This window comes from Sorex araneus, chromosome 2 (genome assembly GCF_027595985.1).
Source record: "Sorex araneus isolate mSorAra2 chromosome 2, mSorAra2.pri, whole genome shotgun sequence".
NCBI lineage: Eukaryota > Metazoa > Chordata > Mammalia > Eulipotyphla > Soricidae > Sorex > Sorex araneus.
Genome location: NC_073303.1, coordinates 224844112 through 224914272, shown reverse-complemented (window position 1 = coordinate 224914272; position 70161 = coordinate 224844112). Strand labels below are relative to the sequence as shown.

General features: G+C 50.2%; 3 protein-coding genes across 3 annotated transcripts; all 3 read right to left on the bottom strand.

The window, feature by feature from the left end:
- Positions 1-14924: 14924 nt before the first annotated feature.
- KRT2 (keratin 2) lies at positions 14925-20990 on the bottom strand. Its single transcript, XM_055127032.1, has 9 exons — positions 20364-20990; positions 19232-19446; positions 18824-18884; positions 17947-18042; positions 17677-17841; positions 17246-17371; positions 16380-16600; positions 15618-15652; positions 14925-15508 (listed from the first exon to the last, which is right to left on the bottom strand). Exons 1-9 carry the CDS (start codon positions 20988-20990, stop codon positions 15099-15101), a joined length of 1956 nt encoding a protein of 651 aa, XP_054983007.1. The 3' UTR covers positions 14925-15098.
- A 21037-nt stretch (positions 20991-42027) lies between these two features.
- On the bottom strand, positions 42028-47378 carry KRT1 (keratin 1). Its single transcript, XM_055127253.1, has 9 exons — positions 46800-47378; positions 45475-45689; positions 45234-45294; positions 44888-44983; positions 44553-44717; positions 44324-44449; positions 43361-43581; positions 42948-42982; positions 42028-42855 (listed from the first exon to the last, which is right to left on the bottom strand). Exons 1-9 carry the CDS (start codon positions 47376-47378, stop codon positions 42485-42487), a joined length of 1869 nt encoding a protein of 622 aa, XP_054983228.1. The 3' UTR covers positions 42028-42484.
- Positions 47379-56438: 9060 nt separating this feature from the next.
- KRT77 (keratin 77) lies at positions 56439-68164 on the bottom strand. The gene is made up of 9 exons (XM_055127412.1): positions 67607-68164; positions 62251-62465; positions 61090-61150; positions 60551-60646; positions 59500-59664; positions 58010-58135; positions 57685-57905; positions 57290-57324; positions 56439-56876 (listed from the first exon to the last, which is right to left on the bottom strand). The coding sequence occupies exons 1-9, from the start codon at positions 68162-68164 to the stop codon at positions 56590-56592; spliced, it is 1764 nt and encodes a 587-aa protein (XP_054983387.1). The 3' UTR covers positions 56439-56589.
- Between the last annotated feature and the right edge of the window lie 1997 nt (positions 68165-70161).

The window sequence follows — 70161 nt, the reverse complement described above, 5'->3', positions numbered from 1 at the left end:
CGGAAGCCAGGGGATCAAACCTGGGTAAGTCATGTATAAGGCAAATGCCCTATGCTTTGCTCCCCCTCTTTTTTAAATAATGAAAAGTATCACTGTCATCCCGTTGATCATCGATTTGCTCGAGCGGGCCCAGTAACATCTCCATTCATCCTAGCCCTGAGATTTTAGCAACCTCTCCTTACTCATCCTTCCCAATGGTGCCGCATTAGAGACTCTTCAGGTTCTCTTCAGGGAATGAGACCCATCATTGTTACTGTATTTGGCATATGAATACGTCACAGTTCTCCAAGAGGGAGAACTAGGCTATCAGATGTTGCACAACCTCATTGTGGCTGCGTGCTTCCGGGAACTTGGTTTTATAGTCTCTGGATGTTGGCCATTGATGGGATTTCGGCACCGGGGGCAGTTTCTAGGTGTGACTGCCTAGCTACTGGAAAATGGGGAATCTGGGTGGAAGAAGCCCAGTCCTGATCCTAGCAGCCTTGGAGATCTTGGCCCCAGGTTCCGCACAACTGGGTTCCTCTGCCAGTTCCTTCATGCGTGAGTCTCATCTGAACGTGTGGTGAGTGGCCTTGAGCATGGCTGTGGCTGGGTTCCGGAGGTCTTCCTAAAAGTAAAATCCTAAAATACATGTATCAAAATGTTCATGATAGTTGTTTCATGTAACAATCAATTTAAAAGCTTCTATATTTTGCTGCATTTAAAGGAATGAGCAGGAATTCTTAGAGTAAAAGCAATGGAGTCCTGTCAGGGTCCTCACTCCCAGGCAGGGAGGTGGCACAAACATTCCCTAGGGAGACACTCTGCATCCCTTCATTGGATCACTGTGACTGACGGGTACTCTCTTCCCAGGCTCCTCCTCTCACTGCCTTTCACATAGGAAGGGAAAATGCAGGCCCCAGACTAACTTGGTATCTTAATGTGGGCCCTTAACTCCACTCCTACCTCCCTGAAACTTCAGGCCTGGCCCTCCCTGGGCACCCCCACACGTGTGCGGGCAGAGGTCACAGTCTCTCTCATTGGGCTCTGAACTCAGGCTCAGAGGCTGTGCTGCCTCCCCCACCCTATAGCTCTGCACCCTCCCTCCTCATCCTGGTCTCAGTAGCAAGTGCCACCCATTGTCTGAGCACCCCAATCTGATCAAAGAGAGGAGGAAGATCAAGTACAGTGGAAATGGGATGGGGTGCCAGGTCTAGCTCTCCTGTCTCCTAGTTTTGTGTCTGTAGATTTTTCAGTCCTTGTTTCACCCTCTGTCGAATGGGGTGATAGTGACATCTACCCTTGACACATCAGTTAACTGTTTCAGGTGACTTGTAAGAAGTGGGGAGAAAGGAGAGATGGTAGGCCTGAGAAGAGAGTCTACCACGTCTCTATCTGCCCATCTGGGTCACCCAGCAAAGTGTCCAGGGAAATCTAGGACTGATGAAGGTCTGTGATGAGTCCCTGCATGGTACAGAACTCACATAGCACCAGTCCCTCCGCTGTGGCTAGCGGTGCATTTTCTGCATAGCATGGAAAAGGCCCCTGCCATCCGCTTTCTCAGGGGCTGTGGACTCAGGCTGGAGTGAGGAAATGCTCTTTGCAGGAAAGGAAAGTCAAACCTAAATCTTACCCGGTCTTTATCTGTTGCCTTTCCCTCACAGAGAAGAATTCCAGGAGGAAACGAATAGTGAAATAAAACAGTGTTATTTAGAGATTATGAGGAAAAAAAACAAGAGAGAGCCAAGCGCACACATCTCCGGTGGGATGCAGTCACCCCACAGAATAGGGAGTTGTGCTGCTTGCTTTTGCAAGGCTGGTTTTCTCCCACGGTCCCCCCGTGTAGGACTTTCTACCTAGAGCAGAGTCCGTTGCTGTGGTGTCGAGGAGAAGAACGTGAAACTTTCGGTATTTACCTTCATGTCCTTATCACAACCTTTTTTCCTGCTGGTGCTTTTCTCTGGAGAGGGTTCAGGGTCCAGCTTCTCTGGGCCTGTGGTGGCACCAGTTCTAGTCTTATCAGGCAGTCCCTGTGTCCGCAACAGGGGTCTGGCAATAATACTTTTGGCTACTTTAGGATTGGTAACAACAGAATAACTTCCTCAAATCCCAGTTTGGTTTTATTATGCCCTAAGAACTCAATGCCAGCATCCCACCCGCAAGCCCCCAATCTCCCTGCCTGCTTCATAACCATAGGATTGCAGAAATGTCTCAGAGGATGGAAATGCAGCTTAGCTTTTACTGTTGGCATTTTACAAAAAACCACAATTATGTCTTTCCCCAGCCACCTGTGTAACATCGATTGCCTGCTGATTTTGTTCTGGAGCTAAAAACGAAATTAAGAGCTTTGCAAAGATAATCGCACTTAATCCTTACAATAGTGCTATGAGGTAGATACTCTGGTGGAAATTAAGATGCGGAAGATAAAAAGCTTGCACAAATGATGCAACTAGGTACGTGGTAGAGACAGGGTTCCAGCCAAGGCTTACTGACCAGGAACTCAGACAGAAACACTGAAATACACCCGATATAAAACACAGTGGAGACGTGGCTAGGACGCTGCTGAGAGGCGGTGAACACTGAGCGGGTGTTGGAGGTGGGGGAGTAGGGGCAGAAAGCTGTTGTTATAGAGACATGGGGGATGGGGAGCGCCACTAGACAGGCCTAGCCCCACTAGATGGGAGTGTTGGGAAAGTCTTAGGTGGGTCCCAGAAGACAAGGAAGATGAGAATTGGACAAGGATGGGCCAAGTCAAATCTGAAGAGATTAAGCTGACAAGAGTGACAGGAAGACTGGGGGTTCCCAGCTTGAGGCAGAACAGGATTGCATAACCCTCTCATTTTAAACTTTGTCTTCTGAGGCAAAGCAGGGGCTCTAGTCGAAGTCATCATTATTTTTGAAATCTGCCCAAAGAAATTAGGCACATCAAGTTGTACACCAAGCACGGCAAAAGCAACTGTCCTGTCTTCCCCTTCCCAAAGCCTAAAGATAAATGTACTCTTCATTCCCCCCTCTAAAAAGCCTAACCCTTACTTCCTTTAGGCTTGCAGATAAGAAGGGTATGCCTAGGGGGACCTGTTCACTTGTGAGTTCTCTTGCTCACTCTGGGGCCCATTGTCTACAAGCCCCCTCTCTTTTCTATAAACATGCTCCATGCTCTCATTCTCTATGCACATGAATGTGCAGGCAAGATGGCGATTTTGACACCCGAGTCCATCATCTTCCAATCTGTGCTCTTTCTCAATCCACCACCCTGTCTCTTCTTTGGTTGTTTTTTTTTATTTCTTTTTTATTTTATTGAATTACTGTGAGATAGTTACAAGCTTTCATGTTTGGGTTACAATCTCACAATGATCAAACACCCGTCCCTCCACCAGTGCACATTCCCTACCACCAATATCCTGGGTATAACCCCCCTTTCCCACCTTCCTTCCATGGCAGACAATATTCCCCATACTCTTTCTCTACTTTTGGGCATTATGGCTTGCAGCACAGACATGAGAGGTCATCATGTTTGGTCCATTATCTACTTTCAGCACACATCTCCCATCCCAACTGATTCCTCCAGCCATCATTTCCTTAGTGATCCCTTCTCTATTCCATCTGCCTTCTTCCCTCCACTCATGATGCAGTCTTCCAGCTATGGGGCAATCCTCCTGGCCCTTGTATCTACTTTCCTTGGGTGTCAGCCTCATGTGATGTTATTCTATATGCCACAAATGAGTGCAGTCCTTCTATGTCTGTCCCTCTCTTTCTGATTCATTTCACTTAACATGATACTCTCCATGTCTATCCATTTATAAGTAAATTTCATTACTTCATCTCTCCTAACAGCTGCATAGTATTCCAATGTGTAGATGTACAAAAGGAGACCAATCTGAACAGGAGGAAAGAAATAATAAAACTCGGAGCAGAAATTAATGAGATGGAAACCAAAAAAAAATCTGAAATATCAATGAAACCAAGAGCTGGTTCTTTGAGAAAATAAACAAGATTGATAAAACTCTAGCAAGACTCACAAAAAAGGGAGAGAGAAAACCCTAATAAACCGAATCAGAAATGAAAAGGGGAACATTACAACAGAAACTACAGAAATTCAAAGGGGGACCCTCCCAGATTACTTTGAGAATCTTTATGCCACGAAACACAAAAACCTCGAGGAAATATATAAATTCCTAGACTCCTATAGCCTCCCAAGGTTGAACCAAGAAGACCTGGAATACCTGAACATACCTATCACCATCAATGAAATTGAAATGGTAATAAAAAGTCTCCCCAAGCACAGAAGTTCTGGCCCACTAGTGAATTCTTACAAACCTTTAAAGAGGACTTAGTCCCAATCCTCTTTAAGCTTTTCTAGGAAAGTGAAGTATCAAAAACACTTCCAAACAGTTTCTATGAAGCAATATCGCCCTGATACCAAAATCAGACAAAGATACCAGAAAGAAAGAGAATTATAGACCGATATCCCTGATGAACACAGATGCAAAGAAACTCAACAAAATATTAGCAAATAGAATCCAACGACTCATCAAAAAGATCATACGCCATGACCAAGTAGGATTCATCCCAGGGATGCAAAAATGGTTTAACATTTGCAAGTCAATCAACATAATTCATCATATCAATAAAAGAAATAATAAAAACCATATGATCATATCAATAGATGCAGAGAAAGCATTTGACAAGATCCAGCACCCGTTTATGATGAAAACTCTCAGCAAAATGGGCGTCGAAGGAACTTTCCTCAATATAGTCAAAGCCATCTACCACAAGCCCACAGCAAGTATCATTCTCAATGGGGAAAAACTAAAAGCCTTCCCTCTAAGATCGGGCATGAGAAAAGGTTGCCCACTTTCCCCACTCCTATTCAATATAGTAGGAGTCCTAGCCATAGCAGTTAGACAAGAAAATGTTATCAAGGGCATAAAGATAGGAAAGGAAGAGATCAAGTTATCACTATCTGCAAACGACATGATTCTATACTTGGAAAACCCTAAAGACTCTACAGAAAAGCTTCTAAAAACAATAGGTCGATATAGTAAAGTGGCAAGCTACAAAATCAACACCCAAAAGTCCATGACTTTCTTATATACAAATAATGAAAGAGAAGAAAGAGACATTAAAAAAACAATCCCGTTTACAGTAGTACCTCAGAAAATCAGATACCTTGGAATCAGCTTAACCAAAGAGGTGAGGGACCTATACAAGGAAAATTACAAAACACTAATTCAAGAAATAAAAGAGGACATCAGGAAATGGAGACACATCCCCTGCTCATGGATAGGGAGAATTAACATTGTCAAAATAGCAGTATTGCCCAAAGCACTATAAAAATTTAATGCGATTACTATCAGGTTGCCCATGACATTTTTCAAAGAAATAGACAAAACACTCCTGAAATTCATATGGAACAATAAACCCCCATGAATAGCTAAAGCAATCCTTGGGAAAAAGAATATGGGTAGCATCACCTTCCCCAATTTCAAACTCTACTACAAAGCAGTAGTAATTAAAGCAGCATTGTATTGGGCTAGAAACAGACCTGCAGACCAATGGAACAGAATTGAATATCCTGTTATAGACCCCCAAATATGTGGCCACTTAATCTTTGACAAAGGAGCAAGAAATGTGAAGTGGAACAAGGAAAGCCTCTTCAACAAGTGGTGCTGGGAAAACTGGATAGCTACCTGAAAAAAAATGAACCTGACCTCTGTCTAATGCCAGGCACAAAAGTCAGATCAAAGTGGATTAAAGACCTCAATATCAGACATAAATCTATAAGGTACATAGAAGAAAACGTAGGCAGAACTCTCCATGACATTGAGGCTAAAAGCATCTTTAAGGATGAAACAGCACTGACTATGCATGTGGAAGCAAACATAAACAAATGGGACTACATCAAACTAAGAAGCTTCTGCACTTCAAAAGAAACTGTGACCAAAATACAGAAAGACCCCACAGAATGGTAAAGAATATTTACTCAATACTCATCTGATAAGGGATTCATATCCAGGATATACAAGACATTAGTAAAATTTTATAAGAAAAAACCTCCAACCCCATCAAAAAATGGGGAGAAGAAATGAACAGAAGTTTCCTCAAAAAAGAAATACAAATGGCCAAAAGGCACATGAAAAAATGTTTCACATCGCTAGTCATCAGGAAGATGCAAATCGAAACAACAATGAGATATCATCTCACACCACAGAGACTGGCACACATTCAAAAGAACAAAAGCAACCAGTGCTGGCGTGGATGTGGGGAGAAAGGGACGCTCTTTCACTGTTGGTGGGAATGCCAACTGGTCCAGCCTTTCTGGAAAACAATATGGACATTCCTTCAAAAACTAGAAATTGAGCTTCCATATGACCCCGCAATACCACTTCAAAAACTAGAAATTGAGCTTCCATATGACCCCGCAATACCACTTCTGGGAATATATCCCAAGGGTGTAAAAAATCACAGTAGAAATGACATCTGTACCTATATATTCATTGCAGCACTGTTCACAATAGCCAAAATCTGGAAACAACCCGAGTGCCCTAAAACAGATGACTGATTAAAGAAACTTTGGTATGCCTGTCTCTTCTTTGACTGGCCCCCAAGAACCAATGGAAACTGATCTTGTGGCTACATATTCAAATTCACTTTCTCCAATTTTTTTTTCACTGAACAACCCTGCATATTTAATCCAGCATCGATCTCTGTGGAAGATCATGAGCTGAAAAAAGTATCCAAGTGGAGTTTATTCCAGGAATAAAATATTTATTTAATATCTGAAAATCTATTGGCATAATTTGTCATATTAACAGATAAAGAAAAAATTAGGCAATTATCTGAATAGATGCAACAAATGACTTGACAAAATTTAATCCTCAGAGATTTTTTTTAAATGCCTAGTATCACTGTATCACTGTCATCCCATTGTTCATCGATTTACTCGAGCGGGCAACAGTAACATCTCCATTCATCCCAGCCCTGAGATGTTAGCAGCCTCTTCTTACTCATTTTTCCCAAGGATTGGAGGCTTCTTTCAGGGTCAGGGGAATGAGACCTGTTATTGTTACTGTTTTTGTCATATCAAATACGCCACAGGGAGCTTGCCAGGCTCTGCCATGTGGGCAGGATACTCTTGGTAGCTTGTTGGGCTCTTTTAGAGGCATACATATTTATTTCCCTCTATGGTGATGTATCATGTGGTGCCACGCGGTCCAGGAATATGTTAACTCATGTGTGAGGCTCAGCCCCAGCATGTGGAAAGCAGCCTGGAGCGTGGCGGTGGTTGGGTATTGGAGGTCGACTGCCTGGGCTGAGCCCCTTGGGGCCGGGAGGGCTCTCACCTGCCCCCCTCTGGGGTGCCCCGAGTGAAAACAGCCTGCCTAGCATACTAGGAATATTAGGAAATTCCATCCACTTAACAAAGATCATCTCTATAAAATTGCATTTATATTATAGGTAATGGTAGCACTGGAGCACTGTACTGTCGTCTCATTGTTCATCGATTTGCTCAAGCGAGCACCAGTAACATCTCCATTGTGAGAATTGTTACTGGTTTTGGAATATCGAATATGCCACGGGTAGCTTGCCAGGCTCTGCCGTGCAGACGGGATACTCTCAGAAGCTTGCCGGTCTCTCCGAGAGGGATGGAGGAACCGAACCCGGGTTGGCTGCATGCAAGGCAAATGGCCTACTCACTGTGCTATCGAATGGTAGAATAATAAATGCCTTGGGAATAAAAATATAGCACTTTTGCTACTTCTATTCTACTTTCTTCTGAAGCCACAGCAGTTGGGTAAGAAAAAAACTTATAGAAGACTCAAGATACTTAAAAACTAATTGAAAAAACACAAAAAATACTGTAAAAGAAGAATCAAAAGTGCCTACATTCATAGAAAACACAATTAATTTTAAATAAAATCAAAAAATGTAAAAAAATAGCTATTATAACTAATAATCTTAGCAAGCTCACAAAACAGGTCAATACATTTTTATTAATTTCTATATGCCAGCAACCAATAGCAAATTGAGTGCTAAATACCACCTAGAATAGCACAAACACATAAATTATTTAGAGATAAATTCAACAAATATGTACAAGATCTTTACACTGAAACTACAAAACAAATGCTCAGAAAATCTAGATATGGAGTAATTATATTTTGTGTCTTTTGTGTTTTAAGGTGGTTTGACATCTGAAAAGTCTTTTCATCGGAGAGGAGACTGCTCCTGACCAGCCCAGCCCATTCTTAGAGGCAGCAAAGGGCAAGTCTTCCACTGGCAAACTAGCTAGCCCAGATCTCTTCATTCACCTTCTTGTCTAGTTTTTGCCCACCAATCCAATAGCTCTCCTGTCCCAGATACTCCTAGAGCCAGATGAGGCAGTGAGAGGTCACCTCTGTAGCTCAGCACTTGCCAGAATCACCCAAGTTCAAGGCTCTGAGTTGTTTACTCTAATATGCCTTGTCTTTTGTGGGAAGCACCAGAAATTCCAGGGCCTAATCCTTTCTCCTTGCTCCTTTCTGACTCACCATGGTACTTTCCCCTGTGCCCATCACAGCATGTATTAATCCCTGCTGGGATCTTCGACTATGATAAACTTCTTCCTACCAAACTTTGTTCTCACTTCTCCCCTTGGCTACAACTGACTTTACCACACCCGCCACGGATACCCTTAGAACAAAATACCTCAATGGTGATATCCATAGAATTCATAGAAGACTCAAGAATGTCAGTTCTCCCCCAAACTTATCTATAGATTTGACATCATAGCAATTAAAACTCAGCAGTATTTCTTGATATCTATACTAAAAATTACATAGACAATTAAAAGATCTAAAGTATCCAACAGGGGCTGGAGCGATAGCACAGCGGGTAGGGTGTTTGCCTTGCACTCTGCCGACCCGGGTTCGATTCTCAGCATTCCATCTGGTCCCCCGAGCACCACCAGGAGGAATTCCTGAGTGCATGAGCCAGGAGTAATCCCTGTGCAACACCGGGTGTGACCCAAAAAGAAAAAAAAAATAAAGTATCCAACATAACTGGAAAAGATGTTGAAAGAACTACACTACCTCTTTTCAACACTTGTGATTATAACTGCCTGAGATTAGTGTTTCAAAACAGACACATTGATCCATGAACAGATTATGACTAAATATTGACACATACATCAATTCTCAGTAGATTTTTAACTAAGTCTCCAAGGTAATTCAGCAGTAAACAAAGAAACTTTTGAACAACCAATGTTTAAACAACTTGACATCTTCAGGACAAGAAATTAACCTTAACTGATCCTTATTAAAATGTCATGAAAAACACAATGAGCATATAAATTTATCCCTTGGAGTGACAGATGGGCAATAGGCACCATTGGAGGGGAAGTGGAACAAGTACGCTGCTGGTGAGTATGTAAAACCATACTTTCACTTGGAAGAAATCCCAGAACAGAGAAACGCATTATTGTCAGTAAAGGAAAGCAGATCAACAGTTACCTTGGGGCAATAAGGGATCATGCTTGAGTGATCCAGGATAGTTGTTTATTTAGAGACTAATTCCATCTGCAGTTTTAGTTATCTATTGTCATGTAACATGACATGCTCAGGGGTCCTGGGCATTTGAATATGGATGTCTTCAAGAGGGACATTTTCTGCCTACCACAAATTAGCATATGGTTTTATTGCAAGTGAGGAGTATTCTTTCACATATTAAAACATGGTGCCAATGATGTCAGGCCCTGAGATTTCACTATCTTGTTACTCCATCATTATTATACCACTAGTTTAGTGCCAAGATAATATCCTCAGCTCCTAGATGAGCCCCATCCTTCTTATCCGCATCTCACTCAGTCAACAAGTGGAAGGGGAGAATGGCCCACCCCAGCCTTAAAGAGCCTTTCCTTGAAGAGATACGTAAGACCTGTTATCTGGAGTGTTCTAACCTGCTTCTCTCAGAGCACAGCAATAACTGTTCACACAAGCCACAGAAAGCTGAGCCTTGAGTCAGGTTAACTATATACCTAATGAAAATTTCTGAAGCCAGAGAGATAGTAAAGCAGGTAAAGAGCTTGCCTTGTACACAGCTGACCAGGTTTAATACCTAGAACCCCATATGGTCTCTTGAGTCAGCCAGGAGTGGTTCCTGAGCATAGGACCAGGAGTAAGCCCTGAGCATAGACGAGTATAACCCAAAAGCAAGGAAAAAAGAAAGAAAAGGTGAGAGGGAGGAAGGAAGGAAGGAAGGAAGGAAGGAAGGAAGGAAGGAAGGAAGGAAGGAAGGAAGGAAGGAAGGAAGGAAGGAAGGAAGGAAGGAAGGAAGGAAGGAAGGGAGGAAGGGAGGAAGGGAGGGAGAGAGGGAGGGAGGGAGGGAGGGAGGGAGGGAGGGAGGGAGGGAGGGAGGGAGGGAGGGAGGGAGGGAGGGAGGGAGGGAGGTTGGAAGGACAGACTAGCAAATGCTCAGGTACACAAAATTAGGTAAAATTCAGGTTAAGAGGTTCACAGAGAAGCAGATAGGACACAGATCTTCAGAACAAAAGGAAGCTAGTCTTTTCACGTCAGTGAAAGAAAGAGTGATGGTGTTGGTGGTGGTAAGGTTCATGAATGGTAGCCCACGTCCCAGAACCAGTGAGTGTTACATTGTTTGGAAAAGAGAACTGTCCATAGGTGATGTATTTTCTGGTAAAGATATTGTCCCTGGACCACTAAGTATGATCATGGGTACTCTTAAAGAGGGAGACAGAGGAAGACTTAACTACAGAGAAGAAGAAAAGATGGCAGAAGATACCTGAGCGAGTTCAGAAGATAGGGTTCAGTGACCAGAGAATGGAGGTGCCCCAGGAAACAGAGAGGACAACAAATGCTCCCCTAGAGCCTCAGGGGAATCAGCCCTGCTGACACCTTGATTTGGCCCTGGTACTGTTTGGCTGTTTGTTTGTTTTAGACATTCTAATAGGCTATAGTCATATCGCACAGGCTTTAATTTGCATTTCCCTAGTGACTAATGATGTTTACTATCTTTTAATGTTTTTATTTACCAGCTCTAGTCTCTGATGAAGTGCCTGTTCAAATCTTTTGCCTGTTTTTATTGATTTGTTTGTTTTCTTTTTAATGAGTTTTGATAATTTTTTTATTCTAGCTACAGGTTCTTTATCAGATATGTTGTTTAAGATATGTCCTCCCAGGCTATGGCTTATCTTTTTATTTCCTTTATAGTGTCTTCCAAAGAGGGGTTTTTAATTTCATTTTATTTGTAGCACCATGATTTGCTGTAACGTTAATGACAGGGTTTCATGCATACAGTGTCCCAGCCCTACGCCTCCACCACACCCTCCACCTGAATGTCTCAAGACCTTAGAGTATCCTCCCAACCACCCTCCCCCCACACCCCCTGGCTTGGTAAGCTCAGTTTTGTAAGGGATGTGTGTAATTTTGATAAAGTCTAATTTTGTTTTGTTTGGAGGCCACACCCACAGGCTTACTCCTGACTCGGTGCTCAGAGATCACTCCTGACCTTGCTTGGGGACCAGAGGCTGGGTATTGAACCAAGGTCAGCTATGTGGAAGGCAATTGCCTATATTCCCATACTATCTTTTCAATCCTATGAACCTTAATTATTTAAATTAATTTTCTCTTATGACTCATGATTTCAGTTCTATATCTAAAAAATCTTTGTTTAACTCAAGACCACAAAGAATTTGTCTATTGGTTTTTCATATGAAACTATTAATGAAAAGTCAGATTATATCATTTTGGCGTAGGGTTGATTTTATTTATTTCGACCTGTATTTTTAATAGTGCATTTTTTACTCTCTATTTTGATACATTGGTCTGCATAGTTAACCTTTAATCAGCTCCACGTTGTATTGATTACTACTTGATTATTGTAAAAAAATCTTTTTTCTAACATTTGGGACCACACTCAGCAGAAGTGAGGGGTTCCTCCTGGTTCTGCACCTAGCACCTAGGAATAATTCCTGGTGGTGCTCAGGGGACAATATGGGACGCTAGGGATCCAACCTGGGTCAGCCATGTACAAGGCAAATGCCTTCTCCACTCTACTATCTCTCCAGCCTCAATGATAATAAATCTTAAAATCAAGTAGTCTGAGTCTTCCAAGTTATTTTCTCAAGATTTTTTTAAATCTGTGTTCATAAATATTGTAAATAATCTTCTCAAGTTCACAAAATCTTGCTGTGTTTTTTTTAAAAAATAATTTTTAATTGAATCACCATGTCACAGTGAGATACAGTGACATAGCTTACACAACTTTCAGTCATACAATGTTCCAACATGCATCCCTCCGCCAGTGTACATTTCCCACCACCAATACCCCCTGTACCCCTCCCACCACCTCCCCTTGCTGTGCTTTTAAGTGAGAGTGCATCAAACGTACAAATTATTTTGGGAAGAATAGACATCTTATCAATATGAGTCTTCCAATCTACGGGTGTGTTCTGTCTCTGCATCTATTTAGTTCTTCTCTTTTAATCAGTGGGGAAAGTATGCATAAATTAGTTTAACTGCATGTCAACATACATTATGCCTTCTTTTTTGTCCAATTGTAAATGATACAACTTTCTTAAGTTCAATTTCTAATTATTATTTGCTCCTAAATTGTAACCCATAACCTGGTTAAACTCGAGTATTAGTTCTAGTATTTATTATATATTTTGATGGAATCTTTTATATAAATAATCACTTCATATATGAATAAGATCAATTGTATTTCCTCCTACTCTGTATATTTTTATTCATTTTTCTTACAGTATGGCATTGTTTGGGCTGGAACGATAGGCACAGCAAGTAGGGCATTTGCCTTGCATGCAGCCGACCTGGGTTTGATTTCTCTGCCCCTCTCAGAGAGCCCAACAAGCTACCTGAGAGTGTCTCGTCCGCACGGCAGAGGCTGGCAAGCGACCCATGGCGTATTTGATATGCCAAAAACAGTAACAAGTCTCACAATGGAGACTTTACTGGTGCCCGCTTGAGCAAATCAATGAGCAACGGGATGACAGTGATACCAGTGATACCATGGCATTGTTTATGAATTTCAGAACAATTCTAAAATGACAGCATCATTATAGGGGCAGCATATATTCTTGCCTATCCCCAACCTTGACAGAAGACCATTAAGACTCTCACCATTAAGCTTGCTTGCTGTGGGTCTTTGGAGATGAGCTTTTCAGGTCAGGAAAGCTTCCTTCACAAGTAACTTGATAGAAACTATGGTACATATACACAACGGAATACGATGCAGTTTTAATAAAAGATAAAGTTATGCAATTTGCTGCAACATGAATGGATCTGGAGAGTATCATACTGAGTGAAATCAGCAGAGGGAGAGGAACAGACTCAGAATGATCTCTCCCATATGTGGGATATAAAGAAATCCCACAGGGGAATATCAAATGCCCAATGGCAATAGAAAAGAAGAGCAGAACTGGTCTTCAGTTGGAAGCTTGGCACTGGGGCAGGGGTGAAGGGGTAAGTTAGGGAAGGGGACATTAGGATAATGGAGGAGAGAAAAGTGCCTGCCCCAGAGGCAGACTGGGGGGTCGGAGGGAAACTGGACACTGGTAGAGGGAAGTGGGCACTGGTGAAGGGATGAGCATTGGAACAATATATGCCTGAAACTCAATCATAAATGTCTTTGTAACTTTATAATTCGTAGCGATTCAATAAAAAGGGGGATTAAAAAAAAGGTCCTTTCCATAGTAATCTGTTATGTTCCTAACTATGAATCAGTGTTGAATTTTGCCTAAACAGTGATATACATCTATTGAGATGATATCTTTTCCTACTACCTCAGTATGAAGAATGCATTAGTTAATGCATTGATTTTGGTATCAAGCTAATGCTGGCCTCCTAAAATAAGATTGAAAGCACTCCTATTCTATGAGTCATTATTATTTCTGAGTTAATCCTACATATCTTTCAGTGCCTGGAAACTTCTCCCCCTGCAGACATTACCCCACTGATCAAGGCATGGGCACCTCTGAGAAGAGCTAGCCTCATGGATTGTTATCCTGCCCCGAAGGGCCTGGCTGATGACATTGTTTCCTTTCCGTGAGCATCCCCCTGCATTTCGCAGTACTACCTGTGAAACTTCCAGCAAGAGAACAAGGCTTACAACCCAGCTAAGAATTTGAAAACTTCACTAAGAATTTAAAGTGGGGGGGTAGAATGTGTAGGAAAGAACTTTTTCTGAGTTGTTTGAAGCCATCTCTCCTGTGCCTGAACATCACCTGCATGCACCTGGACCTGACCCTACTGAAACTATCCAGTCTTAAGCCACAAGAGTCCCTTTCTGCTGCCCAACCATTCCAGAGCTCCTAGGAAGACCTTGTCAGGTTCAGACTTCTGTGGGGAAGGGGCAGAAATCATCTTTACCACACTGGAAAGAGCTGCCCTGAGGCAGGCTCCTAGAGGGCTGCTGTGCAGAGAGAAGGGGGCCATTCTCCCTGAATATGTTGGGGACTGTCTCTGGAGGGAGGGTGCACATGTTGGGACAACAGTCAATGTTGACTTGGAGACCACTTTGCAGTTCTCTGAGAGTTTCCTCAGACTCTCTTCTTCGGCTTTGCTGAGAGTCTACCCTGCTGCAACTTAATACTCCTCCTGGGATTTCCCAGCCCCCAGAAGGGGCAAATCCCTGCTGCCAACTTCCCACCCACTGGCCCCTCACCTCGCCCCTCCCCCACCCGCGCTTCAAGACTCCCAGCAGGAAACACCCTTGGCTTCTCCCAGCCGCGCTGGCCTCAGGGAGGCACGTCGCTCCTCCTCGAGGGAAGCCGCTCTCTTCTTCCATCCTCCCCAGTCTCCCCATTTTCGGGAGCTCTGAGGGGCCCCGCCGAGAGCCACAGCCCCCGGGTTACCCACTCGTGCCACAACCTGACAGAAAACACGTCGCACGTTCTCAGTTGCAAACGGAGTGAGTTTATTGTACAGACACCGAGACCACAGCGCTCAGGGGGCAGAGCCAGCGGGACAGGCTATGTACACAGAAACACATTCCCTGGGGGAGGACGCAGCGGGGTGCGGGGGTGAGGGTGGGGGAAGCGGGGGGCAGTGCGCAGTGACAGGCTTCTCCGCGCCCGAGAGGCGGGGTCGGCGGGGCGCCCGTCCTTATCTGAAGGAGAAGGACACGCTGGAGCTGTAGGCCTCGCCCGAGCTCTGCTTCTCGGAGCTGTAGCCCCCCTTCCCGGAGCCCCCCCGGGAGCCGCCGCCCGAGCCGCCTCGGGAGCCGCCGCCGCTGGAGCTGCCGCCGCCGGAGCCGTAGCCGCCGCCGGAGCCGCCTCGGGAGCCGCCGCCGGAGCCGGAGCCGCCGCGGGAGCCGCCGCCGCCGGAGCCGTAGCCGCCGCCGGAGCCGCCGCCGGAGCCGCCGCGGGAGCCGGAGCCGCCTCGGCTGCCCGAGCTGAAGCCGCCGCCGGAGCCGCCGCCGGAGCCGGAGCCGCGGCCGCCGCCGCCGCCGCCGCCGTGGCTGCCGAAGCCCGCCTTGGACGCGACGTTTGAGGAAACGGTGCTGCTCGTCACCGCTGCGAGGAGAGAGGGAGAGAGAGAGAGAGAGACCCCGCGTCATCCTCACGGGTCCACACGCCGCGGCGGCCCCTCCCGCCGAGGACAGGGCGGCAGCCCCCAACTTACAGATGCTCACGTTGCTGCTGAGGTCTCCAGACATCCTGCGGGGGAGGGGAGACGTGAGCTGCGGCCTCGCTGAGGAGAGCCTCAGGTCCCAAGAAGCCCGCTCCCCCCCAGCCCTCCCGGCGCCCCCCTGGCTGCCTCAGCCCTACTCTGCCCGGACTGCTTTTGCAAGCTGAGGGTGGGAGGCATGGCCAAACAGCCTGAGTGCCCCCCAGCGCGGGGCTCCCCCCGTCTCTCATGGGCTCCCTGCCAGTCGCTTCAGTCAGGCCAAGTCACCCCAGAGACACTAATCACACTGACCAACACCCCAGAGGAAGGAGTTTCCCTTGGGGAAGGGGGGCACATGGCTCTGTCTGTCTCTCCAGAAACCCACACCTGCCCTGGGTGAGCGTGCCTCGCCAGCTGACACGTTCTGACACCGCAGCTCCTCTATCCAGGGCACCAAGGGGAAAGAGTAGAAGCCACACACGCCCCACAGACCCAGAGACCCGGGCATCGGGCAGTCTAGGACTGACCCATTTTCGCAGCTTTTGCAATCGCAGCCCAATGGATTGAGGACAAATTGCTCTGTTAGTCACCTTACATTGATAGATCTACAAGAGCACAAAAATGCTTCTTTCTACATCTCCGCCTAGGCAACATCGTGTCATCAGCTCTCAGCCTTCGGGGCCCTGCCCCTCCCTCCTTGCCCTGTTTTCTCCTGCCATCCTCGTTCTAAAAGAGCAGTGAAGTAGCCAGGTGCCTTCTGCCCACCAAGCCCCTCACCGGCACTCCTCGCCCTCCAGCAGTTTGCGGTAGGTGGCGATCTCCATGTCCAGGGACAGCTTGGTGCTCATCAGCTCCTGATAGTCGCGCAGCAGCCGGGCCAGGTCCTCTCGGGCCTGCTGGAGAGCCTCCTCCAGCTCAGTGAGCTTGTTCCTGGCATCCTTGATGGCATTCTCTCCCCTCTGCTCAGCATCGGCGATGGAGTCCTGCACGCTCTTGCACTAGGAGGGAAAGAGACCGGGTTTCTACTTGAACAGAGGAGCTCTGCCTGGCAGAAGGGAAGAGGGAGCGGGAAGGCGGAATCCGAGCCCTGGCAGTGTGCCCCCACCCCCAGCCTCCAGAATTAATGCAAGTCATAAACAACTGGGCTAAGGCTTGCTGCGGCCCCTGGGGCATCATGTGGTACAGGACCAGAGTCATGAGCCCATCCCTGCTTCACTAACTACTGAGAGCTTGCAGGCTTGACTCTCTGCCCTGGGTCCTTTCTTCCGAAGTGAGTCTCCAACTCTGTCCCCACTACTGGCACCCCTCACTGACTGCACCACCCTGCAGGCTGGTACTTAGAACCTGGGCCCAGTACAAATGAGAAGCGACAGTGGCAAATCTGGGGCAAGTTCAATGCCTTCTTGTTTTGTTGGCTTCTTCCCTTTTGCCCCATGGATGTTAATAGCTGGTGAACCTGGGGCCATTCTCAAAATCGGGACTGACATTACATTCTGTGAAGTGGGAGCAACAGAAGCTAGATTCAAGTTTCTGAGATCCATATATGCACATACATCTCTCCACACCTTCTTAGCCCAGCTGCACCCCACCATGTAAGGGGGAAGAGAGTGGGAGCTGCACTAGCCCTTAGGGCCACAGCTTACCTGCTTCTTCACGTGGGCGATCTCCCCTTGCAGTCTCTGAATCATGCGGTTCAGCTCACTGATCTCCATCTTGATCTCTTTCAGGCTGTCTCCATGTTTCACGGCCGTCACCTGGAGCTCCTCATACTGTGGAAGAGGGAGGAGGACAGTGGCAACTGAGGGGCAGCCCAGGAGCAGCCAGGGAGTGACTCCTCCCAGAGATGGAGGGCAAGGCTGGGTGTCATGGCTGGAATCGAGGAAAATGGGGTACCATCTCATACCCCCAAAAGGATTTAGTGCCTTTCTCAGTTGAGCACATGTGGGGTTCCATGAACATTTCTCCTTGGGAATGATATCCAACTTCTACTACACAGAAGCATGAATCACTTTGTGGCCAGAGGACTACCCAGCTTGTTAGAAGGAGCTGGGCCTCCTGCAACGCTAACACTTGCCTTGCTGTGGTACAGGGCCTCAGCCTCCATCTTGCTCCTCTGTGCGATCTCTTCATACTGGGACTGGACCTCACTGATGATGCTGTCCAGGTCCAGGCTGCGGTTGTTGTCCATGGACAGGATGACATTGGTGTCGGTGACATTCTGGTGCATCTGGGACAGCTCCTACAACATACAGGTTGGTCCATTAGCCCCACTCCCATCAGCCAGGATGACTCTTTATGGAGGGAGAGTGAGAAGCTAAGGTCCCTTCTGGAGCCCTCTCCTTACCGTGTCATAGAGAACCTTCAGGAATTCAATCTCCTGGCTCAGCACATCCACCCTGGACTGAAGCTCCACTTTAGTCATGTAGGCACTGTCCACGTCCTGCAGGAAAGGTTAGGTTGAAAGTCCCACTCCCTGAGCCCCTCTTACAGAGTTCTATGGCTGGGTCACAGCATCTCTCTGCCATCCTCTTCACTCTGTCCCTGCCACATGCTTTCCAATAGCTCAGTCACCATAGGTGCACTGTGTCCCCTAGGAGCCTCATTTGGTATGGGCTCCATTCGATGCCTCTGATGGGATCTCTATGCTCACGGTCACTGTGGTCACACACCCCATCCAACATCATCAGAACCTTGGGTGTAATCGTTTTGCCCACCAGAGTCTCTCTTCTGCTTGAAAACAGTGTGAATCTTATCCATCCTCACTCCCGCAGCCTCTCTGTCCATGCCCATCTGTCCAGACCAGCTCTTCCGAATTTTTCTGGCTTTGACACCAAAGCCTCTGAAGGAACCAGGCTGAAAACCCACATTTCTTGCCTCCTAGCTCAAACCTGTGTCAGCCAGCCTCTTCAAGCCAGCATCCAAGGGAAAGTTCTGATCCTTGCTCAGTTACAAAAAGAATAGTGTTTCCTGTGCTTGTACCTTACATGACCGTGTATAGGCTTTAGAAAGTTTCTGATGAGAAATGTTTTAGAAAGTTTGCGCAACGGCTCTGGAAGCTTTAACTAGAGACAGCTTGTCTCTCAGAGAACTAGATTCTAGCCTGTCACTGTCCCTGGCCACTGCTATTTTCACTTAGAGTTGTCCCCTAATCTGTCTCTTTGGGCACCATGGTCCTCAGAAGATTCCCCATCCTGCCCCAGTCATGGCATTCTCTTTCTCACCTTTTTGAGGGTCACAAAGTCGTTCTCAGCGCTTGTGCGTTTGTTGATCTCATCCTCATACCTGTTGAGATCCAAACACACAACTGTCAGATCATCCTTAAGATTCACTTTCTTCTTTTTCTCTTCCTTCCAGATTACCCCAAAAGACTCTATTGTCTGGGAATATTGAATGCGCTGTAACTGTAGAAACTGTACTACAATCTCCCACATGAGGCTACTTATCTATAAGTTAACTCTCAAACAGATAGAAAACATATTATCTACAGGCCTAAACATCTCCAGAAACAATCAACAAAAGAGGCAGATGCTTCTCCCCTTTATCAGTCACTACAAATGCTCAGGAAGACATATGGCTTTCTGGGGGCAATGGTCAGTATTTATCTCCACTCCACATTTATAGTCACCTACTTTTTCTTAAAATCTTCCACAAGATCCTGCATGTTGCTCAGCTCTGACTCTTGTGATGTTCTCTCTGCAGAGAGAGAATCCAAGTATTTCTTCAGTTGGGCAATGTAGGCCTGGAAGATGGGGTCCAGGTTGGTGCTGCGGGTGCTGACGTCCATCTGCTGCAGCAGCTCCCATTTGGTCTGTAGCACCTGGTTCTGCTGCTCCAGGAAGCGCACCTGCCATAGCCAGAAGGAGAACCATGAGTTCCAGGTTGTCCCCCACCTGCCGGCTCCACTCACAGAGGCAGCTCGGCTCAGCTCTTTTGTCCTCCCTGCTGGAAGACGTGTAATGGCTCAGCTTCCTCTCTCTGTACCAGGGAAGCTTTCTAGCCTCCAGTGTCTCCCCTGGCACCTCTGCAAACAAACTCCTTCCTACTTCACCGCCCACTATTTTGTTTAAAGCTGCTCCTAAGACTCCAGGCCATTTCCCTTCCCATCCTAGTTGAATTCCTGGCAAAAGTCTTCTAAGTCTTGGGGAAAACCAAAAGCTGGCTCCTTGGCACCGTTCCTAAAGGCACCAAGTATGAGCGCCCTGCAGGGCAGGGCTCCTCTGCCTGGGTTTTAAGAACCTCGTAAATTCCTAAGCCAGGCTCCTCTGCCTTAAAGAGAAAACTCTATAACCCTTAAAGTGACACCAATAAAGTCTTTACAGGCCACGAAACTGAGATTCCTGCTTTTGCAGGCAAGGATTCCATTCAGTGGCATAGCTCTGAGTATGCATTGTAGGTTCCGCAACTGGGGATTAAACAGAGGAGCAGCTTCTAGGGAAGCCAAGATGCTCAGAAGAGGACATTTCCATAAAATCTTTAGCTCCTGCAGTCACAGAGCCCATCACCCTTCTCTTTCCATCTTTTTTTCTCAGAATTTACCACGAAAAAGGATTGTTAGGGCTGAAACAATAAAGCCAAAGGCAACTACATCCTTGCTATGGGCAGACTGTTCTGGAAGATGTAGCCCAAAAAGTCAGTTTCCCAGGCTGGCATGACTACCCCAAAGACTCCGGAAAGAAACTGCTCTTCCCCTCAGCTGCTTTTCAGACAGCACTGGAGGCAGAACATCCTCAGCAAGGCTGGAGTTGGCTTCTCCGCACTCACCTTGTCAATGAAGGAGGCAAATTTGTTGTTGAGCGTTTTGATCTGCTCCCGCTCCTGAGACTTCACGTTCTGAATCTCCGGGTCAACCTTCACGTTGAGAGGCTGCAGGAGGCTCTGGTTGATGGACACTTCGTGGATGCCTCCACCAGGGAATCCTCCAGGACCAGAGCCACCAGGACCTCCAAATCCTCCGAAGCCACCGCCGCCTCCAAAGCCACCGCCGCCTCCGAAGCGGCTTCCACCAAAGCCGCCACCGCCGAAGCCACCACCTCCGAAGCCGCTGCCGCCTCCGAAGCCACTGCCACCTCCAAAGCCGCTGCCACCGCCGAAACCACCTCCTCTGCCACCAAATCCACCGCCGGAGCCCATGCCACCTCCTCCAGCCACACTCATGGAGATGCTCTTGGAGCCGCCCAGGCCAACAAGACTCTGGCTGCCAAAGCCACCACCACCGCAGCCCCTGCCGCCGCCGCCGCCACCTCCATGGCGGCTCAAGCAGGAGAAACCGGAGCCAGATCGCCGGCTGCCACTGCTCATCACGGCTGAGCCGCTGCTGAAGCTCCGGAAGCCACTTCCACCTCCGCCGCCTCCTCTGACTCGCGATTTACACGACATCTGACAACTCATGATGCCTTTGCCCAGTGAGGAAAGCTGGTGGTTCTTGAGAAGTGCTCAAGCTGGAGACTCAACTCCGCTGCTGGAGACTCAACTCTGCTGCCGGAGACTGTCAGGGTCCCTTTTTATACCCAGAGTAGGTGCTGGTGTGCCTGGGTGTGGGCCCACTTATGCATGGGTTTGGTCTGCCTGGGAGCTACTCCTGCTGAGTGATTATCAAGCTAATAGCCATTAAAAATTTACTAATCAGCTCCATCCCCAAAATTGCTATGATTGCACACTTCTCCTGTTTATCTGAGCATCTGTCACGCAACTTGATTTTTGTAAAATCATCAGAAGAGAAGATCAGGATGTGGATTTCTCAATCTGAAAAAGGACCTTCTACAGAATGCTGTTTCTCTGCTCTGGACCGACCCAAGGGACGCCAGCTATCACCGGGCCTGTGCAGGCTCGCCACTTTGGCTGATGAAAGAGCTGACAGGTTTGGAGACTGGGGGAGCCCCTCAGTACCAGGCTCAGAGTCTGTCTCGCTTTTCCCTCAGCTCTGGTAAGCATTTCCAGTGCACTCGTGGAGCACAAATCAATGTGGGAAAGCAGGCATCCTTCTAAAGAAAGAAGTTGGCCTGGGACACTGCAAGAGAATGGTCGTTCTTGGGAGGATGGGGTGGGAGGGTGGGAGGGACGATGGGGTCATCAGTGGAGAACGGGCACTGGTGGAGACATGGGTACTCAATCTATGTATGACTGAAACATAAGCACGAGAATATGTAAATCTGTATCTCTACCCTCACAGTGATTCATTAATAATAATAATAAAAAAGAATGGTCGTTCTTTAAAGAATCTTGGCTCTTTCCTTCACACACTGAACAGCAATACCCCAGGAAGAGAAATTTCTTTCCTGTATCCAGAAGTTCTAACCATCAATTTTTCTATTTTCTTCTACATGAAAAACCCAGAGGGTGCAGAACTTAAGGCAACTTCCTGGGTCTGTCTCAGCGTGGGCACCCAACAGAAAATGTGCCGTAGCTCCAGGGTCCAGATGCTTATGGATTTAATCTGTTAGGAATTGTTCATTGTCCAGTCATTCTGCTAAACAATGCAGAAGTGGGAACTCCATGATAGAGCTCAGAGATAGGGGAATATCAGAAGACTCTGGAGTTGTCCATGCCAGAGCTCGGTTAAGGCTCTTCCTTCACGGGCTCTTCATGGGCCAGTGTAGCCCATGACCCAAAGAGGCACTGTGGGCCTTTGGAGGCACTGCTGGCCTCCTGTTAAATCTATCTTGCAGAGCAGTTGTTCACCTGTGATATCACCCTTTTTTTGCAGGGGTGTGTGTATGGGGGTGGGGGAACTGTGCCAAGCATGCCACCAGTGCTCCAAAGGTAACTTCACAGGTTCTCTCCTACTTTCAAATCCCCTCCAACTCCATATCAGCAGTGAATTGATAGTTGGAAGCTCAGGTCTGAGTCCCATTTAGGTCAATGACTAGTTCTGGTGAGTCTAAGCTCTGTATTAGGTATCCAACAGGAAACCAACAGCAAGAACTTCCCAGGATGCCTGGTACAAGTACTGAGTGTCACTGAGATGAAACTAAGGTTTCTTTTTTTCTTTTCATGTACTGTGACCATGTACTTCTAATAGGCTCCAGAATTACAGAACCAGACTTTCACAGATTCTGGAAGAAAGAGCACAGAAAACAAGGCGAGAGGTTTATTTTAGATTCTCAGCCCCAGTTTCATTACACTTCAGTCCAATGACCTTGACTTATTCATTTTTTAAATTTATTTTTTTATTAGTGAATCACCATGAGACAAAATTACAGACTTACAGGTTTTCATGCTTACGTTTCAGTCATACAATGATCGAGTACCCATCCCTCCACCAGTTCCCATTTTCCACCACCAATGGTCCCAGCATCCCTCCCACCACCCCCACCCTGTCCCCTTCACCCATCCTGCCTCTGTGGCAGGGCATTCCCATTTGCTCACTCTCTCTTTTTGGGTGTTGTGGTTTTCTACAGAGGTATTAAGTAGGCATCATGTTCAGGTCCTTGAGTTACTCTTAAGTGTCCCTGAGCCACAGTTTTCTTCTCTATAAAAAGGGATGAACATGGATGTTGTAAAAGTTGAACAAGATAAAAGAGACATATTCTTCACTAACAGCAGAATCTCATTACACAGCCTCCCTGACCTTCCCTCATTCCATCCCAAGTCTCCAATTCTGCATCTCAGCGAAGAGTGTGGGTGCCAGAGAGGGTGAAGAACAGGGAGCTTAGCTATGCAAAATGTTTGGTTTGCAATGAGAGAATGCTGAAGAGGCAAACCCATGTGTCTCCTTGATTTTTTTCCCCAACCTGGGTTATATAATCATAATCTTGCCAATAAATCATAAAGCTAGGAGCTTGGAGAGAACCTCAATCCAGAGTCAAATGTGTCATTATCTATGGATATCTGAGCAACGCCCTAATTGTCCATTGCAGCACCGTGACTGTGCCGAGGCCATGCCAGCTAGGGGGTGGGGGTGGGGGCAATCTGGGTCCCTCAACAAAGATGAGCAGGGACTTTTAGCATTTACTGAACTCCACCTGGTGCCCAGAGACTATCTGGGTGCTTCTTCTGAGGCTCACAGGGGCTCTTTTTTCCCAGTTTCCCCACTAGGTACCTTCTCCCCTTTTCAGATCCATTGGCTTGTTTTTGAAAGTCAAGTTAAACAGGGAGAGCCCTCCTCTTCTCTAGGAGGGTAGAAATTAATGCCACTCAGCTATTACATCATGTACTTTATTTCCACATTTTTAGCTTGTCCTTTTTCATAATCTCTATGTATCGTCTAAATAACCAGTTTCATGTTCTTAACAGGAATGAAAGGGCTGTCAAGACTCATTCCCAATTATGGCTTGGTGATAACTTCCAGAGGTCCTCAGTTTCTTTTCTTTTCTCTTCTCTTCTCTTTTCTTTTCTTTTCTTTTCTTTTCTTTTCTTTTCTTTTCTTTTCTTTTCTTTTCTTTTCTCTTCTTTTCTCTTCTTTTATTTTTTTATTTAATCTCCATGAGATAGAGTTACAAAGCTTTCGTGATTAAGTTTCAGTCATACAATATCCCAACACCCATCCTTCAACCAGTATACATTTCCCACCACCAATATATCCCTCCTGACACTCCCCCATCCAGCCTGACTCTAGGGCAGGTATTCTCTCTCTCTCTCTCTCTCTCTCTCTCTCTCTCTCCTTTTGGACATGATGGTGTGCAACACAGATACTGTGAGGCCATCATGTTTGATCCTTTGCCCACTTTCAGCACACATCTCCAATCCAGAGCGATCCCTTCCAACCACCATTGTCATAATGGCCCCTTCTCTGTTCAACTAACCTCTCCCCCAGTCCTTAAGGCAGACTTCCAACCGTGAGATCTTCAATTTCTTCATCTATAAATTGGGAACCTCACCCTGGATTCCCACCCATAGGTTATTACTATTGGTGAGGTTGGTTTTAAGCTCTACAGTGCAAAGATGTCATATGAAAAAACCTTTTCAATAAGCTAAGAGCAATTCCAGGCCCCCAAAAGCTTTTTTTCTGTAGATTTTCAAAAGCACATTCTTGGCCAGTATAGCAGAAAAGCCTGCCTCAGGGCTGGAGCAATAGCACATCGGGTAGGGCGTTTGCCTTGCATGAGGCCGACCCAGGTTTGATTCCCAGCATCACATATGGTCCCCTGAGCACCGCCACGGATAATTCCTGAGTGCAGAGCAAGGAGTAACCCCTGTGCATCGCCAGGTGTGACCCAAAAAGCAAAAAAAAAAAAGAAAGAAAGAAAGAAAGAGAGAGAGAGAGAGAGAGAGAGGGAGGGAGGGAGGGAGGGAAGAAAGAAAGAAAGAAAGAAAGAAAGAAAGAAAGAAGAAGAAAGAAAGAAAGAAAGAAAGAAAGAAAGAAAGAGAGAGAGAGAGAGAGAGAGAGAAAGAAAGAAAGAAAGAAAGAAAGAAAGAAAGAAAGAAAGAAAGAAAGAAAGAAAGAAAGAAAGAAAGAAAGAAAGAAAGAAAGAAAGAAAGAAAGAAAGAAAGAAAGAAAGAAAGAAAGAAAGCCTGCCTCAAGAATAATCAAAGAGGGGGTGAAGTGTTTCACCAGTAGATGCAAACACCGGCTTCTCCAGGTCGGAATCAATCACACAGGGCCCTTTCCTCTTTTACAGTCCTCCCCAGAGTGCAGTGACCCTGTCTTGACATGTGGAGGTCAGAACCAGCACCAAGATTATCTTCACCCAAAACCTTCATACCATCGATGCTGACTGGCACCATTATTCAGGAAATGAGTCTGCAGTTCCATACTCATGTCTCAGGCATGGGGTCAGAGCTATAGGTTTTCCTGATGTGGGGATGGGGTGGACACAATGCTATCATCTTCCCCGTCTTTCACCTTCCTATTCCCTAAAGCTCCCACCTCCACAGTTTTTCTGCCTCTGTCCTATCCAACCCATCCCCTCCCCAGCCCCCATCCACAAGCCAGGTAGGTTATTCTCCTTCAAAAAAAATCAAGCCTGAAGGGGAAGCAGAGATCCGGAGCCCTGTCAAAGACCTCTAGCTCTCAATGCCTGTGCTGATTACAAAACCAAAAAGAAACGCTCATGTCCAGCCCCTGCACTCAGTTCAGGCTGGCCAAGGGCCAGGACCCACAGAACATCAGGTCCGGGAAGAAGCTCAGAGAACAGGGAGGCTACCTGCCGCTCACCTGCTCAGACCCTGTCAAGCAGCAGTGCCCAGAGCCAGCTCAGGCGGGCCCTGCACACCCCATCAGAGGACAGACACAGTGGCAGCAGCGAGGCAGCCCGGGTGGAAGGTGGGACAGAGGCCAACAAGCTCCCAGCAGGAGCCACTTGCTCAATATCTCCTCAGGGCATTTCTTTGCAAGTCATTATTTCAAAGCTGCCCACTCAGTCAGCCGCCCCATCCCACCCAGAAGCCCCTCCTTTCCCACCTAATAAACTGCCCCTTTTAAATTATTTTCAATAGACTCCCTCCCTCCCTCCCTCCCTCCCTCCCTCCCTCCCTCCCTCCCTCCCTCCCTCCCTCCCTCCCTCCCTCCCTCCCTCCCTCCCTCCCTTCCTCCCTCCCTTCCTTTCTTCCTTCCTTCCTCTTTCTCTCTTTCTCTTTTTCCTCTTTCTTTCTTTCTTTCTTTCTCTCTTTCTTTCTTTCTTTCTTTCTTTTCACTTTTTTGTTTCTCTTTTTCTTTCTTCTTTCTCTTTCGTTTTCTTTTTTCTTTCTCTCTCCCTTCCTCCCATCCTCCCTCCCTCTCTCTCTTTCTCCCTTCCTCCCTCCCTCTCTCCCTTTCTCCCTTCCTCCATTCCTCTCTCCCTTCCTCCCTCTCTTCCTCCCTCCCTCTCTCCTTCCCTCCCTTCCTTCCTTCCTTCCTCCCTCCCTCCCTCCCTCCCTCCCTTCCTTCCTTCCTTCCTTCCTTCTTTCCTTCCTTCCTTCCTTCCTTCCTTCCTTCCTTCTTCTTCTTCTTCTTCTTCTTCTTTCTTTCTTTCTTTCTGTCTTTCTTTCTTTCTTTTATTTTGGGAGAAAACCCAGCTATGCTCAGGGTTTACTCCAGGTTCTGGACTCAGGGATCACCCCTGGCAGGCCCTGGGGAACATACAGGATGTCAGGGATCCAATCCAGGGTAGCCATATGGCAAGGAAAGCGCCATACCCACTATGCTTATCTCTTCAGCCCCTCAACCCCTTTTCCTACCACACAGTGCACTGCTGTTCATTTTAAGGTGCTGTGGGCCAAGTGGCAGTGACTACAATCCAGGCTGGCACCATGCCAGGCCCACAGGCCTCAGGAGAGGACCCACCTGCTGTCTTCTACTCCGTCCTGGGGCACAGACAGGGGTACAGACAGGGAAGCGGGTTGTGCTTACTGCTCAGAAACAAGCCAGCCCCCTCCCCTCCCACTGCAAACCACCGGAAGGCTAGAACGGGACCTTGCCACATGCTGGGTGAACAGTGGGGCCACCCGGCCTCCATCTGCATCTAGGAGATGTCGCTTCTCTTCCTGAGCATCACTTGGAACTCTAAGGTCCTCAGCCCCATCCAGGCAACGGGAGCGTTCCTCCTCAGGGGGTAGTTCATCCACAAGAGAAATAGCTCAGTTCTCAGTCATCCCAGCGGCCTTGTGTCCTAAAATGTGCCTCTCGTGGGCTGCAACTCTGATGTGTGCCCTTCCACGTGTCACTCTCACCTTTGTCTCCATTCTTTTTTTTTAATTACTTTTTTATTGGGGGGGAGGGTGGACACACCCAGTGGTACTCAGGGCTTACTCCTGGCTCCTAGCTCAGGGATCATTTCTGGAAGGGTCAGGGGGCCATCTGGGGTGCTGGGGATGAAACCCAGGCTGGCTATGTGCAAAGCAGGCACCCTACCCCCTGTACAGCTCTGGTGTTTCTATTCACAAAGCATCTCCCTGTGAAAAGTTCTCACCATTCCCAGCTCTGAACCTCGTTCAGCCAAACTTTCACAGATGCTGTCCTGCTCCCTCTTGCGCGCCAACTCCCTCGTTTGCTCACAGAGTGACCACGCTGGGATGGCAAGACCTGTGGTGACTTACCAGGACACCCCCACACTTTCCTTCAAGTTCAGAAATTCCTCCAGCCTTCCCCAGATTACAGACTGACCCTTCCCACCCAGTCCCTACTCTGGGGAAGACTGCTTGCCAATTCTATCTTGCACCGCTTCTCCTGCGGCATTCCCATTTCTGCGGGGGCCCCTGCTCCAAGCATGCCCAAAAGCTCCAACGGTGCCTTTCTGGCCTCTTTCCTGCCCTCAACCTTCCTCCCTCTCCCATCACTTAAAGTGTCTCAAGTGGCTTCTTTTATTTCTCTCAAAGCTTCCTTCTCTGGGTTGGCCAAGAGTAATCACAGGGAGGAACCAGCCCTCTTGCCCACTCCTCAAAATGAGAGAGAAAACATGAGAAATAGAGTTTTGAAAGACCAAACAAACCATCTATTATTCCAAGAGGAACCTGCTTCTTAGTCTAACCTCAGGGTTTTGGAGTTTAACCACAACCTTTAGACCTGTGGGTCTGGGACGTCTGACCAAAGGGCCCAGAACTGGCTACGCTTTCCGTTTTAGTGCCAAAGACTGACCCCGCTGCAGACATTTTTTGTTTGTTTGTTTGTCTTTTGTTTTTAGCCCACACCTGGCTATGCTCAGGGCTTACTCCTGACCTGTGCTCAGGGCTTACCCCTGACCCTGTGCTCAGGGATCACTCCTGACAGGGCTCAGGGGACCATGTATGGTGTCAGGGATTGAAATAGTGTTCACTGCTACCAAGGCAAGCATCTTACCCACTGTGTTATCTCCCCAATCCAACTGCCATCATTTTTATCAAAAAATTTAAATATGTGTTAGAAGACCTGGGTCTTTTTATTATTATTATTATTTTTATTAATGAATCACCATGCATTTATTATTATTATTATTATTATTATTATTATTTAATGGATCTGGGTCTTTTTGAATGGGGGGAACTTTCAGTGTTTTGTCCACATCAAAAACCATGGGTCATCTCAGTTCTTCTTAAAAAGCCTTTAAAATTCTTTTTTTTAAAGAAAAAGCCTTTAAAATTTTTTAAAAAATATAATAAGTCAAACCAAAAACAGTGGAACCCTTGTAAATGAGGCAGTGAATGTTTATTAGAGCTAGTACAGTCATTTCATTGGGGATGTGTTAAGTTTATGATACAAATTATCTTTTTTATGAGCCAGCGGCAGCACGCTCCATTGCCCATCAGGTATTCAAAGCGGGATTTTTGTCTCTATTCACAGGACTTTTATAAGGTGAGTGCAGCCGCAAACTCGGGAGAGCCCGTTTAGCTCCGAGGCTCCTGTCACTTTGCCAAGAACTCCCCCTGGTGACTTTGGCACGTCCCTCTGGTGGCTCCGTGACTGGAGGGAGGGGCAGGAGGCCACTGGGAAAGGGCTCTCGGAGCAGGCATCCCACTTGTGGTGCTGGGGCCCACAGACACAACCCTTCTGCTCACACCTTTCTCGTCTGTCAGCTGCGGCGGACGGCAGGTGTGGGGGAGTTCAGAGCTTGATCATAGACTGGGGGGTCCCACTCAGGGTCCCACTCGGGGCCCCACTCAGGGGACTGTCCATTTGTGCTTCAGATGGACATGCCAAGAGGAAGTCTTGGCAGAGGACTTGGGCAAAGCTTGGGACACAAAGCCTTCAGGCACAGCACCAGGTCTAGAGCCCCCAAATGCAGAAGCTGGGGAGAAGGGAGAAGGGTCAGCCAGAATGGCTTCTGCCGAAGGGGGAGTCCTTCCCGCCCGCAGGAGTTGAGGAGTCCCTGCAGGTGTGGGCAGTAAGTGTTTGTTTTGGGGCCACTCCTGGCTCCTGGCTTCATGCTCAGGGATCACTTCCAGCAGGACTTAGGGGACCATGTATAGTGCCAGGGATTGAATTAGGGGTCTCCCCTTACAAGGCAAACAGCCTACCAACTGTACTAGTTCTCCGGTCCAAATGCCAGCGTTTTTATCTGTCGCACTGTCATCCCGCTGTTCATCGATTTGCTCAAGCAGGCACCAGTCACGTCTCCATTGTGAAACTTGTTACTGTTTTTGGCATATTGAATACGCCACAGGGAACTTGCCAGGCTCTGCCGTGCGGGCAGGATACTCTCGGTAGCTTGCCAAGCTCCCTAGGAGGGATGGAGGAATAGAACCCGGGTCGGCCACGTGCAAGGCAAATGCCCTACCCGCTGTGCTATCGCTCCAGCCCTGCATTTTTATCAAGAGGAAAAAATTAAAAACACATGTTTAAAGGTCTGTGTCTTTTTGAATGAGGGTCTTCCCCCACCCCGTCCACCCCCCAGCCACACTGTGCTCAGTAATCACCCCTGGTGGGACAGAGGGATCCTATGTGGTGCTGGCCATCAAACCCGAGTCAGCATGGGCAATTAGGATCTGAGAGGCGGCACTGTGCTGGCCTTGTTCCCTTTAGAGTAAAATTTTCCAGAAGTGCATAGGGGCCAGAGAGATGCCACGGGGAGGGCATGTGTCTCGCAACCGGGGAGTTCCATCCCTGGCACCACCCATGGTCCCCTGAGCAGCTCCTGAACACTTCCAGGTGGTGTGACCTAAAAAATAAGCAGAAGGGAAAAATTAATTCTCCTCTCCTGGAGATAGGGAAGCCCCTTTGGTGTCATGCATCTCAGCAGGTTCCTGCAGGTCCGTGTACCTCAGGGCTGTGCCTCTTGCACACAGAGAAAGATCCAGAAGAAGGAAATGGCAAAGGAGCATCTCACTGGAGATCACTGAGTCACAGGAGGAGGGGGAGAGCGTCTGGCCCCCATCTTCCACACTCAGCTTCAGCTGGATCCTAAATTAGGACATAAAATGGATTATAATATCCCCCAGACCCCCAAAATTCAGGAGGCTCCCCAGCGCCACCCCCTCTGGTGTGGCCTGTCCTCTGAGGCCCCCGTCCTACACCCAGAGAGTTGTCCACATGTTGGGGGCCCCTAGGAGGGGGTAGCCTCTGTGCTTCTCTCTGTAGGGCTCGCTCCATGACGTCCACCAAAGCAGAAATAACTCCTGTGGCAGGAAGGAGACAGGGACAGAATTCGGGGTCGGGGATGCCGTGATAGGGCCATGCAGGCGTGTCTCTGGGGAACTTACCTCGCACAGTCTTCTTGTCCCCAGGCAGCAGAGAGGAGGGTTGGGTTTGGCCACAGAGGCCATCCCGGGGACCCCCGACACACTGCGACAGCATGGGTGCTACTAACCCTCCAGGGACGAGACTGATTTGGCCCCATTCCCCTTGGCAGATGCCTCCCCATGTGCCGCCCTCGTCCCACCGGGTGTCTGCCCTGCTGGCCCTTGTGGCGCATTTAATCTGCTGACAATGCGGCTGGGGTGGCACCGGCCCAGGAAGGGCTTGCTGCAATGCCGTGGGCTTGTGCCAGCACCTGCTGTCCCAGGCTTCACCAGCGCCCCCCCCAGATGCCTCTCCAGGTGCCCCCAACTTCCCTCTCCCTAAGCCTCTTCTCCTCTCCCCCTGGTGCTGGAAAGTGGAGCCCATAGGTACCCCCTTCTCCTCCCCTGGGCCCTTTCTCTGCTTGTGCCTCTGTTTCCCCTTTCTTGCCTTCCTCAGTACTCCACTGTCTCCAGAGACTGGGCCGTGCTGGTGGGTACCAGCCCCCAAGTCCCTGAGCCAGAACCTTTGGGAAGAGCCCGGAGCCAGCAGAAAGCTCCGTGGGCAGCAGCTCTTGCAAAAGTCAGCAGTTGTACGAGGCTGTGAGTTTCGCTGAGGGGAGGGAGGAAAGTGCTTCCAGGTTCCCTCTGGGGCCTGTGACCCAAACCTGTTTCCACCCCACCGTGCTGACCTGTTTTCCCTCCCCCACGCTGCCTGCTGTCTGCCTGGCCCTGACTCCCAGAACCCGCTCACGACAAGGCCACAGGCACGCTGGCTCCCTCGGGCCACTGCTCCCGGCCACTTGACGGCACCATAGGAAGAAGTCAGGCCAGGGCAGGAAGCCAGGGGGTCCTGCTCATGCCCAAGAGGGCGTATGTGCGGACTGGGGAGCACAGAGGAGGGAGCCTGGGGGAGCTGGAGGGTGGAAGACAGTCGGCCTGAGTGTGAGAAACAGGGGCATCCTCCCTTGCCTCCGTGTCCCAGGAAGTCTGTGGGCCACGAATAGGAAGGCACAGTTCGGGCACCGAGCACCGGGCAGCTGGCAGCCCCTTCGGTGAGTCATTGTGGGAGAAAGCAGAGAAGGGCAGAGGGAGTCCTGAGCTCTCGTTTCACTCTCTTCGGGCACAGAGCAACCTGGCACAGCAGCACGGGGGCTGAGCCCGGGTGGACCAGGACAGGAAGGGCTGGCAGGAGGGGAGATGTCACCCCATCCGCGGAGAAGGGGGGAGGGAATCCAGGTGCACAGCATGTCAGCAGCTCCAGCCCCGGGGTGGATCTCTTACTCACCAGCCGCCCTCCTCCCGGGCTTCCCACCCCCTCCCCCCTTTCCAGAGCAGCGGATCAGCAACCTGTTTCTGGTTTGAAAACCCTTGGTTCTGTGGAAGCCTCTTAACCCCCAGCCCTCCCCTATTAAAGGTGGGTAATTTGGGGGTTTCTGGGGGCTACCACTTCTCAGGCAGCAAGTTGGACCACATAGTCCCCGAGCCTCTGGCTGCCGGGATGATCCTGGAAAAATAGACTTGACTGCTCTAAATAGAACTCAGGCCCCAGCTTCAGCCCGGGGTGAGTGGTCTTCACCTGCTTTCGGGGGGAGCTGGCAGAGGACCGTGCAAAGACAGTGCTGGGGTGGGGGGGGAGGTGGGGCTCTTGTTTCTCCTCCTGCTAAGACACGAAAAGGCAGGGAGGTTTCCTTGCTGGCTCTGAGCAGCTGCACTCAGCTCTGGCAGGCATGGTGGGTGTGGTCTCCCAAGCAAGGAAGATGGGGCCCCTCCAGGGGTGAGGACCCTGGCAGGCTTGTTGTGAGGAAGGAAGGTTCTGAGCCAGCCTCTAAGCCTGAGCTGCCCTCTCGGTGTGGGTGGTGGGAATTGCAGGTTTCTAAACTCCAACATGGGAAGGGGCTCCTTCCCGTCCCCCAAGTCTTCTACGGACCCTCTGTCCCGGCACGGGAAGAGTCCAAGGGATTCTCCAACTGAGAGAAGCTGTAACAGTAAATTATCCTGACAGGGCACCTGGAATGGAGCCAAGTCCATGCTTCATGCCGGGTGCTGACTAAGGTCACATTTGTGTGTGAGAGTTGCACGGCCCCCGACCCCCCACCCGCTGGTTTGTTGCCCCCTTAGTCTTTCATGGCCTCTATTTCCTCATTTCTCAGTTGGGCATGATCATACGAGAGAGATGACCAGAAGATGCGTGAAATCTTGAAGATGAAACTGCACGTCACACCAACGTTGCTCCCAGGTGCCCTGCTTGCCCCTGGTCTGTTGAAGGGGCAGGAAATGTCCATAAATTCCAACACTGTGGTGATAAAACTAAGCACCACCGTCTCCACGACTGTCTCTTGCAGCCCAACCAGACACGGCACCCGGAGGCTCACAGGTCAGCCTCAGAGTCCTCCCCATTCCCTCCTCCTCAGGACTCAGAACTGGTAATCCTGGTCCTAGCAAAGGTGCCAATCCCCCCACAAATGAGCACTTCTTCTCTAAAGAGGACCCCTGGCACAGTCCAGACTCAGAGAAGTGGAGCTAGGGGGAACCGGGGCTGAGCCCCCTTGGTCCCTACCGGAAGACCTCCCCAGGGGACCCTGTGGGGTCTCCTCATTGGCACCACCCCTACTCAAGTCTCTTTGCCAGGAAGAGCAGTGGCCACCTGAGAGCCCTTCATGTCACCCCAAGACACCCCCTCCTGCATGTCACTTCACCCTGACAATGTACTCCAATGGACAGGGTCAGCCGTGGGCTCAGTCCTGTGAGCACTTGGAGTATTCTGGACTGGGCCAGAACTAGCCCCAATATCTTTGGCCTCCACACCCTCGGGTGCCCCACCTTAGTGCCCTGCTCCCCACACTGAGTCAAGAGGGCTGAGTATCTCCCAACAGCGGCTCACCCCGACCTGCTCCACAGAGCACCTGCAGTTCAGCACCTAGCAGGAGAACCCCTGATGTGGCCTCCCATTTTATGATGAAAACACTGACTTCGGTGATTGGTCAAGCTTGCATGAGTGACAGAGCAGGAACCTCCCCCCCACTTCCCCCCTCGACAGCTTGGGTCACTGAGACCCACCACCCCTGACAGCCCAGAAGCTGAGTCTGAAAGGCCTCCAGAGGCATCAGTGGGGGTTGTTCCCGCCACAGGCAACACTCAGTTACTGACCAAGATGGACAACAGGAAGTCAAGATGACCTTTGTCCTTCCCAGGTTTCTAGATCTTTCATTACAAGACTCACCCCCCCACCCCAGTCCTCCAGGTTGTTAAGATGTCAGACTGACTGTGCCTTCCTGTCCAGGCCCGTGAGTGGTCCACAAAGAGATGACAGGTGGGATCTTGGGGATGACAATCCAAGCCTTGCTCCCACAGGCCTCCCAATACCGCAGGCTAGGAATGTCCTGCCATGACAGAATCATGCTCCGCCTCCCCCAGTCCTGCCAGGGCAAACCACCCCACGATAACACGTGGCAGGTCACAAGCGCCAAGGAGGTGGCGTCTTGCTCAAGCCATGCCACGTTGCCTTAAAGCCAATGGCCTCACCATGGAAACCGTGTTTATGGATCATCAAGCCAAGAGAGGGTTCCTGAGAAGGAAACTGAAGTGGAGCCCTCTCTCGGGAGCCTAGAGAACTCACGCTGGTCACGAGCACGCCCTCCTGCCTCGCAGGCGAGCAGAGACAGAAAGGGTCCGAGTGCAGACGCCCAGGTTTTACATAATAGGGGCAGCTCCTGCCGCCTGCAGCACAGAGGGGGTGCATCACTCTGCTCCCTGGCCCAGAGTGTTCTTCCAGCTCCACCAGGTGTAGGAGAAAAGGAAACCAACTGCATCGACAAGACAGACTCAAGCTGATAACCAAAGGGACGTCTCAACTCTGCCCTGGCCCACGGAGTAGGCATGTGGAAAGTAAGAACGCATAGTTTGTGGGATCAGAAGAGCTAAGCCAGGGACCTGCACCTCCACTCCCCTTCTGGTCTTCCAACTAATTAGGGTTCATTAAGGACCTGAGTTACAGGAGCGGCAAGATGGCCGCACCTCAGCCGGCAGCTCACGCCGAGTGAGCCAGCCCAAGGACTCAACGCCAGCATCTTCTCAACCGAACAAACAGGAAAGTTCTCCTCATCACCCCCCCAGATCAGCGCAAACCCAAACCAAACTTTTTAAATAACTGGTCAAAATATCAAAGTATATGGACTTCGATTTTGGTGGTAGAGCACTGCCTCCCCCGCGTGAGTGAGGGCCCTGGGCTCCGGCTGAGCACCACTGCCATAGACCGGGAAGTTGGGCCTGAGAACAAGACAGGCAGAAAAGCAGGTCCTTGGGGGAAGATGATGAAACAGAGAGGAAGCCACCAGGAGCTCAGTCACGGGTGCGAGGTGGCCCGTCGGAGGGTTGACTCTCTTCTGAAGTGCCCCTGACCTCAGGAACAGTCTCCTATGTCATCCATGGGGATTAAATCCTCATCACAAGGGGCAGCTTCTGCTGCCAAGACAACTGAGCCTGGGTGCCATTTCTTCAATGACCCTGTCACTTTCCGGTGAAGCCAACCTCCGTTTCCAAGACACTCTCCCTTATCAGACTCTGCCCAGCTCCTGACCCTGATCTCCCATGAGCTTTTTTTGTTGTTTTTTATTTTTGGTTTTGTTTTGAGGCCACACCACTCGACACTCAGGGGTTATTTCTGGAGGTGCTCAGGGGACCATTATGGGGTGCCAGGGCTCGAACCCAGGTTGGCTACATGCAAGACAAGCGCCCTTCCCACTGTACTATTTCTCCAGCCCTCCCATAAGCTTTGAACTTTAACTTTCTCCAAGTCCAGTTTGCCTCATCTGGACACCGACGGGGGGGGAGCTTTTTCCCTCCCTCCAAGACTGTGTACGCATCAAGATTCCGCTGCTTCTGTGTATATTTGTGACCTATAGATTTGAACCAAGAAAAAGTCTGTTTTTTTTTTGCTTTTGCTTTTTGGGTCACACCTGGTGATGCACAGGGGTTACTCCCGGCTTTGCACTCAGGAATTACTCCTGGCGGTGCTCAGGGGACCATATAGGATGCTGGGAATCGAACCCTGGTCGGCCCCATGCAAGGCAAACGCTCTACCTACTGTGCTATCGCTCCAGCCCCGAAAAAGTCTGGGTTTTGTTTTCCTCCTTTTCATTTGTTTATTTAGAGATTCCCGGGACAGTTTCTGAAACAGCCTTGTGGTGTCCCCTGGCCCTGGGGCCCCTGTGAGCGCAGCCTTGGGACCAACACAGGCCCCTGTGCATGTGTAACGCAGCCCGGGTGCCAGCAGAGGACACTGCACACTGCAAGGAGAACTCCCCGGGCCTATTGACAGATTGGAAAGTGGGTGTGGGCACCAGGGAGGGGTGGGAATAACCCAGCTTGATCCTGGGGAGGTCACAAGTTGACTAAGACTGCGCCATTTTTCTGATAATGGATTGCCAGGGAGTGCCACATTCCCTTCAGCGGGGATGGGAGGGACAAGCGCAGTGACGCAGAGCTTCCCAGGGCAGCTCGGGCATCCTCCTCCTTCCAACACACGACTGTGTTGGTGCCGCCCAAATGGCCCTTGGGCGTCTTCGCCCTTCTTACATCTGGCGCAGCGGCAGCAGCTCTGCGGACCTCCTCTCTGGCCTCCAGCTGCAGCCAGCCAGCTGGCCAAGCCCTGGGCGCTGGGAAGGGCCTGGGGTGCTTTCTTTGCTCCTTCCACCAGCCCAAATCCTCACCATCTTTCTCGTCTCTTTGCACCTTAACTCCTCCAGGAACTTCCGCTCACACTTGACCTCCCTTCCCCTGCTCCTTGAAAGGTGGCTCATTCTCCTGTTCCCACCCGATCCCACCCCTGGACCCTCTTGGCTACTTTCTCTTGTCTGGTCTGGCCCTCTCAAGGGGTGGTCTCTGCTTTCTTTTCTCCCATCTCCTCACTCTTTGTCTGTATTTGTTTTTTTGAAGGCAAATACGACAGAAGTGAATGGAAACAATGACATGACTGAAGGTCCCTGGATGTACTCTCAGATGGTGAACGAGCCTTTCTATAACCACTCTCCCTACACACACACACACACACACACACACACACACACACACACACACACACACACACACGCACACGCACACACACACACACACGCACACATGCACACACTCACGCTCACACACACAGAGACTCACACGATATAGAACAAGTATGTGCCCCGAATTCTCCCCAGCATGCTCTAAGTGTGTCTGCCCAAAATGGTCCCAGATGATGGGACTCTCCTGTGCTCTCTGGAATCAACAGAGAATGCATGTGCCTTGATGGGCACACTCAGCCTCTCGAAGAGCTTTGCCGTGCCCCTCCACTTATGATGTTGAGCCCAGAGCCCAAGTCCCATGTCACACTCACCCCTGCATTGTGGTTTCGCAGTGCTGAAATGCCAAGACAGGTAACTCCTGGGACAACCCAGAGAAAGCTGTTTTATTTTCATTAGATAGTTTGCAGGATTTTTTGCCTTTTGTGTGGTGGGTGGCAAAGTTGTTCATCCTGTTTAGGTTGCCAGGACAGTATCTTGGTCCCTTGAGCACTACAAGCATTGATTCCTGAGCACAGAGCCAGGAGTAAGCCCTAAGTACCACCAGGTGTGCCCCCCCCCCCAACAAGAAAACTTAAATGACCTAAAGAAAGCCTGTTTTTTTTCAAAAGAGACTTTTATCTGTGTCCATAAAGTTCCTATAAAATATCCATAATATCACCACACAGTTTTGATAACACAGAAAAACTGTATGATTCTTCATAGAGTCCCTCCAGGGGACCAACAAAATGTTTCTATTCATTCCCATGATATCTGGGAGCTTCTGATATCCAAAATTTGCTGCAAAAGCATAAACTCCAATTCAATATTATCTTCTGGGATCCTGTGTCTCAAAGGCTGCTGAAGAGACACTGAGTCTAGTGGAGACCCTCCAATCCTGGAGAGGAGAGATGGGCTCAGGGGCCCTGGGATCTGAGAAGCTCAGCCAGCGATGGGCTGAGGGATGCTTCTGACCTCCCAACTGAGGCACTCGCAGGAGACACAGGGATCCTGACCCTGGCAGAGAAGGTATGTGCAGATATTTTAAGACAAAGACAGGGGGCGGAGGAACAGTACAGTGGGTAGGGTGCTCACCTTGCATGAGGCTGACCCAGGTTCAATCCCTGACATCCCAGCTGGTCCTCCAGCACCTCCAGGAGTGATTCCTGAGTGCAGAGCCAGGAGTACCCCCTGAGCATCGCCAGGTGTGACCCCCAAACCATATATATATATATATGTATATATATGTGTGTGTGTATATATACATATATATATGGCAAAAGCAAAATGTTTGGGGGCCATAATCCTATGAGCAAAAGTCACAGCCAGGCCCCAGTAGACCCACCTGCTGGAGAATGTGCAACTTCAATCCCAGCCAAATGAACACCATCACTTTGTAAGTGGGTAGTAGGACATCTGAGAAACAGAAAGAAATTCATGTGCCCACTTGTGCATAAATATTTAGAAAGAAATCTTATGAAACTGCGGTCACCTAGAGAAAGGAAACTCAGCAGAAATAAATAGGTTTTTTTTTAGTCACCCAGATACACTAGTTCACTCACTCCTTCTGAATATTATTACTTGGACAAGAGCCACATATCAAATCCACTGGACCCAACCAAGCACGAGGCATTGCAATCAAAGATTTTGAGAGGACCTTACTTGATCTGGGGCACCTCAGTATCTTAGCTGGTTTTCCCCTGAAGAATTGTTTTTCCCAATTGAGAATTAGAAGTTTTCTCCATTTCTCCACGTTGGCCTTTATAGCGCTGACTTTCCTGATGGGGATTCTCTGCATCCTGAGTTGTCTGGGAAGTGCCCTAACTTTCGGATTTAATGACCTTCAGTTTACACATCTACAGTAGAAGCACCTCCAAAGAACCGGCTTTCTGTCTCTTCTGTTATGAAGCACTTGCTATATGATGTTCCAAGCCAGGGACATAAAGTCCCTGTCCTGTTTCCCTTTGCCTGGCCACCTGCCTGGCCACCACCCCACCCCAAAGGGCTTCTGGGTGCAGATCCCTATTCTCATTCCTGGTCTCTCTAACAACTCTTGAATTTGAAACACGGTATGAGTCTATGTCATCTTTTGGGTGAACCTATACAATAATCTAACAAATCTTCCTGCCTTTAGGGTTTCTCCCTCCAATCTGGCCTGAGGGATTCCGCTAAGACAGCTGTCACTCGCCTGTTGGATGCCGTACCTGGCTGCTTGGTCCTTTCACAGCTTTTCCATCTATAAAGTACCTAAAGCATATTTACATGCCAAATCTCCCAGAAAGAGAGAGGAGTGCTTAAGGGATACTCAAGTCCAAGACAGTTCTGCTTTATGCTGGGTCCTCACTCCACTAGTGCTCAGGCTTCACACCCCACCCCCCACCACCACAGCCCCTGATCCATTAGTCCAGTAAGTAGAAGGCTTTAATAAACAAATAAGCTTCATTTGAAAACTTCTGCCCCATGAACTAGAGTCCAACCTTTTTTCAATACTCTTCTCAAAGGTCATCATCATCATCCCGTTGATCGCCGATTTTCTCGAGCGGTCTCAGTAACATCTCCATTTGTCCTAGTCCTGAGATTTTAGAAGCCTCTCTTTACTCGTCCTTCCCAATGGTGCTGCATTGGAGGCTCTTTCAGGGTCAGGGGAATGAGACCCATCATTGTAACTGGTTTTGGCATATGAATACATGACGGGGAGCTTGCCAGTCTCTCCCATGTGGGCAGGAAACTCTCAGTAGCTTGCCAGGTTCTCCGAGAGGGAGAACTAGGCTATAAGATGTCATATTATCACTTAAAATCAGAAAATGGTCTGCTCATTTAAACTAGCAACAAGACAAAACTACAACTTGCAACTCAACAAATATGTCAAATAATAATCATAATTATGATCACGATCATGAAATCCCATTGATCATCGAATGGCTTGAGCGGTCTCAGTAACCTCTACATTCATCCTATCCTTGAGATCTTAGAAGCCTGTCTCCTCTTAGCCATCCCAATGATGCCGCATTGGAGGCTCCTTCAGGGTCAGGGGAATGAGATTCAGCTGGTTACTAGCTTTGGCATATAGATACACCATGGGAAGCTTGCGAGGCTTTCCCATGTGGGCAGGAAGCTCTCAGTAGCTTGAGAGTTTCTCCCAGAGAGAAAAGTAGGTTATAAGATAACATGCGGCTGCTTTGTGGCCATGCGCTTCTGGGAGCTTCCTTTTAAGTCTCTAGATGTAGGCCGTTGATGGGATTACACACACCTGGGTTCCTGTGCCAGTACCTTCATGCGTGAGGCCTGTCCAAAGGCGTAATAATAATAATAATAATAACAATAACAACAACAATAATAATAATCCTGTAGCTGTGAGAGCAAAGCTACAGTGAGCTAGATATCAAAATCTGAGAACAGATCAGGGCTCATCAAATACTGCATTTGTCCATCTACTAGCTATTAGCAACAGGCAATCTACTACCAGCCAAACAACCTGCCTTCTTAGCACAGAACATTCTTGGTTATATCAGATTGTTTACCCTCATTCTCTGTAACTAACTTCATGACCTTTCAATGATCTAATCATGTATGCAATTTCACTTTTCCAGTCTTTATCCATTTTATTCTTGCCAGGAGAGTCCTTTGCCTTAAGTGTCCTAGTCTGTCTTGACTTTCCTTCTTTGACAGGGAAACTTCTTTCTCTCCTTGAACACTCCACCTACCAGGCACTGCTTTTAATCACCCTCACATCTATAGGTACCTTTTCCATGCCTTGTGTGTGTTTCTTTCATTGCAGGTTTGTAATCATTGTAAGGTCATGTTTGTACATGCCACAACATTCTAATCTCTAAGTTCTTTGAGACAAAAAACCAGTTCTCACTCATAAACATGTCCCCAATATTTGATCTCATTCTTCCCTAACACATAATATTTGTGCATAAACTGTTGAGCTGATCATTGCTTTGCTGATTTTCAAATGCTGATGTAATGGGCTCTTGATCTCACTTATAACATGTTCAGGTAATTTTCTCTGTTCCATAAAGTCCAAATAAGGTGAACAAGGACATTCCCAATATTTAATAGTCTTTAAAGGAAGTTATAACCTAAGAAGGAAATTAGAAGACCCAAGTAACAAAAACGTAGCTGGTAAGCCTTGCAAGAGACCAACCCCAGTTCTATCCCCACATCGCACATGGTCCCTAAGCAGTGCCAAGAATCACCTCTGAGCACAGAGTCAGGAATGAGCCCTGAGAACAGTTGAATGTAGCTCCAAAACAAAAAGAAAGAAATTTAAAAAGTTGTGCCAAGTACTATAATATTCTCATTGGTTCACTCAAATGGTCCCAGGTGTTGCATCAGCCAATCACCTTCTCTCCTTTTTTTTTTTTGGTCTCTCCCTTTTAATTTCCATTACCTTCTATATAACATAGCTACAGTTCAGAAAGCCTTTTTACATTTTATATTGTATCTTCTTGCTGTCTTCAGGAAATATTCTCATCCCCACTTGCCTACAACACAGCTGAGGCTTAGAATAATCAAGTGTTCAGTCCAAGGGCTCACATATCCTCACAGTGGTGGAAAATGTACCCCTGTCTGCCCCTTGAATACCAGACTGGGTTAATCCCACGTTCTGAGTTACTCTTTGCCCCATTTCACCAGAACCAGCTGCCAGTCCCTGTGGGAACTCCTTAGGTGAAGCTGCTTGACTGTGGCCTGACAGCAGAAGGGCCATGCCCCTCTCTGCAGTGCTCTGAGTTCTGGAGAGCAGCTTCTGACCCTGCATTGCCCACACCCCTCTTGCCTCTGGCTGCTCCCATGCAACTCTTCCGTGCAACACAGCCCACACTTCTCAGTGCCGAGCCCCTGGCAACCCGCCAGCCCGCTAATCCTCTCAGGAAAGACTTCCCTGATGAAAACACCCACTACCCTTGTCTCTTATCTCTCCATTTCTGTCTGACCCACCCCCCCACACACACACACACACCTGCACAGCCCAAAGAGCCTGTTCTAATGAAATGTGAAGTGTTTACGGAGACAGTGATGGAGGGAAGTGGAGGTTCTGGCAAAGGGATGGTGTTGGAGTACTGTAGGCGCAGACCCCTAGCATCATGGACAGTATTGCAAATCATGACACCTGAAAGGAAGAAAGGGAACGAAGAAAAAGAGGGTGTAGAGTGTTTCAAGGTCAATGTTGCTTCTCCCTTTGCCCAGTTGGGGTACGTGTGCCCCAAGACAGTACACACACACACACACACACACACACACACACACACACGTCAGGCATGTGTGACTTCTCCTCTGCCACCACCCTTCCCGGGTTAGACAGGACCACGAAGGAAGGCAGAAGAGACTCCGAGAATTTCAAATGCAGTTTATTGCAGCAACACAAGGGAATGAAGAGTTTAAGACGTCTCCACAAAAGACGATTTGCTTACACCTTATGTACAAAACCCAAAGCAGCTCAGAACTGCCTGCAAGAGAAGGGAGGTTACAGGCGCTGTTGGGACTAGAGGTCTCTGTGGGGGCGAACCCTCGGGTCCCAGCAGCCCCCCTCGGCTGGCTTCAGGTGCTGTGGGATGTGATAGCATGACCTGTGACTGCTCATCTACGTCTTGGGCAAAGCGCAGAGCAGGGTCCTAGCGGGGGAACTGAGATAGAGAAGCTTCTTTGGAAAGTGAGGCACAAAGGAAAGGACGGGGAGCTGGGGACAACCATCTAACTACACATAGCATTTGGTTTTTTTTTTTCCCCCACCCAGGCTGGAGCAGTGGAGGCTAGTCTTGCCCTGCGTGCGTGGGTAGGTGATGGAGTGGCCGGGAGGTTCTATCTGGGCCCTCGGGAATAGCTGGTGGACACAAACTTCACGCTGGAGCTGCCACTGGTGGTCTTGCTGCCCCCAGAGCCAGATCCTCGGCCGCCAGAGGAGCCAAAGCTGCCCCCAGAGCTGCCGCCGCCGGAACCCCGGCCGCCCCCTGAGCTGCTGCCGCCGCCGCCGCCGCCGCCGCCGGAGCCGCCTCTGCCGCCGCCGCTGCCGCCGCCGGAGCCGTAGCTGCCGCCGCCGCCGCTGCCGCCGGTGCGGTACCCGCCGCCGCCGCCGCCGCCCGAGCCGTAGCTGCCGCCGCCGCCGCCCGAGCTGTAGCTGCCGCCGCCGCCGCTGCGGCCGCCGCTGATGCTGCTGTGGCTAGTGCTCACCGCTGCAAGGGGTCACGCAGTTAGTTCCCTTCCGCCCTGCTGGGTACCTCCCCCGCCAAGCCGCCCGGGCCCCCTGAGACCCCCGGGTACTTACACACGCTCACGTTGGGGGTGCACTCTCCCGACATCCTGGAGGGGAGAGAAGAGTGAATCCTCTGCCTTCCCCGCCCTCTAAGCCCTCTCCCCAACTCTGCACTGAGAGACCTCACCCAGGCCTTTTTTTCTCTCCTTTCTATCCCTCTTTCTTTTTCTTGGGAAATTTGATTGGGAAATCTGATTTCATAAAATCAGACCCGAGGTTTGCTGCCAAGCTGAAGTTATAAGGCACCCTTGGGAGCAGATGACACCTGAGCTAGTCCCATGAGCAGTGAGCTCCATCTCAGCACCTCATGGAGATATCAGCCATCTCCCTATCCTCCTGCCTTCCCAGGACAAGCTAAACTCCAGGCAGCTTGCAGGGAAAGGAGCCCTCACTGCCCCCATCTGCCCTCAGGGGCACTAACTCACCGGATTTCCTCTCCTTCCAAGAGGGTCCTGTAGGTGGCGATCTCCATATCCAGGGACAGCTTGGTGCTCATCAGCTCCTGGTAGTCGCGCAGCAGCCGGGCCAGGTCCTCCTTGGCCTGGTGCAGGGCATCCTCCAGCTCATTCAGTTTACCCTGAGCATCTTTCAGGGCATTCTCACCTCGCTGCTCCGCATCACTGATGGACTGTTGCAGCCCAGAGATCTGCAAAAGGAGAATCCAGCACGTTACTCTCTCCTTTCGACTAACCCATCCTGACCTTTTCACCCCAACACAATCCCTCCTCCACCCACTGGGCCAGGAGTCTGGGTACAGAGAACCAGAACTCATACATCATCTCATGCAGCTACCTCCAGAGAACATGTCACTGTGTCCTCTTCCTGTCAAGCCCCTCAAGGTGATTCTTTTTAATTTTATTTATTTATTTATATTTACTTTTTACTTTTTTTGCTTTTAAGGTCACACCTGGCGTTGCACAGGGGTTACTCCTGGCTCATACACTCAGAAAATTACTCCTGGCGGTGCTCAGGGGACCATATGGGATGTTGGAAATTGAACCGGGTTGGCTGCATGAAAGGCAAACGCCCTACCCACTGTGCTATCGCTCCAGTCCTCAAGGTGATTCTTGAGCCTTAGTCCTACAAACTTGACATTCTTCTAACTGCCTAGCCCCCAAATTTCCTGGCTACCTATATTTCACTCCTAAAACTCACTAAGGTCCTGACCTAGGTCACTCATGGCCATGTCATCTCTTTCTCTACTGGATCTTTTTCATGAGTTTCTCTAGCATTGCAAGAGAGCTGAATTCTGGAAATGGGCGTAGCCATCAAGGGAAACTGAGAGAACAACAGAACCTTGGTGTGGAGAGGAAGAGTCGACACAAAGAATGCTTTCCAGTTAGTAAGGACTGCCCCTATAAGTGGGGAGCAAAGAGAAAAAGCAATACCTGCTTCTTGACACTCTCGATTTCAGCTCTGATTCTCTGGGCCACCCGATTCAGCTCAGAAATCTCCATCTTTGTGGTTTTCAAATTGTCCCCATGTTTGTCAGCAGTAATCTGGAGCTCTTCATACTAAATAAGGTGGAGCAAGTCATTTGATGTACTTAGTGCATCAGGCCTTAGGCACACACACTGAAGAGAACACAAAATAGCAAGACGAACTTTCCCCCCTCACCTTGGTCTGGTACAGGGCTTCTGCCTCAACTTTGCTTCTCTGTGCGATCTCTTCATACTGACTCTTGACCTCAGCAATGATGCTGTCCAGGTCCAGGGACCGATTGTTGTCCATGGACAGGATGACATTAGTTTCACTGATATTAGTCTGCATCTGAGACAGCTCCTGTAAGACATAATAGTTCGGGAACCTTTTAATGTTCAAAGAAACCAGAAACAGTTTAGGCAGGGAGGGGGCCAGGAGCTGGAAGATACACCAGTTTCTCTGGGCATAAAGGGATTCAGGCTTAAGTTTTTCTCCATTTGGGAAAATTCAGTAGAAACTGGAGGACTTACCATTTGGTAGAGTGTTGTGAGAAACTCGATTTCCTGCTGAAGGTTGTCAACTTTGGCCTGAAGGTCTACCTTTGTCATATAAGCAGAATCCACATCCTAGAAGAACACAAGCAAAATAATTCCTAGTTTCCCCGGGGCAGACCCCAGTCATCATCATGAGAGAATTTTGCTTGAATAGGCAGAAGAGATTGGAGGAATCTACTCCAACGTTCTCTACTCCTGGGGGACCACAGTGCCTGCAGGGCCATCCACTTCTGGTTATCTATGGGCCTGGCTTCTGTTTCCCAACTGGGGACGCTCTTTTGTGGATTTCCAAAGTGGGCTCTAATCTATGGAATTTTCTCACCTTCTTGATGGTCACAAATTCATTCTCTGCATTTGTCCGCTTGTTGATCTCCTCCTCATACCTACAGGGAAATCAGAAGTGATTAGGGGAACCAGAGAACTGGGAAGGCCTTCAGTTTGTAGACTAAAGCCAGCATCATCTATCCCTGATTTCCTCTGACTAGACAGAGACACCATCAGTATCCCCTTCCCGGGTATCTGTTCAAGCAAAAATCAAGACTTGTCTAGTCATATTCCCTTACTTGTTCCTGTAATCCTCCACCATATCTTGCATGTTCTTCAGCTCGGAATCCATCCGAGACTGGTCGCTCTTCAGCTGGTCCACCTTCTTTCTCAGCATGCTGATGTATGACTCAAAGCAGGGTTCTAAGCTCTGGGTCTTAGTGGAGGTATCCACCTGCTGCAGCAGCTCCCATTTGGTCTGCAGCACCTGGTTCTGCTGTTCCAGGAACCGCACCTGAGAACACAAGACCCCATCATTACCCACTGCTGCAAAAACAGGATCTATGTTCCTTGCAAACCAAGGGCTGATGCACTTCAAGACTGGGTCTTATTAGATAAAGAGCTTCAATTCCTGATTTTCCAGCCATGACAAAGATTGTTAAGCTAGTATCATCTTCATAACAAAGCTCTGTTCAGAGAAGATTGTGTTTCCCTGAGAACAAGTATAACCCTGTTTCAGTGTAACCTTAGAAGGGAGTAGCTCAAAGAAATAAATAACAAAGAGAAATAGCATGGAGAAACAACATAGAGAAGTGACCATCTCAATTACACTGTGAGAGAGATATGTGATACTTAAGCAATTCATCTTCCCATAGAATTTTAGGTACATTGCCATAAACCTTGGTTTGTGTTTTCTGAGCATATCACAGCTGATGGACATGTTGGGAAAATCCAAATTGAATTTCATTTTTATCATGGTTAAATATTGAGTTGATAGGATTAATAATCAAGCACAAGTAAAAATGGACCCAATGGACCCAAAAGTTTGTATAATTTCTAGAAGAGAAACTTCAAAACCTAAGTGTATCAAATTATTCTCACCCTGACCCAACATCACCATAAAATTCCTAGGAGTAGAATCACCCCCCTGACAGCAACCCATGTGAGATTGACTTGCTAGACACAGTCTGTGCTGTGCCCTAGAACACTCAATTTCCACTCAGCTCCCTTTCAGTGCTTAGCAAGACCTTCCCAGGATTCTCATTTCCACTCTAGAAGGTTGAGTTAGACCCATTTCTGGGACCATCACTCAACAGATGTGAGTCCCTCTTCAGCTCAAGAGCTGAATTTAAAAACCAAACCCCTTCAAGGTGATATTGAATGGACCCGCATTTGTATAAGCTGAAACTCCTTTGCCCAAGAATTTAGCCATTATTAGCATCATTCAGAAGCCTAATTCTCACATATCTCTAGAAGGCAGTTCCACAAAAAAAGTCCTTTAAATCATGCAAACCCAAGACCTTGAGGTTCCAAACCCAAGACCTTGAGGTTCCAACATAAACATATCCTGGTTGTGCCAGTGTCAAAAGCACCGTGTAAAGCTCTCCCCCAAACAGATACGCACCTTGTCAATGAAGGAGGCAAACTGGTTGTTGAGTGTCTTGATTTGCTCCCTTTCTTGAGACTTGACTTTTTGGATCTCAGGGTCAATCTCCACGTTGAGGGGTTGCAGAAGGCTCTGGTTGATGGTGACTTCTTGGATGCCACCAGGAGGGCACACTGGCCCAAATCCACCCCCAAAACCACCACCTCCAAAACCACCTCCACCGAAGCCACCTCCACCAAAACCACCTCCACTGCCAAAACCACCACCACCAAAACCTCCCCCACTGCGAAAACCACCTCCAATGCCACCACCGCCAAAGCTACCTCCCCCAAAGCCACCATGGCCACCTCCTCTGGCCACACTCATGGAGATGCTTTTACTGCCACCGAGACTAACAAGACTCCGGCTTCCAAAACCACCGCCGCCACCACCACCACCGCATCCTCCACCTAACATCCTCCCACCACCTCCTCCTCCACTACGGCGCATCGTGCAGCTGGTGGTCCGGCGCTGGTGGCTGACGGCTCCGGCAGAGCCAGAGCTGAAGCCCCCTCCTCCACATCGGTAACTGGACCTAGAGCTAAATTGTCGACTCATGTTGACTTGGAGAAAGCAAGAGCTAAGAGGAGACAGGAAAGGAGCTTCACACTCCTCTGTCTCTAGCTCAGAGACTTCTCCTTATATACAGGGAGTACCACTGGGCTTGGTCCTCGAGTCAGCGGGATGTGGTGCCTCTCAAGGGTTTGGCTTGCCTGCAGCCATACAAGATTTTTACGAGCCTCAACAATACGGATAAACACTACACACCTAGCTCCCAGGATGGCTCTCAAAAATGCAGCGCATGCAAGATCACTGGTGTGGTAATCATCTTATCAGACAAGATCTCTCTTCAAGTACTTGCGACTTTGGGAAAAATAAGACCCCACATCTGCCACCTGGTGCTTCTTGGTAAGATTTCATCACCTCCTTTCACAAAGTTCCTACATTCCCTTCCAGCCTTGCCCTTTAAGCATCGAGGTGCACTCTCTTTTTGGGTTTGGCAAGGATAGTTGCCCATGCTCGAATCCTAGCATGGGCAACTTAGCTTGAATCTCTGCCCCACTTCTGAGAGCTGCCTTCCAGATCCCAGAGCACACCAAGGGATGTCGCAGATTGAGGCTTGAAGAGTTGAACACATGAAAGAAGTTATTTCTTATGAAATGCAAACTTTATAAATGCATGAATATTTAAAGAGAAGCTACCATCAAGCTGGATGGATGGACAGACACGAGCACTGGAAGGACCCAAAGAGAAAGATGGAATATTTTCTAAGTCTTCCCTCATTCCTTTGCTCAAAGAAAGGCCAGGGCGGGAGACAGAAACACCAGCCCCAGCAGACAGGTGCAAACAGGAGTTGCAGGGAGATGGGCAGATAGAAATGAGTCCACACATTTAGCTCGGCAAAGGGAGGAGAGAGGCTTGACAGGTAGCTCAAGCTTCACAGTAGATTCCGTGGAAAGAAGCGTGTAAACTTATTTGAAAGGGAGGGTGATGCTGGGGTCTAGAAAGCCTGGTCGACACGTGGCCATTATTTCTAGACAATAATAATACTCTTAACTCCCGCCAACATGTATCAAAAACTAACCGTGTGCCAAGCACTGGTTTTCCATGTATTCATCTCTGCATTTTCACTCTTTTGAGATGCATGCTATTATTCTACCCATTTTTAAAATGAGGAAACAGATATTAAATAGCCTGGCCACATTCGCATAGCTGGGAATTTGGGATTTGAACCAAATGTGCCGAGTTAGAGTGTCCCAAGATCCCTTGCATGAGGGGTACCAGCACAGCAGCTGAATTTGAGATGTGCCACTCATTGCCTGCAAGTCAGGCAGCACAGGAAGCTCTGATCATCCCTTTGAATCCTTGGCCCCATGCACACTCAAGCGCTGTGGAAAAGTTTCTCCTGTTTCCTCTGAAGAGGGGAGGTTGGACACTCAGAGTTTAAGCATAAGAACGCTCAGCATGCATTATGGCAGGGCAGGAGACCCCAGCGGCCTTCCTGGAGAGACTCTTTGGGTCCATCTGAACAGAGAGCCGAGGCTCTGAGATCTAAGAATCTCCTGAGTTCCACACAGACTTCCATTCTGAGCCTTCTCAGAGCCTGACAGACTGTTTTCATCGAATGTGAACCCGGAGATTCCGTGAGGAGAGCCAAGCTGGCTGGCTCTGGGCAGCTCTGAGGGGTCAGCCATGCACCTTATCGAAAGTCTCTACCATGGAAGACAAGATTTTTGAGAGAAGGGGGAGCTGGGGACACCACCCAGCCAAACTTCCTGGGATCCTGACTGGGACAGCTGAGGGCTAGCCTTCACCAGCCCTCTCCCTCACCACTGAGCCCGCTCTTCCTCTCCTACTTCCTTCCCTACACCCATATCCAGAGAGAACTCCCCTCATCTCTCTACAGCTCCCCTCTCCCCCACCCCATGATATTGCTGTGAGGACTCTGTCCCCAGACTCATGTCCTCGGGCTGCCACACCAGGTATCTCTGGAAGAATGAGTAATCTAGATCTTATTCCTGACTCGGAACAATGGGAGCTGGGATGGTCTGAGTGCTAATGACGGTTGCCTAATCAACCCTGACAGGCCTTCAAAATGCCTTTAGTTCAGCACCCTCCCTCGTGAAACCGATCGCTCTGCGCAATTGATTCCTTCTAGCACTTTGGAGGGGCGGGGATGTGTACATGCATGCGTGTACCCATTCTCTCACCCCTCCAGCCCACAGCAGACATCTGCAATGAGCCCTGCCTCCATCCCCCAAGATGCCGACACAGAGAAAAACCTAAGCCGGGGCCCACCAAACAATCCATAGTCAGTTCACAGAGCATCTCCCATGAGAAGGGAGAGACACCAGAAGCAGAAGGAAAACCAAAAAATCACCCCACCTTCTATGGGCCACCCCACTAAGAATACCCATGAGTTCTAACCACTCAGGAACTCTTGAAATAAGGCTTTAGAAGGGGCTTCAATTCATTTTATGAGACAGAAAACAGATGATTGGTCTCTAGAGATTTGAGGTGACCCATCTAGGAAACATTTTGGGTTTCACTGTCAGTAGTCTTCCTTGTGAGGTTGACAAGTATGTAGAGAATTATAGACTCTGGCCCCTTGCTTTTCTCTCAACCTGAAAGACCACACTCTTCAGCATGCCTGTCAAAGAAGTGAGAAGGTCTGGCCCCAGGAAGACAAAGTTGTCCAAGTAATAACTGGGAATCGATCCCCTAAAGTCCAACCTGAGCTCCCATCTCACTCCCCTGTCCACTTCTAAGGTGGCCTAATGAGGCCAGGAAGCACCATGCAGCTGGCAGAGAGAGCCCCATTACTCCTGAGGACAGTGTGGGTGGGATAGAGGAGTGGGGTGAGATAGAAAACAAGTAGGGGTGCAAGCTGCACCCTGGATCCTAGCTGATACCTGCGCTCTGCGTTTCTAGAACAAAGACTCCCTGGAGGAAGAAAGAGGCGCTAAATTCGAGGGCGCTGACTCTGTACTCAGAACTACATCTCATTTAAACATCACAGAAATGCCGCATGGTGGAGATACTGGTTTGTTATCTTCTAAGGAGGTAACTTGGGTTCATCAAGGTTTAATATGTGCTCACGTTTCCCTGCTGGTGCTTGACAAGCCAAGTTGGCCAAATTCCCAGGACAAGCCCACCTTCAGCTCTCGTCCCCTGTCCCACCATCCACCACTTTCCTGCTCGCCCTCTCCAATCCCTTCTACCTGCTTCTTCCCCAAACTATAACCCCTCCTCACACCTTCACCTGTCTCCCTCCCCAGCTTCCCAGTCCCTCCTACACCTCTCCTCTGGAAGCCATTCCAGTTGTCTCAGAAACCCATTCACTCTCCTTCCATAGTCCAGTCCTGGGGCACCTGAGAGCTCAGTTCCTGAGAATTCCAGAATGGAATTGGGTTTGGGCCCAAAATGCCATGGAAGCAAATGAGAACATCACTTCTGCTCTGCCAAGCAGGGAACAGGCCCACTCCTCCAGGGAGGGTTCCTGGATTAACACCACTCAGTTGTTCCATTGGTTTCCTTTTCCCAGCCTGGTTGCTGACAGATCCAATTACATACTGATTGATTGATTCATTTTCATGTGTGTGTGGGGTGGGGTGAGGGAAGGAAGACAGGAATATATTTGCTGGCCCTTCAATTACACTATAAGCCTTTTGAAAATAAGATTAAGTCCTCCTTGACTTTGGGTGCCCTCCCACCACCCCATTTTCCCTATACCACCCCCCCTCCACCAGCCCCCTATTCCTAAGGGATACTCCCATGCCTGCCGGGCAGCAGGGATCCAGGATACCAGGCCCTCCATCCTAGCAATCCACACCTCCCCCCAACCTGATCTTGAGAGATGGGCGTCCCGGGCTGGCTGTGGCCACGGGCAGGGGCAGGTGTGGTGAGAGCTTTTCAGGGATGGGATTGGAAAAAAAAAGTTGCGAGAGACGTGCAGTGACAAGCCACCAAGCCCCAAGGGACTCCACCAGGGACGTGGGAGAAGGAACTTCAGGGGAGTGGGGGAAGCTGGAGGCTGGGAGGGGTGAAGGGGAGGACAGACAATGGGGAGGCGCAGCAAGATGTTGAAAGCTGGCACCCAGCAGGGGAGGGGCCGAGGTTTCTTAGGCAGGAGGCGGTAGTGCAGTGCGAGGGGCCGCCGTGTGCTTGGGACCCGGCGAGGAGACCTCAGAGGCGCTGGCTTCGGGGGCAGCATCCTGCGAGAAAGGGGAGCCAGCGAAGGGTGTGTGAGAGCGGAGGTGCAGGTTGGCTTCCTAGGAGGCTGGGAGACAGCCACATGGGACCATGATGGCACATCTTAGGCTGTGTGACTCTCACGAAGTCAATTACCTCTCTGAGCCTAAACGTCTTCATCTGGAAGATACGAGCTATATCTATGTATAGCACATAGGGAGTGGGAGGGATTCTTTCATCCTGGCTTTAAAAAGAACCTGAAGGAGGAGGAGGATGTGTGTGTGGTGTGTGTGAGTGTGAGTGTGTGTGTGTGTGTGTGTGTCTATTGTTCCTGGGTTGGAATCCGGGGGCTCATGCGTGAAAGAAGGCAAATGCTCCACCACTGAGCCACATCCTAGGCCCCCTGGAAGAGTTTTGGAGCATCTCGGTTTCACAGCAAACAGTGAGAAGCTCTACACGAGGGAATTTACATTCTTGGAATAATGTCACCTCCCAGGAGAAAACTTTTATTTTTTGGGGGGTGGAGGGGGAGGGGGATAACAGGGGGCAGTAGGGAGGGAGGGAACTTAAATGTGTAACAGGGAGATTAGGACAGTGCTTTGAACAGAAGGAACCAGGCCAGCCTTGGAATGACTCTGCAGGGGGCCCCAGAGCCTAGCACCCCAGGACAGGCCCGGGAGCTGCCGGAGAACTGGGAATGACAGAAGTTCAGAAAGGCCAAGACTTTTCAGAAACAATCTCCCCGTTCCCCCCACCCCCACCCCCCGGTCCCTAGCTCCTAGCTCGGCTGGCAAGAGAGCACTGGACAGATCCAAAAGGGGCTGCCACTTTCACAAAATAATGGAGGTTCCCTGGTGCTGGGAGAGGGTCCTCGTTTGAAGACACACCATGGGTCACTGGGCTGACAATCGAGGGCGACGTTCCTGAAAGGCGCTTCCCTGCACAGAGAACTTTCCCAGGTCCAAGGTCAGATGGAGATAGAACTGTGTGAAGCCAGTGATGGCTCATCCCATTCACTCGGCCGGAGATCAAAATCTATGTAGATGAGACACTGGTGAAATTAAATTTAGATTTCCAGCGCCCCACCCTGCCAGTGCCTCTCGGAGGGAGGGGCAGTTGGCCCGGTCCCTGGGAGGCTGCTGCCCTGAGTGCCCGCTCCCTGGTGCCACCCCCCTGCTGATGAGTGACTGGGCCTGCTCTGCTCCTCCTCTGACGGTTTGCCTTGTGGGGAACAGCCTCGTCATCGCAGGGGTGGCTGCCTGCTCCCCGTACAGGGTCTTCCTCCCCTTCTGGGGTCAGTGAGAGCCACATGTGGGTGTCTCTTGCTGTGGGGACCCACGGCTTCTCCTTGACTGATCCCCCCAGCCAAATAGAGTGTTCCCAGGCAGAAAACAGACAGGTGGCCAGGGCTGTGGAGTTGTTTGCTATTTCCATCAAGGAGAGACGTTTGTTCCTGGTGGCACTATCCAAAAGGAGTGCTCTCTGCCCCCCAGGGAGCCTCCCCACTGGCCCCCTGTTTTTCTCTTGCCCCCCATGGCTCAGACCCAGAGTATCGAAGGGCGATACCCACACTCGCTTTGGACTAACTCCTCCCTCTTCAGTTCTGCTGTATCTCCACTCCCATGTTCCCAGGACGCAGCTTCCTTTCAGCTGTCCCCCAGTCCCAGATCATCAAGGCCTCTAGCTGAAAATGCAACGCCCCATTTCTGAGAAGAAGCCCACTTCCTGCCAAGGTCGGGAGAAAACCAGGAGCCCTGGCCATCTGGCCCCTCGTCAGTGGGGATTCTCGACGCACCAGACGTCCGTGCAGGTTCCCAGGGATGAGAAGCTCCTGCCCTCTCTCAGTCCGCTGTTGCCAGAAAGTTTGCATTCCTCGGACGGCCCTGGCTGGGACCCATGGCCTCTCCCTGACTCGCTCCTTCCCTGGCATCCAGCCTGGATGTTCCCAAACAGGAAACAGAGACTCCGATGCCTCTTTTCCCAGGCGCCATCTCAGGAGCTCTTACGGCAGTTGCCATAGGCAGATCCCCCACCTCAGCCTCCTGCCAAATGCTCAGCCAGCCTTGGCATGAGATTTGCTAGTGCCCCACGCAGCCTTCCTGCCTCGGGAGCCGTGGATGTTGCTTCTCTTGAGCCCAATGAACCGTGTTTTCGCCTGTCCGTCCAGATCACCCGCTGAGGCCAACCCCTCTTCCCTAGAGATGTACTTCCAGTCTCTGCAGCTATGTTACACATCCCCCAAAGAAAGGCCTCCTGGGAAGCTGCCCCACATGCTGGGGGAAAGGGCAGTTGGAAGGGAGAAGGAACCACTAAGTAAATGATGGGTAAATGAGGGATTGCCCAGGATGTGTGCTGAAAGTAGATCAAGGACCAAAGACGATGACCTCTTGGTATCTGTATTACAAATCACAATGCCCCAACTTAGAGAGAAAATAAGAAGGATTGTACCCGCCACAGAGGAAGGGAGTGGGGTAAGGGTGGAGGTGGCGGGTGGGACACTGGGAACAATGGTGATGGAAAATGTGCACTGGTGGAGGGATGGGTGCCCGAGCATTGTTGGACTGAAACACAATCATGCACGTTTGTAACTGTATCTCACGGGGATCCAATAAAACTTCTTTAAAAAAATGAGAGAGAGAGAAAGAAAAGAAAGGTCTCCTGGAGCCTGCCAGGACCTTCCAGTGCCCCAGCTCTGGGGGGCGAGAGGGGGGCGCTGGCCCCTGACTGTGCCCCCGCTAGAAGCATCCTCAGAGCCGTCTGAACATGAAGACCCAGCGCAGACCCGCCCTCGCTCTCTTCCTGGTTCCCAGGCCTGAGCGAGAAGAGAACGTAAAGGCTCAGGTGTGTCTGTCGGCTGAACACTGAGATTGTATCCAGCTCCCCTGCCCTCAGGTGGGCTTGAGCTTCAGGTGGAGGCCAGTGCTTCTGCCTGCACACCCTCTCCTTGCTATTGGGCAGCCCTCTGCCCCTCTCTGCCTTGCTCAGCCCAGTCGCCCCCTCCCCGCCCCACCCCGCCCCATACACACACAGGCCAGTTGCAGGGACAGGGGAGAAGCCGCTCAGAGAGTGCAGGGCGTGCCTGGGAACATAGCGTCTTATCAGCCCCAGATGCCATCGGGCTTGAATCAGTCCCACATCCAAATTCCATCTGGGTCCCTTCACAGAACGAGAAAGTAGGTCACACCTTTATTCGACGCCCTTTCATGGGCTTGGAGCTCTGACAGTTGCTGGCTTCATTTGCTCTGTCCTCCACTTTCTACCTGATGTTCCCTCCAGGGGCTCCAAGGGAAGTCACCCCAAGATAGACGGCCCAGCCGCGACCCCTTGGCTCAGCCCCTCCTGCACTCAGCCCTCTCTCACTCCAGCACTCACACACTCAACCCTTTCTCTGTGTCTCTGTCCGACCAGCTCCGGAGCCACACTAGCTCCACTCTGTCCGCCCAGTCCCTCTCCATGGTCCAGATCTCCTGCTTCGAACCAAGTCCCCTCCCCACACTGGCACCTGCCACAGCTCCCTGTGTGCCTGTCCAGGTGGGTGGTCTGCGTCCCTCCCAACCCCAGGCTATCAAGTCACAGGGGCACGCTCTGATTCTCCTCCCTCTGAAACTTCCCCATCCCCAAAACCTCTCACAGGGGGAGGCGGGGAGAGACATGATTGTTCCACATGGCACCCCCTCTCCTGGCTGTGGCTGGTGACAGCTGTGTTGAACAACATCTGGCCAAGGCGTATGTAGTGGCAGCTGAGTGATCAGTCACCGTGAGGATTAGTAAGATTGTGCCTGCAAGGTGTTCTAAGATTATGTATTACTCATGCAATAATATAATAATAATAATAATAAGCACTCAAAATAAGAAACCGGACTCCTGCACATGATTTACTTCAGAGGCCTGTAGAAACAGAAGAAGAAATAATTCACCCCCTGATTAAACAGTTTGAGATCTGAGAACATTTATTGGAGGAACACCAGAAATGACAAGCCCTTCAAGGTACAACCTTCAACCAGGAAATGATGAGGTGGCAGCTCTCCCCAGGGGACAGCACCCGAGCCCCACCCGATGCCCCCCGGAGGAGGGAGAGCGTGGAGCTGAGCTAGAATCAGCCGGCACGTGCAGGAAGCCCCAGGTCTGGAGGCCACGTTGGCTGCCCTCTCCCTGGCCAGCTGATGGCCAGAGCTTCCTCGCCGCCGCCTCTGGCACATCCCTGAGCCCGAAGTCAGACCCAGCACGAAAAGTCCGATTCTCAGGAGGTTCTCGGTGACAGGGAGCAGAGGGGACTGGGCGCTCTGGGAGGAGCCTTAGAACTACATTGCCGGGGCGAGCAGCTTCTGATGTGTTCGGCGACCAAGTTTCTCAAGCCCCAAGTCCGTGCCTCGGACTCCTCGGGCACCTGGCAGAGCACACTGGGTGGAATATGCCCACCTGTTGGCCAACCCCCAGGACAGCCGATGGGGCAGAACTGGGGAGGATCAGGGAAGAGCAGGTGAGATGACCCGTCCTCTGAGACCCCACATGGGGCAAGTAACCCCAGACACAGGGACTCAGGACCAGGACGGATGGGAACTACAGGTGTGTGACGCATCGGCACAGCCTGGCCCCGCCAACTGCGCCCCTGGGGCTCACAGAGCAACACGGCAGGATGGCCCCTGCACAGAGGTGTCCTCCTGGCCACTCCCCGGAGCCTCCCTTTGTGGACGCCCTGAGGGGTGTGGGGTGTTCACCAAGCAGCCAGGTGCAGGAATGGGTGTGAGAGATAACCAGAGTTCCACCACGCCCACTCCCCCCCCCCTTTGGTGGTGCTTTGGGGCGCATTCTCTCCCTGGCTAAGCTGGAACCCCGGGGAGCAGCCCCACGCCCACCCCAAGCCCCAAAGGAGTTGGCCAGTCGCCCAGCTCTGAATGCACACCGTGTCTGCAAAGATGCGGTAACTGTTTGCGGGTGTCCACCTGCTTCCCGGTCGACGGGGGGATATACTGGCAAAGCTGCTGAGACCCATCAGGGGAAATCAGGGGCGGGGGGAGGGGCAACGGGTGGAGGGAACAGGGCAGCGCGTGTGCCAGGCGGACCCGCGGCTCCGCCTCTACTCCAGGATGTGCTTGTGGGAGGTGTTGGTGGACGTTTGGATGATCTGCACGCGGGGGGAGCCGCCCCGGCCCCCGTACTTGCCGCTGCTTTTGCTGCTCGACCCGTAGCCCCCTCCGCTGCCGCCCCGGGAGCCCCCTCCGTAACCGGCCCCGCCGCCGCCGCCGCCCCTGCTCCCGCCGTAGCCACCGCCGCCGCCGCCGCCGCCGCTGTACCCGCTGGAGCCTCGGCCGCCGCCGCCGCCCGAGCCGGAGCCGCTGACCGTCACCTGGCTGCTCTGCACGGCTGGAGGAGACAGGGAACCCGGGGGCGTGTGGATGCTCCCGCACCCACCTTCCCCCGCACCCTTCAACACGCACCAGCTGCATCTGACTTGCAAGCAAAACGCCCTAACTGAACAATATTCCAGCTTCAGCAGTAATCTCGCTGGGGAAAAAACGGGGTCAGGGCCCCTTTGCCTCATTGGTAGACCCTAGGGAGTTCTGAGCCTGTGGGATGATTAGGTGTCATAAAAAATTAAGACAAAAGGGGCACTGAGATCGCCCCGCTTATTTCAGCTCATTTCCCCCAGCCTTGGGAGCTGGGTGTCTCCTGTGTTAGCTTTCATTGCCCACGACGGGGAGTGAGACTAGCTGAGGTCCCTCCCGGGCCCTCCCTCCGCCCAGCCCCGCCAGCAGGCCCTGGGTGCTGCCACTTACAGATGCTCACGTGATTCTGCAGCTCTCCCGACATCCTGCGGAACAAGCAGACGTGTCAGTCAGACCCAAAAGGAGCAGCTGGCCTGAGAACTCTCCCCGATCTTGGGAAGTAGCTCCCATCCCGGGGAATAGCAAGGTCCGAGGGGACCCGTGGGCGACATTTCAGGAAGATCTTTGGCATCCAGGAATCACCCTCTGGTTCATGACTCGGGGGCTGGGATGTCAGGACATCCGGCTTGGAGGCAGGGGAGTGATGCTAAGGGCCAAGCCACGTAGCCCTTGCTCCGGGCCTTGCTGTTTCTGCTCAGCCTGGGCTCCTAGCCGCCCCCCGCCAGGCGCGGCCTTGCCCTCTCTCTCCACAACCCCACAGACGCGGCCCCCAGCGCAGGACCCACCGGCTCTCCTCGCCCTCCAGCAGCTTGCGGTAGGTGGCGATCTCCACGTCCAGGGACAGCTTGACCCCCAGCAGCGCCTGGTAGTCGCGCAGCAGCCGGGCCAGCTCCTCCTTGGACTGCTGCAGGGCGTCCTCCAGGTCCAGCAGCTTCTGCTTGGCGTCCTGGAGGGCCCGCTCGCCTCTCTCCTCCGCATCCGCAATCGCCGAATGCATCTGCTCAATCTGCTCGAGGGAGGGAGAGGAAGCACCGTGGGGGGTGAGTGGCAGGAGCGGGGCACGGTGGGGCGGCGGTGAGTGCGGGCAGCCGGCCCGGGCTCCCGTCCCACCTGCTTCTTGACGTTGCCGATCTCGGCCTGCAGCCTCTGGATCGTGCGGTTGAGCTCTGCGATCTCCATCTTGCTGTTCTTCAGCTCGTCTCCGTGTCTCCCGGCTGTGATCTGGAGCTCCTGGTACTGAGGGTCACAGGTGGCACCACGGTGAGCCACGGGCCCCATGCACCCCTCCTGAGCAGGGCTCTACCCTCCCGGGCCCTCCCCAGGGCTGCTGTGCAGGTTGACGGAGCCCTTCAGTTTTACACACCCACCACCAACACCAGTAGGGACCACCAGTCCCTAAACCAGACCCACACCCAGGCAGACCTACAGCCTGGATCCCTTTCCGTCTCTTCTTTCCCACACCTCCACCTCCACATGATCCCCTGTTTACTCTCACTCAGACCCCCTCACTTTGCTCACCCAAACTTATCCCTACCCTTTTCGAGGATAATTTTCAGGACCCCATTTTCCCAGAGTTTGCCCCGAGTTCACTTCCCTTTTCCCCCAGCCCTGACGTAAGTCAACATGGCCCTGTCCTTTGGAACTCAAAGGCTGTGAGCCTGGGAGGGGGGTCATGGGAATGTTGCTTTCTACGCTTCCTGTTGTTGGCTCCAGGGTCTGGTGTCAAGATCCATGCCGCCCTGAACACTAGTGTACAAGACAGTGGCACAGAGGCCGGGGGGGAGGGGCGGGTAAAGGGGGGGAGGGGGGAGGGGCAGGAACTTGGCCACAAGAAGTCCACCAAGGAGCTGAGCAAGTGCCAGCAATGAAGAATTTACTGACTGGTCTTTGCCCTTTCAACCAGTCTTCACCCCCTGAAGAGATCCTGGTCAACTCAGGCTAAAGTAACCAAAGGATGTTTGACACATGAGTGAAGGAGTATTCTTGCCCAGAAATAGGTGCTTCTGTGAAAAATGGTGCGGAATAGTAGTTAATGTCACAAAAAGGCACCCATACGTGATAAGCAAGAGACAAACAAAAGAAATTGTATTTTTTAAATCTTTAAAGAACAAAAATATCATCATGATTGAGAGTGTGGCTTAGTTAGATAGCACCCCTAAACATAAAATCTGCCACTTTCTAGCCACAAAGTCAATAATCTGACACTCTTGTTTTCTGGACCTATTTAGTCTTCAACTCTCAGGGCTGTTGCAAGGGGCAAATAAATTAATATATACAAATAAAATAATCTACCAGTAATGTATCTAAATATAACACATTATGTAAATAATATAGACTATATGGAATGAACATACAAATTTATGTTTATAAATATAAAAAATTCTATTTATAAGTATGGAACAGAGACATTTCCAATATATGTTCACTGCTAAGAAATGATAGGAAATATTCTGGCCTGCTGTTAATGGAGGTAGTGGGACATGAGTGATCTTTATCAAAGTTTTTCTATACTGAACATGTTTTATTTTAGAATAAGAGAAAGATGCTGCCAGTCCTGGAGGTTGGTTTGGGGGTCCTGGCTGGGAGGGGGCAGTGGTCACCTTGGTCTGGTACAGTGCCTCGGCCTCGTCCTTGCTCCTCTGGGCAATGATCTCATACTGGGTCCTCACGGCGTCGATGATGCTGTCCAGGTCCAGGAAACGGTTGTTGTCCATGGACAGGATGACATTGGTGTCGCTGATGTGAGTCTGCATCTGGGACAATTCCTGTAGGCCAGAGAAAGGGCTAACTTTGTCCCATCTTCTCTCAGGGCCCATTTCCCTCTGCTGTTTCCCCAAGTGACCCTGGAGAAGCCTGGACCAGATGTGAAGATTGAGGGGGCAGTTGCCGGGTCCTGAGAGGCTCCTCCTCTGAGGATGGAGACACCCACCCTAGCCTCTAGGGAGAGGAAGAGCCCTGAATGCAGCCCTAGAGACACGGCCTGAGCTTCTTGCCACCCCTGCTCCCTCCATCCCCTCCTTACTCCAACTTCACCGCCATCTTGAACCCTCTGATGGACAGACTTGCTCCATGAACCCCCCTCGGTTCTCAGGAGCACTAGGAAGGAATCCCACTGAACAGCCACTCACATTCCTTCTTGAGTCTGGCCTCTGCCATTGACTGGCTGGGGGGCTGAGCAAGAAATGAAACTCCCCGGCACCCCGGCTTTCTCATCTATAGGAAGGAGATACTCGGGGTACAGGAAGGCTCCCGCTACACGGCATCTGACCAGAGCAGGTGCTCCTAGGGTAGGCAAGTCAGGTTTTCCCTCCCCCTGCAGTATCCACCCCCTTTAAGGGATCACTGCCCTCTCCTATGCATTGAGACTTCCTGGTACTGATGAAGCGTTCTGGTAGCCTTGTCCCTGTAGGACCCGGATGTCGGCTGCATTTCCCAGAAGGCAGTGGGGCTGCTTTGCCTTCTCCTGCCTCCCTTCCCTGGAACCCCTCTAAGAATCCTGCACAACTGGCCTGAGGGAACGAGCTTCAGACAGAGAAGGGCAGGAAGAAGGGTCCCTGCTAGGGAAGCTGGTTCCAGGACACCCCTTCCCCAACCCAGAAGCTTGGGGTGCTTCGAGGAAGGAGAAGTGGTTCCCAAGAGGGCGGCACTCACCGTATCAAATAAATATTTCAGGAAGTTGACCTCCCCGAACAGCGTGTCCACCTTGGACTGCAGGTCCACCTTGTTCATGTACGCGGCATCCACGTCCTGCACAGCAAGTACAAGCCGGCGCTGATGGCCTGATGCCGTGGGCCCTCGCCAGCACCCTACAAACTTCTTAAGCCCATTTCCTGCCCACAAATGTCCTCACCTTGCTCACGTCGGGGACCTGCACCCCTGGCTTTCCTGGGAGAAATGTGACCTCAGCTCTTCTCTATCAGTCACACGCAGCATTCAGCACCCTCCCCAGATCCCAAGGCTAGATCATAAGCTGCCAGCTGTATCCTCCCAGGACTGGGGAGAAAGTAACTCCAGGGACCCCCAAGATTCCATCCAGAGCCACTTTAGGACCTTCCTCTACAGTGTGAGGAACATCACTTTGGGGTAACACACTTAACAAGCTGGTACCAGGGCACATCATTCGTCTCCATCACAACATCTCATGGGCATTCCCTCCTGCCCCCATCCCCACAGGACAGCCCTGTTCTCACCTTCTTCAGGATGACAAAGTCATTCTCGGTGTTGGTTCTCCGGTTGATTTCATCCTCATACCTGTGGATGAAAGCCCCAGTGAGCCATCAGAACTGCCATTGGCCCTTCCACACTCCTTCCCCTTGGAGTTCCCCTGGATTCTGCTGCTCTGGCTCTGGCTGGCCCCTGTCAGGTCCTGCCACTCTCACTGGCAGCAGCTACAAATAGCTCCCAGTTCTCCAGGTCAACAGAGGGGACAGAGGACCACATCCCAGAGGACACAAAACAACCTCCCCACACCTCCACACCTGCAAAATGATCACACTTGGGCTTGCTTCTTATATATATATATATATATATATATATACATATATATATCACTGAAGACATAAAGGAAAAACCGCTTTGACTAAATTTTGTGAAAGAGAAAGCAAATTCACCCATGGTTCTGTTTCCCCAACACCTTCACTATGAATTTCAACTTGCTGCCTTGACTCTCAGCCCAGCATGGAGAGGGGGCGCCTGCTCAGGGCCTTCCTGCAAGGCCGGAGGAGTTGGTCTGGAGTTAAGCCTGCCCCACTGCCCCTCGCGCTATTGTGAGTTATAATAGCTAGAGCTGGTTGGGTGTAAGTATGTTCAGACACAGTCTGGCAACTAATCCTGCCTCCTTTCATCAGGACCAATGGTCTACCACATGTGGTGCCTGACCTACCTGTCTCAGGAAGCATGTCAGAAAGACAGCCACTCGGGCCCCATTCCCGTCCTACTGCCGTCATCTGATTTGAACGTGCTGATGCATCATGAAATCTGAGAGCCAAGGGTCTATCCCCTCCAACAATTCAACAGGAAGGCACTTCTCAGTCATCCCCTCCCCCATTTTAATATGAAATCCAAAGATTTCGTAAGATAAATTTGCAGGCGGTAGGAGTCTGGGAAAAGCTCACACTAGACTCAAGTTTATCTGAGTCCAATATCCAGGAACCTGCTCAGCCCTTCCCCATGGAACTTGGAGCTGACTAGCAGAGCCTTCCTACCAGGGATGCCAATGCACCATGGCAACCTGCAGGAGCCTTGCAGAGCCTGCCTGGCTGCACCCTTTACACATTTAGCCTCTAAGTAGAGTGTCTCGTGCCATGAACCAGTGCCCGGCCACGACCCGTTGGCCTTGCCCAGAGCCTCACTTGCTCTTGTAGTCCTCCACAACATCCTGCATGTTCTTGACTTCGGAGTTCTGGCGCATCTGCTCCGAGTTCAGGAAGTCCACCTGCTTCCGCAGCTGGCTGATGTAGTTCTCCAGGATGGGTTCCAGGTTGTTGGTGCGGGTGGAGGTATTCACCTGCTGCAGCAGCTCCCACTTGGTTTGGAGCACCTGGTTCTGCTGCTCCAGGAAGCGCACCTGAGAGCAAGAGACCTCCAAGTTCACCCCAAGCTGTGGGGCTGAGAAACTCACCTCCCGGGGGTGGGACTCATGAATCCACAGCATCGCCAGCCCTCAGAGAATCCCCTGGGAGCTTTGCTTGGCCAGGGAGCAGGACGAACAGAAGCCAGTGGGAATTCTCACAGGTGACCCCCTCCAAAAGGTCAACTTGCCTGAAGAGAACAGAAATCTCACCCTAGTTTGAGGGGGCACCGCCCCTCTTGAGTGTCTGTTTCTGGAGCTACTAGCATCACCGTCACAGATCTCTTACTCTCCCCACGGGTACCACACAAGCAAGTGGTAATCTAGAGCGTCTGGGTCCCTGACACACTCACATTGCATTTCTCTTGGTTGCCATGCTTTGTGTGACGGAGGAGAGGAGTAAAAACCAGGAGGGAAGATACCATTTGATTCTGAATATTAAGCTGATTCCTCAGCACATTTGCCTGGGAGTTTCCACCCTTAACCATGTCTCCTCCACCCCTGGTTTTATGTATTTTTTTGGAAGGCTGCCTTCATTGAAATGCTTCCATCACTTGGAACTGTAATGGTAACTGTGATCTATTTGGTAGTGTTGTGCAATGTATTCAGCTTCTCTAAAATGGAGACTGTCGGGGATTGTGGGGGCTTAGGAAATATTCACAAGGACTAGAGAATAGATATCATGCAACATCCTTACCACCTTCGCCCCCCAAAACCCCAAATACAAAGTACAGCCTCCCCTCTCCATCCCTAGCTAACACAGTGATGCCTTTGACCTTGCTCTAGTGTGCATATGGGCCCATACACCTACACACATGCACACACACACATGCATAAACACACATCATGTCACCTGCACAATGCACATACATATTCTCTCCAGAGTCTCTCTGGGAGCTGCATACGGGGCCAAACCCACTGCTTCATGTGATCCAAACAGACTCCCAAAGACACTCCCCTATACTGGGGGCTAAGGAGGCTGCTCCCAACCACCTGATCCTTGAGATGTCCTGGGGACAGGAGTGCCTCTCTACAGAGTGCAAAAAATATTCCTTCTCAGGGTTCCCTGTTTTCCCTTGAGTCACTCTGGTGATTAGGCAACCCATTCTCACAGGTGTGTGTGTTGACAGCGCGCACGGCCGTGAGAAGTTCCCACACCGGCCTGCTTTCACCCTGGCGGCACTCCCAGGAGCAGAGAAAATAATAGCAAACCCAGCGCCCCATGTTGTGAGCAACCCACAGAAAGAAGCCTCTCTCTGGCGTTTTGCCTGGCAAAACTCACTTTCCTAGCAGGGGTAGCTTGAGTGCCCCTGTAGTCTCAGGGGGAACTCTTCACGTCAAGCAGCTCTCGGCTGACTCTGCTTGCCCCGAGATAAGTGCAGCCCCCACCCTGACTCCCTCTTAGAGACTCAGTGATAAACACCATGGTTCTCCCCAGGGCAGACAACCTGCAAAGGCAGAAGCTGGCTCAGGCTGCCCCAGGCCATCTTAATGGGACTTAGACCTAGAAAAATCACTGAAAGCCATTGTGATTTTTCCCAACCCCACACCTCTTCCTCCCCTCAAAAAAAAAAAAAATTCTCCCTCCCAGGTTATATCTCATTAACAGTACCCAAGGAAAACTCAGAGAATTGATGCAAGTCAGCATTGTTCTGAGCTAGATTTCTTACTGGAAAAAGCCCCCCATTTGTTCACTCGGGTTCCCCCACACCTGCTCGTTGCCTTCCGGCCATAGCTGCTTCCTGGTGCCACCAGCAGCTCCCCCAGCCCCCTCAGTGCTCGGCCTGGCTGGAAAATGTGCAGTGGTTTGGGTTACAGCAGGTCCCTCTCTTGCTGGGATAGGAAGCCCATGAAGGAGGCACTAGATCTATTCACCAACAGACATGGGTGCTGAGACCCATGGGTGCTGCACCCAACTCAGAGGCGAGAGCTAGTAAATATCCAAGAAAGGTGGTGTGCAAAGGGATTTTAAACTACCTTCTAGAGTCCATGCTCAGGACATTCATTACCCCAGACCTAAACATGAAAGTCCAGCTCAGTTGAACCATGCCAGGGCAGTATGGTTATGGGGAGCAATGGATCCCTTTTTGTCTGAGGGCTGCTCCCAAGTGTGGTCCTCAACTCCTTTTTCCTCATTCTCTTACTCTGAGGATCTAAGTCTGACCCATGGGAGGTGGAAGGGAGCTGGTTCAGATTTTATTTAATGCCTATTTATTGAGCAGTTATTATCAGCCAGTGCTAGTGTGGGTGCCAGAAATGGGATTTCTAAGCTCCACATATAAAACTCCTGCTTTCTAGGCATTTACCTTGTGCTCATGGAGACAACTTTAAAGACATGAAGCACATCAAATGCCTGTAAGGCAGAGGGGGAAGTTAGCAAGGCTAGTGAACAGGGATGCCAGGCTGGGGTAGCTTCTTCACTCAGGGAGACCAGTGAAGACCCTCCTGTCTATAAGAACCTAATGAAGGTGAGGGAGGAGTCAGACCACTCTTTTCTTCTAGAAGTTACAATCAGACAGGGTGGTCAGTGGAAAGGCCCAGGAGCAGGTGTGGGATAGGGGCAGGAGGATGGAGGGATGCAATGGTTGCTGGGCAACCAGCAGGAAGCAGGCAAGGAGGCAGAGGGCAAGCGCAGATGGTGAGTTCGAACCTAACTAGAAAAATGTCAGTTTGTGAACTCTAGTTTGCTCCTCTCTCTGCCCATGGGATGCTTGACCCTTGAGAGCTGTTCCGTGTAGTGGTAACGGAACCTGCCCTAACCCTCAGAAATGCAATCCCAGGGACACAGCAGCTGTGGGTTAGAGGACCAAACCACGGGTCCTCTCATTCCAGAGGAGACAAGATGTCAATAGAAGATTCCAACAGACAGGTGATGTGGTATGTGTTTAAAGAAGGGCACTAGTTCGATGTTAGAAGAGGCTTTATGCTTTAAGGATGAAAACAGAAGGACCAGATGAGAAAGTGGACCAGAAATCACTTCCATAGACACATGCTCCCTTCCGGCCTGGCTGAGACCCTGCGGGAGAGGGACTCAGTCCTGCTCACCACAGACTGTGTCCTTAGGGAGGGACGGGAAGACACAGCCTCTTGCCCCCGAGCCTCTGCCCATAACCCTGTGTCATAAAACTGAGAGTCTCTGGCCCTCAGTTGCCAGCAAGCCACGGCCCATTCAAGTGTCCTATTCCTTCCTCGGCCTCCCCTTGAACTCCCTCTTGTCCCAGACACTTTGCCACTTTGCCTGCCTCTACTGGGGATGTGTGTGGGGAGAGGAGAAGGTGATAGCCCAGTTCTCATTCCAGGTGATCACAAGTAGCCAGACACAATTTTCTCTGTTGAACTCTGGACCTCAATTCTCTTGGCCATACACGTTGGCTGTCCACAGTGCCCACACCATATTGGAGGGGTCACTCACCCAGCAGAGGGATGATGCTATGGCTACTCTGACTCAGGCCACAGGTCAAGCTCTGTACTCAACTGAGAAAACATTACTGAACATCTGAAAGTTCATCATTGAACTTCCCACCACATCCCTGAAGACAAAGAACTTTCTAGGGATTCTCCAGTGGCCGCCATACTTCACTGTCACTGTCACTGTCATCCTGTTGCTCATTGATTTGCTCAAGCGGGCACCAGTAATGTCTCCATTGTGAGACTTGTTGTTACTGTTTTTGGCATATTGAATATGCCATGGGCAGCTTGCCAGGCTCTGCCATGCAGGCAAGATACTCTCGGTAGCTTGCCGGGCTCTCCAAGAGGGACAGAGGAATCGAACCTGGGTTGGCCATGTGCAAGGCAAACGTCCTATCTACTATGCTATCCCTCCAGCCCATTCAGGTGAGGTATGGTTCAGGCCGGGGCCATCAAGCACAGGCTGGTGCTAAGGACCACGTCCTGGCATTTCCTTTTCCCAGAGGTGTCAGTATGGCCCAGCTTGATGGCCCGGGCCTGACCCACACCTCACCTGAATGGATTCAGGGAACTGGGAGAGGGGTGACTCCCTTTTGATCCTTCCTGGATTGGAACCCTTCGCGGCATGCTGTTCATATTAACCACCATGGATTCCCCTACACTACTTGGTCTGCCTCTCTGGCTTCTTCTCCACTTCTTTCCTCTTTCCTCTCTCATACCATTTCCCCCAGGAATTTTAACCATTTGAAATTTCCTGGCAGCATCAAATATTTTTATGTCCTTGTCCTTCTTGCCTGGAAATCTCTGCTGTGAGGTTTTGTTGGATATTTTCTACCTTTAAGACCCTTGTCAGATTTAGGACCCCTGGACCTGGCAGGCAGAACTCGTCACACCATCCTTTGAGCTATCAACTCAAAGGACGATGTGATGACAATCCCTACTAACATGCTCCCACATACTGTCAAAATCCTTTCCCCTTTAGAGCTGGAGTTTCTAAGGACTTGTGTTCTCGTCACTCTGCAGAACTTGTCACGGTATATGGCATTCAGTAGGTATTTAGTAATATGGGTGGATATAGGGGTGAATGTGGGTATTTCAGAGAATGGCTAGGTAAGCAGATGGCTGGGTAGATGGATATCTGAGTAAATAGGTAGATCAGTGTTTGTATGGATGGATGCGTGGATAGATGGGTGGGTGCACCAGTGGGTAAATAGGTAGCTCAGTATAGGGATAGATGGATGGATGCATACATGCATGTATGCATACATACATGCATGTGTGGGTGAGGCAGCGGGTATATAAGTAGCTCAGTGTAAGGGTGGATGTTGTATGTATGTATGTATGGGTGGGTGGATGGATGCATGGGTAAGTGGGTAGTAATTCAGTGCATGGATGACATGATAGAAGATGGATTGATAATTCAGTAAATGACTGGGTGAGCAGTTGGATAAACAGATGGATGTGAGTGGATTTAAAGCAAATAATGATAATTAGAAGTAAATTTATTAACCCTACATTTTTTGTTGGTTTTCATACCTCTTATCTGCCAGAGGAAAAGAATGAACTGGATCCCCCTCCCAGTAGTCAAAATGGAACCCTAAGTGAGGTCATTGTTTGTTTGGAATCCCAGGGCACGCATCTGGAGGCAGTTGTCAGGACCAAACCGAGGCAGCCCCGTGCTGAGAGGTGGCAGACTCGACCAGACCCTCCGCTTCCCTTGGGGCACTCACCTTGTCAATGAAGGAGGCGAATTTGTTGTTGAGAACCATGATCTGCTCCCGCTCCTGGCTCTTGACCCTCTGAATTTCAGGGTCCACCTCCAGGTGGAGCGGTTGCAAGAGGCTCTGGTTAATAGTCACCTCTTGGATGCCCCCTGGGGGGCAAGAAGGACCAAAGCCCCCGAACCCAAAACTGCTACCTCCAAATCCAGCACCCCGAAAACCACCCCCTCCATAGCCGCCACCTCCAAAGCCGCCACCCCCAAAACCACCGCCCCCAAAGCTCCTGCCTCCCCCGAAGCCCCCTCCCTGCCGGAAACCACTAGCACTTCTCCCCACTAGGCTGATGGAGATACTCTTACTACCGCCCAGGTTGTAGAGGCTCTGAGAGCCGAAGCTCCTGGCATAGCCCCCATAGCCGCCACCACCGCCACCACCACACCGCCCCCGGGCCACGCACACAGACCCCACTGCACGGCTCCCGCCACCAGAGCCCGCAGAAAAGCCAGACCGGTAACCCCGCCTGCTCCTCGAGCTAAACGCAGACTGAGAACTGAACTGGCGGCTCATGGTTGCTGGAGCATCCAGAGAAGCCGAGAAGAGAAACTGGAGAGTGGCAGAGATCAGGGGAGGGAAGGAGCTCTGACTCCTATGGTAAGAGGTTGGCGCGGTCCCTATATATACAGCTTGCTGGGCTGGGCATTCCGGATCCTGGGAGGGGACTACGTTTAGCCTGCCTGCCAGGAGCATCTGTTTAAGATCTCGCATCTAGGAGTTGCAAAAAAGCACACTGTAGACAAACTTCCCCGGCTTGATCGTTTATCATTCATCTCTGGCCATTTAGAGATCGGTGTTCGGTAATCACGGGGCATCGCGCTGCTCAAAACTCCTCTACAGTTTTCCCCAAACATTCACTGAGATCTTCCTAAGAAACGGCACCATCGAGTTGTTTGTTTTGGGGTGTGTCTGGGAGATCTAGGTCAATCTAGCTGCCTTGGAACCGCAGCGTAGAAGAGGGTGGAGACACCTGGTGCCTCAGCACTGCCCTGGTGAGGCAAGGACTCTGACCCCCCCACGCCCACCCCCTGCTCCCCACTCTTATCACCCGTTGGCATATCCCAAGTTTTAATCATGCCAAAACACAGCATTGTGGTCACTGAGTGCAAGTGGCAGCCGGGAGAAATAGCTTGTAGATGCTCTGTAGGCTTCAGGCGTCTCAGAGACAGATCGACGAGGTTCTGGATCTCTGGAGGGCTGCGTGTGAATTCGCAGAGCATTCACTGTGGATAGTGTCTTCTAGCCCCAAAGACTGAACTAGCCTGTTCTCTTTCACTTTGTTCTTCTCTTTTCCTTATTTCCAATCTGTTATAAGCCAATGTCTCCCGTAAACTAGAGTGAAATGGATTACCCTAAAAGGATGATATTTTTTGTGGGGTGGGGTTTAGGCCACACTCAGATGTGCTCAGGGGAACTCCTGGCTCTGCACTCAGGGATCACTCCTGGTGGGACTCGAGGGACTATAAGGGATCCTGGGGACCACAACCGGGTCAGCAGCATGCAAGGCAAGCACCCTACCCACCGGACCATCTCTCCAGTTGCTAAAAGGGGGTGTTTACACACACACACACTCACACACACACACACCTTACTTTTTATTTTATTTTTTTTGCTTTTTGGGTCACACCTGGTGATGCACAGGCATTACTCCTGGCTCTGCACTCAGGAATTACTCCTGGCAGTGCTCAGGGGACCATAAGGGATGCTGGGATTTGAACCTGGGTTGGTCGTGTGCAAGGCAACTGTCCTACCCGCTGTGCTATCACTCCAGCACAACACACCTTACTTTTTAAAGACTCAACAATCATAAATGTCCTCTATTGCCCATGTGCTTGTGAAGCAGTGCTGTGGTGTTCGAGGTGCCCGTGCTGAGACACTCTGCTGGACACCAGGTCTGGGGCCAAGCTCTATCAGCAAGCAGCAAGGATGGCCAACAATGGGGCCCATTTCTCTCCAGGCTCAAAGAACTGGTGGTTTTCATCTCTAACTTAATGATCACTTTACTTAACTTGCGAGGGATACTGATATCTAGCCTAAATGACGGTTTTCCCATTTGGACATAATTATTTCTGTGGAGATCATGAGACAGCATTGCACGACACTTCAGGTATGACAGGGAATGAATGAAATGGTACACAGTGGTATCTCTACGATATCTCTGAACTCATAAAAAAAAAATCAAGAATAGGAGTCACATCAAAAGCCAATTGGGCTAGTCAGGGTAAAAGGAGGTTCTTTTTCCTAATGTTGTAAATGTCCTTTTCCTTTACCTGTGTGCAACAAGATATTCTGTCGGTGTTGAGGCTGAAATCACAGCTGCCGGGGTGGCAAAGGGCGGACTGTGGGAAAGAACAGAGCGATATGGGGTGGTACGGGGAGCAGAGGCAAGAAGGCCTGCTGGGCAGGAGGGCTCTGTGGGCAGCTCGCAGCCACACCTTCTTATCACCTCCACCTCTGCTGGCTCTGCTTGGTGCACCGTTTCCAGGAGACACCACAGCACAGAGAGAGGG

Excerpts from the sequence above, each read along its gene's own strand:
- KRT2 (XM_055127032.1), bottom strand. The coding sequence starts at position 20,990 with ATGAGTTGTCAGATGTCGTGTAAATCGCGAGTCAGAGGAGGCGGCGGA. Across the intron at positions 18,885-19,231 it reads GTGGAAGATTTTAAGAAAAA|GTATGAGGATGAGATCAACA; the intron begins GTAGGTGACTAT and ends GGATCTCAACAG. Across the intron at positions 17,842-17,946 it reads TGAAGGTTCTCTATGACACG|GAGCTGTCCCAGATGCACCA; the intron begins GTAAGGAGAGGG and ends TGTATGTTGTAG.
- KRT77 (XM_055127412.1), bottom strand. The coding sequence starts at position 68,164 with ATGAGCCGCCAGTTCAGTTCTCAGTCTGCGTTTAGCTCGAGGAGCAGG. Across the intron at positions 61,151-62,250 it reads GTGGAGGACTACAAGAGCAA|GTATGAGGATGAAATCAACC; the intron begins GTGAGGCTCTGG and ends TTTCATCCACAG. Across the intron at positions 57,325-57,684 it reads CTGGAGGGCGAGGAGAGCCG|GATGTCGGGAGAGCTGCAGA; the intron begins GTGGGTCCTGCG and ends CTTGTTCCGCAG.
- KRT1 (XM_055127253.1), bottom strand. The coding sequence starts at position 47,378 with ATGAGTCGACAATTTAGCTCTAGGTCCAGTTACCGATGTGGAGGAGGG. Across the intron at positions 44,984-45,233 it reads AATTTGTGACCATCAAGAAG|GATGTGGATTCTGCTTATAT; the intron begins GTGAGAAAATTC and ends GTGTTCTTCTAG. Across the intron at positions 43,582-44,323 it reads TCGAGAGTGTCAAGAAGCAG|ATCTCTGGGCTGCAACAGTC; the intron begins GTATTGCTTTTT and ends CTCCTTTTGCAG.